The following is a 72,089-nucleotide window of genomic DNA, read 5'->3' on the forward strand; positions in this document are numbered from 1 at the left end:
GCATGTAACGCAGGAGCTGCGATGGCTTGCGGTCACCGAGTTCTTCGTGCTGGAGTAGGTGACGCACCTTCTTGTCTGGTGAGGGTGAGGGCCGGCGGATCAGTTCCCTCTTCAGGTGTAGGTATCGGTCGTCAGCCGGGGGATTTGCAAGGATATCGCGAACCTCAGTCGCGTAGCGAGAGTCTAGATGGGCGACGACGTAGTCGTAGCGCGTCCGGTCCTGGGTGATGCGTGCCGTGGAAAACTGCGCCTCGACTTGAGCGAACCACACGTCAGACGCCTCTGCCCAAAACGGTGGAAGTTTGACGGCGACGTGACAGACGTCCGTGTCGGTGGCGGCCGCAGCAATGGAGGCGCCCGAGGTGGCAGGGACCGCTGGAGCGAAGTTTTGGCGGGCGTGGCCCAAGCGGGGCGGTGCACGGTCGTCGGACGAGAGCGCTTCATTTTGATTGCGCTGCTGCTGTTCCCGGAGCTGCTGCTCTTGGTTCTGGATCACTTGCTGTTGGGCCTGCAGTTGTTGTTGCAGTTGTTGTACTTGTTGTTGAAGGGCAGCAAGGGTTTCCTCGTCGGCCATGGCGGTGCGGTACGTTCGTTTTCCGAGTCACCAGATGTGGGATAACATAACTTTAATGTTTCCGCACTGAAGGTTCTACAACAACTGCCCCCCGAATCGGGGCACACACACAGTTTTCTTGCTTCTTTCGGGAGAGACTGTTCTTATCGCCGGCGCCCGTGTTTAGAGGTATCGACGCGACGCGCAGGCGCAGAAGCGGTGCCGAACCGTTTCACCGCATACTAAACCTTTTCGCGCGTGATGTATATTTACCCCTGATGCTTGACCCTCTCGCCTGCGGTATTTCTCAAATTATTAAATAGAAAGAACTACGTTTTGGTATAGCACTCAGCTCCCTTCTAGCCGCGAAGACGTTTTTAAACTGAAACAAAAAACGCGAGAACTGCAGAAAAACCCTCCAATGTCGAGCCACAGACACGAAATATAGGCCGCCGAGGGGTGATGCAATACGGGCCAGCAGGAAAACCAGTTATTTTTAGGGGGCGGCTTTTTGGGCATTAAAACAACCGCTTTTGGTGGCAAAAATTGGTAGGCAAAACAACGTTTGAGGCCTCAAACATCGTAAATATAGCCTCGAGAACTTGGAGCTTCAATGCAAATAATTTCAAACGAAGAAGTGCGCGGTCCCTATGTACGACAGGAAAATTGTTGGCACAAACACGCTAATAGTTGAACATAGCCGTTCAGTTATCCCATAAATTGGGGGACTAATGGCGATCCCTTGCCGCTTTCTTGAACATCGCATTTAGTGAAGCAGACACGAAAAATACTTGAGAGCTAGAAATACTGGTTAAAAAGGGGCTACTTTATGCCTGCGTGACGTAATTTAATTACGGCGCTGCAAAAGCATATAAAAAGCAAGCGTAAGAGAGAATACGATTTATCAAGAACTTAACATGGTCTTACACGAGGATTGTTAGGTACAACTATATCAATTTTGTCATCTGCAATGATATTATCGGGATTGTTTAGGCAAGACATTCCATCGCTGCCAAACACACTTCCACACATTTGAAGAGCACGTTTTGTCTACAAATACAAATACAAATGATGTCTCAGTTCCGGAGCAAAAGAGGGGTGAGTACAGAGGGTGAGTACAATTACAATTTAACGAAACACGTGATTACGCAATTGTTTTTAATTGCTCTGCAGCGAGGTGTTTGGCTGTCCAGCAGATTTCTGATGGGGAAGCGTCTTTTATAGCCCGTCGGTGGTTTGAATTTTAAGGCGTAAGGAAATGCAGCTGCGCGGGGATGTTTCGCCGATGGCTCCTTCGACGTGGCTTCGGTATCAGTGATACCGAAGGCACGTTAAACAACCTTGCGTTGAAAATTGAGTTCGATTTCAGTATATTCCTAGAAACGCCGATGCAACTGCGAATATTTCAATAAATCTCTTTTGAGAGTACGAAGAACATAGTCTAAGAATCACTGTTAAACCTAAATTGTGGCAACAAGTGAAAACTATCACCTTGTCCAGATTTCCTGATTCAATATAGCGCATCTTGTCTCTGAGAACGACCGTGAGAACGACGTGAGAACACTGCTGCTAGCGGTCTTTTCAGGGAGGTGGTTGAACTAGTTTACTAGGTTCATGCCCATAGAGTTCCCATCTGTCAATTCTGCCCGGTAACAGACACGTTCGAGCTTCGCGATCGCTGCTCCGCCTGCCACCGCTTCTCCGCGGCGATTACGGGATGAGCACTGCGTACCTGATAGGGGCTCACGGAGTGTTTTAATTCTCTGTCGTTTCTTTTTGCCTTTACGCTCCATCAACAACTTGTTATGGTGCGGTCTCTAGCCTTTAATTTTTCTAACGTTTTCTAACGTTTTTATAACGTTTAAGACCCTTCACAAAACAGCTGCGCCTTAGTAGAGTGCTCGAACACCAACAAAAGCTATCCGGGGACGCGGTTCTGTGCGCTTCTTGGTCAATCTTACCGGCGTCGGCGACGGCAGCAGCATATCACCGCGGTCACCTCCGAATACGTCAACACAAGTGTTGCTCCGTTTAGACCTGTTACTGGCGCCGTGAGAGGTGTGTTTCGTTTTGCAGCGCGGATATCCAATGCGGCTTTGTTTCGAATATATACGCCGTAGAGAAAAGTGATTCGCGGATCTAAGTACCCAATACCTTACAATCACTTCTGCCTTTTATGGGATGACAAGCCACGTGAAAATGTTAAGTATATTCCAAGGCTGCGCGTCGTTAAATTAATATGTCTCCATTCACGCCTCATAGCAGGAACTGAAGAAAGTTAAACCACGGAAAATAACGAATGGTCTGCAAGTCCACAAGAAACAGAAGAGCTCGTACAGGAGTGAAAAAATTACGCCCACCTCCCCTCGCGGGAACCCTGGTGTGATGTGACGCTGAGGGGGATTCAAGCGCAAGCGGAGAGCAACCGTCGACCGAAAGGCCGCCGGAGAGCGGCCCACCGGTTATATGCGCAGCGCGCCTGAAGGAGAGGAGACCGCGGAAGACCACATGCGCCGGCGCCAGTGTGTCTGCCGCGGCTATGACGCAACACAATCCAACACAATCCACTTTAATCCAGTTCAATCCAAATCCAATCCAATACAATCCGTTCCAATCCAATCCAATCCAATCCAAGCCAAGCCAAGCCAACCCAAGCCAATCCATTCGAATCCAATCCAATGCCCCTCGCGAGAGAGGGGCATCGGAGAGGAGAGGGGGTGAGCGGCGGAGAGCGCAGCTCGCGCGGCGAAGAGAATGGGGGAGGGGCGGACGACAACAACGCCGACGACGCTGCATGGACAAGGCGAGTGAATCAGATGCAGTCGCATCTAAAAAACCAGTCTGTGGCCCTGGAAGGAGGGAACCACCCATAAGACAATCGCGACAGCTCCTTTTTTTCCCGATAAACGTTTCACTTTTTGTCGGAAATGCTTTACAAGTTGATCGTGTAGGGCCCACCAGAACACCTAGATGCGAAAGGCACTTTTATGTCACAAGACAAGGAGGGGGAGGAAGACGCCTAACTGTCGTTGTGTACAAATGAGAAGCTAAATTTAAGAATGAAAGCGTTAGTAATCGAACAAGCAAGCTGCGCGTTTTCTTTCCTTTGTTTTTCTGCTTCAACGACCAGCTGATCACTAGGTGGGCGCATATTTTGAAGTAGACAGGGTAGGCAGTTCACAAGCGATAAAAGGTGTCGTTGGAAGAATAGAGTATATCATAAGGCCCTCTGATTTCAGTTGGTTCCAGATTCTGCAGGCTTCCTGTGTAACAATGTTTCGAAGAAGCGTTTAGTCGCGGACGCGGATTATTCTGCAAGCCCTCTCAGCGCTGCTCGCGGAAGATATAAGAATGTTTGCGAGCGCAGACCTCACGAGAAGACGACCCAGCATTAACTTTTTTGTCGTGTGCTGATTCAAGTGTGTATTTTCGCACTCTTTATCTTCACCTTTATTCTTATGTTAAATCTGGTTATGTGCACTGCAGGACGAAAGCCTTTCCCAAAGGTGTGTGGCCAGGCTATCCAGCGCCTGAAGGCCGACAGTGTGATTGTATAATCATTGCGAGGTTTTCAGCAAATGTACTCCTCCATGGTTGCTAAATTGTTGTGTGGTGAGGAAATGGCGTCCGTGTCCCAGGGAGCCTCACGTGGCATGGGTGAACCTATCTAGTACAGCCTCCCGTGGTATCCGGTGGCGTTGTCGAGCCTGGTACAACGCTCTAGAGGCGTGACATGGAAGGTGCAAAGAGCGCGCAAGGAGCGCGGCAACGCTTCCCCCCGCGCCTTTTTCTGCCCCCAAGCGCCTTTACCTTACACTTGTGCGTGAACGTACTATATGCAACTTTGTGTCAGGTGGATACAGCGCGCAAGGAGAGCGGCAAGGCCCCATCTCTGCGCTGACCCTAACCCGGAGAGAATGTTGCATTATACATCGTAATTCCTTCGCATAATATCCATCAAATTTATGACAAATTGGTCTATCCAGAGTAGAGATCAATATCTGAGGTATGATATTGTTCGAAGACGACGACGAGGATGAGAACAAGGAAGAAGAAGCTGGGCAGGCGCGCAGCCAGCGCCGGTTCTGTCTCATGGCCGACATCTTGTAAATAGTAGGAATACATTCTTCGCCCATCTCATGGTTCACGTCCTTTGTCCTGCCACCACATAACAATATTGTCAAGCATAACTTCCCTGCTCTCAGGTATGAATGCCGCGCTGGATTATGTAAGCACGCTAAACCGATTTCCATCGTAGTGTATGACCATAGCATAAACACATGAGAAAACGCTGCTACGGAGACACTGTTACTAAATTTCGGAGAAGAATGACAATCAGCTACATGCATATGCCGGTGTTGCGACCCTGTGACGCGCCTGGCGCCTAGACAGACTGAATGTACTACACTTAGAACGCGTCAGGAAAATTTAAGCTCTCACGAAATAGAATCCATTTGCGAACCGAGTGACTGCGCCACATAAATATATATTTCCAACGCACACAAACGGTAATTATCAGTCGGGAACGTGCTACAAAAGCAGCGGCGACAGTTGCGAGAGGGCCGGAGGCTACTTTCTAAACGGTCCGCTAGGGTGATGCGTGGCGTCCCTACAGGCAGCACTCGAGGCGAACAGCGGTCTCAAATTGCACTCGAAAGCGAGACTGGATGCTAAATAGGCCTCCGATAGAGGCACCGATTTTGAAAATACGCATCTACAGGAATATGAGTACAAACGCCAGAATATATTTGTAGGCACTAAAGAGTCACCACAAAAGTCCTCCTTTCCCTCTAATTCGTGCTCATCTACCCTGCCGGAAGACTGGAAAAAAAGCAAAACTAGTACTAATTCACAAATCAGGAGACAAAAACGACGTTTCAAATTTCAGGCCTATTTCAATAACAAGCACGTCATGCAAATTACTTGAGCACATAATCCTGAAGCATCTAACTGTTTTCTAGGAAAAAGTGAACTTTTTATCACCTCATCAGCACGGCTTCACCAGCGGTCTATCAACTATTACACAGCTAGCAGAAGTAGTTCACGACCTCGCACTATCCATTAACAACCTCGCGCAAACGGACATCATTCTACTGGATTTTTCCAAGGCGTTTGATTGTGTAGGCCATTCTAAATAATAGGGAAATTGGAAAGTGTGATTGGAAAAGGCGCAATATCGTCATGGGTAAAAGAGTTCCTCACGAACAGATCACAGTTTGTTGTTTTCGAAAACACACCATCTCAGACCGTACCTGTAACATCCGGTGTTCCACAGGGGTCAGTCCTGGGACCACTATTGTTCTTAATTTTTATTAACGATATCACTTCCAATATCGAGTGCAACATCAAGTTATTTGCAGATGACTGCATTATTTACAGGGAAATTAATAGCTATACGGACCACCTAATGCTTAACATGTCACTTAATAAAATAACGAAATGGTGTTCCGACTGGCAAATGACCATAAACATTAAAAAATCCGTTACCATGACTGTTTCAACAAAAAAAACAGCCATAGCGCTCGTGTTTGTCACCTCCTTCTTCTTGTGGCTTGTCTGAGTTTGCGCTGTTCCCCTTTTATAATCATGTACCAACTCGCCCAAGCCTTAACCCTTGCAAGCCATCTATGTTTACATATTTATTTATTTATTTATTTATTTAAAAATACCTTACAGGCCCTTGTTGCAGGGCATTGTGTAAGGGGGGTAACAAAGGGTGAGTGTCGCGACAGAACTGTAAGGGAACACCAAACTTTGAATGAACTTTGAAAGAACGGAACAGCAAATAAAGAGAAAAAGAAGAGAATGTACAAAAAAAGTCACTTGAAGTGACACATACATGGGAACATTGCAGGTGGGAAGGAAATGCAAATATGCGCAATACAACTTAGTAAAAAACACCTACTACACACGTTAAAAATATTCTATAACAAAGCGCAGAAAGCAACTTGTTCTTGTTTCGAAAACACAGGATAATAAAGGGCGATAACAGAGCTTTTCGTGTGTGTATAAGGACATTATAAACTACAAAAATGCAGCGGTCACAAAGTGTGAAGCGGTAAGAAAAAAGAAAGAAAAAGAAGAGCACGATGCTGTTTTACCGAACACAAGGCCTTAATCTGTAAGCGGGAGGAACCGGAGTAAAAACGAATGGTAAAAATTACACTGGAGCGATACAGGAGGTGGCACAAATACTTGTAAAAAGAACCAGTCGAAGTTTCTATCACTGAAAGAAAGAGTGGAGAAGTTGTCTGAATTTTTCGGGGTCTGATTGATATGCGATGTCATTCGAGAGGTCATTCCACAAGCGAATGGCGTGAGGAAGAGCCGATGAGTTAAAGGCGTCGGTTGACCCATATAATCGCGTGAAACTTAAGTTATTATGCAACCTGCGAGATGTAACGGAAGGTATATCGAGTTGAAATGGGAATGGTTTATTACTGTAAACATACTTATGGAAGAGGCATAGAAGAGAAATATCCCGCCGAGTACTCAGCAATTGAAGGGAAATGCAGAGCTTAATTTCCGTTATGCTGCTATGGTAGTCGTAATTTCTCGAGATAAAACGGGCTGCCCTATTTTGAATCGCTTCAAGCATGTTGATTAGGTAATTTTGGTAAGGGGACCAGATGGATGCGGCGAATTCAAGTTGTGGGCGAACGAAGGTCTGATAAGCAAGTTGACGAACATGGGATGGGCAGCTATGCAAGTTTCGGCGTAAGTATCCCAATGATTTTGAAGCTTTTGCACAAATGGTGGTGATATGGTGTGACCAAGAAAGATTTGGTGTGAAATGAATACCTAGGTACTTGTAGGAGGATGCGTGCGACAGAGGGTAATCATCAATGATGTACGAACAACTGGAAATATTTTGCTTGCGTGTGAAAGACATAATTTTGCACTTCTGCTTGTTTAGCGACATCAGCCATTTTTTGCACCAGTCATTATTCTTTTTGAGGTCATTTTGCAGTGTTAGGTGGTCGTCAGCACAGGTTATTGAGCGATATATAATGCAATCATCGGCGAAAATTCGCATGCGAGATGAAATGCTGATTGGCAAATCGTTAATATAAATTAAGAATTGCAGGGGGCCGAGGACGCACCCCTGCGGTACACCTGAGGTTACGTGGGAAAGCGGGGATTGGATATTGTTTATTACCGTGAACTGCTGGCGGAGCGAAAGAAACTTTCGAAGCCAAGATAAAGTGAGCGAGTCTAATCGAAGTGAAGATAATTTAGAAATCAGACGACAGTGGGGTACACGATCAAATGCTTTTGAAAAATCGAGAAAAATGCAGTCAGTCTGAAGGTTATTGTTCATGTTGCAATGTAGTTCTGACGTAAATTCCAGCAGCTGTGTTTCGCACGAAAAACCTTTTCTAAATCCATGTTGGTTGACAAAAAAGAAGTGGTTAGATTCTAAGTGCCGGAAAACATCAGAAGCGATTATATGTTCCAGAAGTTTGCAGCAGATGCACGTTAGAGAGATGGGGCGATAACTTTTGGGTGAATGTTTATCGCCGGCTTTAAACACGGGGACTATTTTACCAATCTTCCAGTCAATGGGAAGCTGGCCTGTTGCTAATGATTGTCTGAAAATGTGATACAGGATATTAACAGAAACAGAAAGGGTGTTTTTCAGAACCTTGGAATTTATATCGTCAATGCCAGCTGAAGTAGATAGCTTAAGCTTAGTGACAAGAAGTGCGATACCCTCAGGCGTTATTTCAATAGGTTGCATGTAATCTATGTTGAGATCGGGAACGTTCGGAACATCGGTGTGGTCTTCCCGGGTGAAAACAGATGAAAAGAAGGTGTTAAATGCTGAGGTGCAATGACTGTCTGAGAGGGGAACATGGTGATCATCTAGCAAGGAAATCTGTTGAACATCGTGTTCCGGAGATATTTGTTTCCAGAATTTTCTAGGATTTGATTTCAGAAGGGAAGGCAAATCGTTAGAGAAATACTTTTGTTTAGCAGATTTAATTGTGGAACAGTATATTTCCATACCATTTTTGTACGCCTCCCATGCCGAGGACGTACCAAGTCGTTTTGCCGCGCGGTATAGACGTTTCTTTTTATTTCTGAGCTGTCGGATGGATTTTGTAAACCAGGGGTTAGTTTTATCATTTTTGACGGAAACAAGTGGAATATACCGATCTGCTAGCGCACATAATTTGTTTCTGTAGAGCACCCAGTTATCATTGACGTCACGATTGGAAAAGGATGGCAGGAATATGTCATTGTAGAAGGTTTCTAGTTCAGCGTTGATTTTGCTGTAGTTAGCTTTATTGTAATCACGGATTTTTTTCTGTTCAATGCCGGAGAAAGGTAGTCGAATGTTAAGGGTTACTTGAAGAAGACTGTGATCGCTGAATCCATCTATGTTCAGTATGGTATTTACTGTTTCAGGAGCGGTGGTGAGAAGTAGGTCGAGGATGTTAGAACCGCGAGTGGGCTGATTCATCATTTGCGATAAGTTAAAGTCTAAGGTTAGGTTGATAAATTCTGTAGAGATGCGGCAAGGGGTGGACAACTGGTTCCAGTCAATCGCGGGAAAATTGAAATCGCCAAGAATGAATATGGAATCGGTATGGCAGAGATGGATGGCCTCAGTGATGCTGCTGCGCAGTTCTTCTAGAAATGAATGGTTGCAGTCAGGAGGTCGGTAACAATTTCCGATAAGCAGTGTGGCGGACTTGGTTAAGCATGCTACCCAGATAATTTCTGTTAGAGTGTACTTTGATGGCATACGATTGTAAAGTTTTGTTTACTGCGAGAAGAACTCCTCCGCCCCGCCTATTAGTACGGTCGTTTCGGTAAATGTTTAAATTGCTACGATCAGGGAGAACTTCGTTATCGGTTATGTCAGGGTAAAGCCAGGTTTCGGTGAGGGCAAGAATATCGCAGTCACAATCGTCAAGGAAGGAACATAACAAATGCCGTTTAGGCATTAGGCTGCGGATGTTAGTAGACGATAGCGATAATGTGGTGGTGGCTTGGATGACCGAAGTCATATTCCGATCTTGCCCGCACGTGTTATTTAGCTATCTGCTAGCTAGTACATTAATGGCATACCCTTAAGTAAGGTTTCGCAACACAAATATTTAGGAATTACGATTACTTCCGATCTTAGATGGGATACACACATCACAAATATTACCGCCGCCGCGTTGCGCAAACTGTTCTACCTAAAACGATGCCTAAAGACGTCCCCCACTCCTAGCAAGCTGTTATCTTATAGAACATTCGTAAGACCGCTTCTGGAATATACAAACACAATATGGTTTCCGCACTCGACTACCCTCATTAAAAAGATTGAAAGTGTCCAACGAAAGGCCATAAGGTTCATCCACAATAAATATAAACGGTCTCACTCTCCCACTAACCTCTTGGCTGTTTCAGGAATAAAAAGTTTGTCAATTAGAGCGAGGCACGCTCGCCTAAAATTCTTGTTCCAGCTAATTCAGAACAGTTACAAGATTGATACGCATAAATACATATATTTTTCTCAGACCCGCCCTACACGTCCCAAACACGACCGAACGATATCTGAATATTCCTGCTGTAACGACACGTTTATGTACCCTTTTTTTCCCATGGCAATACGCGAGTGGAATAAACTGGACCCGGTGATAACAAGCACAGACTCGTTATCTAAGTTCGTCGAAATGCTAGATTATTCAGTGCAGAAATAACACTTATTGTTGCGCGAACCGAACAGCACACGTGTAGCATTTCCAGCTTTCAAATCTGTTAATTTCTTGTGTATTTTGTTGCTGCAGCTTGTAGTGGCACTATACTTACCATTTTGATGGACTTGTTTCTTTGGTTTATTTTTCTTCTTGTTACTACACCTTGTAATATAGGCGTGTGTATGCGTAAAGTTGTGTAATTATTTCTGTCTTTGAGTGCATATGTTCTTTTTTCTTCTTTCTCATGAAGCAAGCCGCCGATTCACATGTTTCTTGTACGCACATTTTGTACGCCCTCCTGCTATCTCTCGAATGAGAGTGGCAGTATTGTAAATAAATAAATAAAAATATGAGCGCAATGGACAAAATAGGCATTTTCCTAAAATACATTTTATAGTACATTTTATAGCACTTTTATAGTACATTTTATAGTAAAATACATTTTATAGCACTCATGAAACAGAACTATAAGTCCCGTTGCAATATCCCTGGCATGATTCTTGCCGGAGGCTTATGCAAATGGCTTCCAATCGCACAAACAAGACTCTGTGACGTCACAGAAAAATCGCCGGAAACTGGCGCGGGAGTCACCCTCCTGCGTCATGCTTTCTTGAACATCTCCATTGCTGTCTAAATTTGCGACGCCACTCTTGTCGGGACAAAACAGTCGTTTCAAGGAACGAAACGTTCGCTTTGTTTTTATCGCCCCTTTGACCGGGGCATTAGGTCTTACTGTCACCAGTGAAGTCATCCACTGGGCACTCTCTCTTCCGCAAACATTCCTTTTAGCCGGTACAGCTAGCGTACACAATGCCCGACGCAATACCTGACAGAGCAAAACTCATTTTGATTTAATTCGCATGTGTACATTCATTAGCCACGAAAAGACTGAAGTAATTTGAGGCAAATTCATCTTGGGGATGTTCAGACAATCTCGTGACGTATAGTTCAAGCAAATTTGAAACAAAAGGAAAATGATGGAAAGGACGAGAAGAAAAGCAACGCAAAAGGGAAACGGACAAGAAAGTGTGGTTCATTTGCGGAGATCCCCGATGGAGGCGGTATTACACCGTCCCAATACCGCTGGCTTCTTTTAACACAGCACTTCGCAATAATAGAAAGACGAACTGTCTTCTGAGCGAGCCGTGCGCTTCAGTTTCTCCATTTCCAGCGCACTTTTAATTTCTCTTTCAGCCGTCGAAAGCTCCGATATAAATTCTGAATAAAGGACTACCCCTACCGACTCCGACGGCCGCCGAAAGCTTCTTCATTCAGGCGATATGGTTTTCATCTCGCTTTTAATATTGGCTCACTTCGTGTATGGTTTTCCGTTATTTTTCGTTTTTCTGAGCCCTCAATTGTCGTGCGAGAAAAGTGCTCACATGAGTTAAGCCCGCGGAAGTACTGCTAAATTTAAGGAGACATGCTTTCCTAATCCACCAGTCAGTCAGAAATATTTATAGTTACATAAAACGGAGCCATCTCTCCAGAAATATTTCTATTGAGAATATACTCGAGAAAGCAAATAAAAAGTTTTGCTCCCATTACTACGTTTCAGTGCGGAGTTCTGGATGCCCGCCAAGGTATTGTAAAGCAGAAGAAAGTTATCAAAAGATCGGGTTGGTCATCGACAGTACATCCGAACAAGGAATTTTCTGAAAGAACGGCCGCTTTTTTGGCTCCCTAGGATTGAGCGGCCATGCACACAGAAAATGTGCTTACTTTAGAGTAACCGCAAGGGACACGAATGGTACCCCAGTGGGCGTGGTGTTTTTTAAGGCGAAAGCAACGCATCGCCACCTGGGAAAAAAATTCCTGTGTCGGGAGCGCCGTACGCTGTACATGTACGCCCGCAAGAGACCGCCACTCCCAGCAGCGAAGCAACACCTGCGCATGCGCAGAGCCACATGAAAAAGTGAAGGAGCCGCCATGACGCACGCCTTTCCTATTGCGTCGTTTTGTCTAATTGTTCCAGGGACTACGAGGCTCTGCCTAATTTCGTGAGCAGCCCGCGTATACGCATGACGAAAAATTAAAACTACCACCGACCATGAAAGTTCATAAAACAAAGACGTTTCGGCTTCCGTAAGGGACCCTTGTTCACAATGAAATGAGAGCGAGAGTGATGAGGTTTATGTTGGCTTCAAGATGGGACGTGGGCAGCGTGCGTACGTAACGTGTGCGAAGTGGCCGTCATTGCGATTAAGTGTGTGCTCCGTGATCTGGATTGTCAGGGATTCAAGATAAAGCCTAGAGGTGCAATTCTTCAATTTTAAGTGCGAATGCACTTTATAAGCGACCCTGAATTCCGTTGACCGCCGTCCGTCCACATAGCAACAGCTGCGGGTGCGCGCGCTACTCGTTTTTCTTGGCAAGGGGGGGAGATGGGCGCGCGCTGCCTGGCCGCTAACATGGCACATACCCACGTGGGGGATTTGCTTGGCAACGGGGGGAGATGGGCGCGCGCTGCCTGGCCGCTGACATGGCACATACCCACGTGGGGGATTGGCCAGGAATCGGGCGTGAGAAGGGCTAATGCATCCGCTTAAAGGAGTACTTACACGAAATTTCAAAGCTGAGATCCGCTCTAGCAATCAAGTAGAACGACAACACAAATAGGTGTCTGTGAATAAATGCATCTTTCTTTCTTTGTAGTTGTGTGTGTGTGTGTGTGATCTCTCTTTCGCGAACATTACCGAACCGCGCAAATTCAACTCCTGCATTCGCACTTTCACATTCTTCCCCTCGGGGAAATGCGGGAAAATTTTTTTCTACTATTTTCGCACTGGCACGTTATGGCGAGTTGCTTTTGCGTGCTCCGCGAAAGCATTAGACGATACGATTTTCTGTGTTACATTGTACAGGTGCTGCTTGAGTCTCTGCTGGAAATGGGAAAATTTTCCTTTCTGTTTTGTCGTTCATTCTCCTTCAAGACTTCCGTCGAACTCTTGATTTCACGCATATACGCGATCAGCGCCAACGTGCTCTTTTTTAAATAACGTGCTCAAAAGGACTTTAGTTCTCCCGTGGTGCGACTGTGTCCCCTATTGTCCTTCTCATTGGGCGTTTCTCCTATGCGTCATAGTTTCCCTATTTCTTGTACGTTTTTTCGCCCTCCTTGTAAGCCCTGTATATTAGCTGTTAGTGTGAACATGCTTGGATAATTCAGTTATTAGCATTCCGAAATTATTACTGTGGGGCACAATATATCCGACTAACTTACGTTTATATGTACAAAGTCTCAATTCATTTAGAAACTGGACAACCTTCAGCGGGAACGTACGGAAACGAAGGATGGTCGAGATAAACATGGACACAATGCTGACTAACAACTGTAGTTTACTGAAGAAAAACACACATATAAATAGAGAAGCATTGCTCAACTTGGTGAAAATTTGGCACAATAAGTCCACTGGGTACACGCAGAGCACGTCATTTTCTTTGTTGGTTAATGCGGTGCTGACGCACGTGTCGCTCCTCTTGTCGATAGCACTGGCCTCAATCATTTATCGTGCCAGGCGATTGTGTTTCCGTCCGATAACGTCAATTTCGCCTATGCGTGCGGTGCATGCACAATCGCGGCAATGCAACGGAAGGTGGCCGGATGGCGTTGTCTGGAGTGATGCAGCCTCTTCTCGGGCTCTGTGACTTGTGTACGTGCCGGTTTGTCCAATGTAAACTTTTCCACGTGATAATTTGATGCGATAAGCCACTTCACTGCTGCAATCCGCGTACCTCTTGCGATGTTTTTAATGACATTGCTCCCCTTTGGGGTAATCGTTAGGTTACCGGTACATTTTATAGGCCTTGTTGGTGCGCTGCAGGCTACGAAAACACCTTGTCTGGCCGCAATCTTCTTAAGGTTGTGCGTGAGGCCGTGCAAGTAGGGAATCACTGCCGAGATACTTTTTGTGTATTCCACGCCTGGTGTCTGTTCCTTCTCCTTTTCTTTCATCCGTTTAAGGCCGTTAACGTACGTGCTCTTTGTGTAGCCAGCATAACGTAACCTTGTAATCTGCTGGTTGAGGCTTGTAGTCATCTCGTGTTGGCAGGAGTTTTCCATAGCGGAGCGCAAGGCCATAACCGCTATTGCTCGCTTCACATTTTTGGAATGAGCCGAGTCATGCAGGAGGAAGCTCCCGGTTTTGCAACGCCAGCCGGTATGCCCAATGCCGAATCGCAGGTTTGGGTCCAAAAACCTGAGGTGGATGTTTTCCGGCATCTCGCATGTGAAGGTTAGCCTCCGGGCGCTGTCATCAAAACACTTCAGAATATCCGTCTGCAAATCATCCAGTATTTCCGCGCACAGGACCAAATAATCGTCCACGTACTGGAAAGTGGCCACAACTGGATTGCGTTTTTCTTCCGTAAACTTCATTTGTTAGTCAGCATTGTGTCCGTGTTTCTCTCGACCATCCTTCGTTTCCGTACGTCCTAGCTGAAGGTTTTCCAGCGATCATGAACCAACTCGCCCAATCCCGCATCATACACGCTACCCCTCGTATGTCGGAGGCCACGGAACTCGGATCGGGTGCCCCAGCCCGGTCGCAACAACTGGTGTCAGCGCTGGGATGACACGGTTGCAACAACTGGTTGGCAGCGGGATGACAACTTCGTAACACCTGGAGCCAGCGGTGCGAGACCCAACACCACGGACGTAAAGGCGGCTTCAGACTTCGCAGAATTCACGGCGGTCAAGGGTGAGTGCAGGACTTTTCTTCACTGAGTTTTACCAGGCTTCTGAGGATAGCTGGTAGGGCGTGTGTTTTTGTCGCGTGGGTTATTCGCGCAAAACATTTTTTGGAACAGTGGGGAAGCAGTACTCTGGACTGGCCATGATTTGAAGGCGTTGAAAAAACCGCAGTTGTTGGAGCTTGCAAAAGAGTTGCGCTTGGATGTTACGGACTCGCTGAGAAAGCCAGAGCTGATACAGGCTATACTCGCTGTTGGGGCTGACGATGACGAGCTGTCTGAGTGCATTGAGACGATCAATGGCAGGGAGACCGCTAAACATCAGGCTGCAGAGGCAGAGGCTGTGCGCCAGCGTGAGGAACGCGAGGAAAGAAAGCGCGAAGAGGAACGCGAAGAAAGAAAGCGAGAACAGGAACGCGAGGAAAGAAAGCGCCAAGAGGAACGTGAGGAAAGAAAGCGAGAACAGGAACGCGAGGATAGAAGGCGAGAACAGGAGCGACATCATGAGCTGGAAATGAAGCGTCTAGACGTCGAGGCGTCTCGACCTAGACGTCAGAGTGGCAGCAGCGTGCAGTCTGCGGCAACTGAGCGGCCTACGCTACGAATGTGTGACCTAATGCGACCCTACAAGGTAGGAGAAAACATCGGTCTTTTTTTGGTCAACTTCGAGCGTACGTGTGAGAGGGCCCAGTTTAGCCGGGACTCATGGCCGCAAAAGCTGCTTACGCTTTTGCCAGGTGAGGCATCCGACGTGATGGCCCGCTTGCCAAAGGAGGAGGCGGAGGACTACGAGAAAAACAAGTCTAGCCTCCTGCGTAAGCACAGGCTGTCAACAGAGGCATTTCGCCAGAAGTTCCGTGAAGCCGAGAAAGCTAGGGGCGAGTCGTAATCGGAGTTCGCCTACAAGCTGAGGGCAAATATGGAAGAGTGGCTCAAAGAGGCAAAGGGTTTCGGAGAGCACGACAAGGTAGTTGAGTGCTTCGGTCTTGAGCAGTTTTACCACCGTCTACCAGAGAACCTGAGACTCTGGGTGCAAGATAGGCCAGGGGTAAGTACTGCGGATCAGGCAGCTTAGCTAGCCGACTTGTTTGTTGCACGTCGAGGGGCGCAGGGGCCGAAAGACGCCCAAACAGAGTTCAGGCCGAGGCCTGATAAGTCAGGGCCGAAAGGCAGAGCTCCCCGGGAAGACGGTGGAGCAAGGGAAGTCGTTCTCGTGGATAGAGAAACTGGCGACGATAACGAAAAGAGAGCAGCAGACGCTGAGGAGCAGCGCAGAAAGAAAGCTTTTGAAGCGCGCAGACAGGCTGCGTGTTACAACTGCGGCGAGACGGGACATTTCGCCGCTAGTTGCAAAAAAGGAAAACTCCTCTTTCACGTGCTAGATCAGAGTGAGGACAGCAGGCAGTTTCTAGAGCCGTACTTGCGGGAGCTAGCCGTCAATAAGATAATATAGATAAGATAAAACTTCATTTCCGACAAGCGGGGGGCTCGGAAAAAAGTGAAATTAATTCACTTGACAAAGTCCGAGCCACGGTTAAAGACAGCAACGGGCATCACAAAAGTACATCTTTCCAGAGAAAATCGTTTTAGCGGCATCATTATACAAAGTTTTTATAAATTATTCCGCTGTAACGAAAAATTTTTTTAATACAACGTTGTTTGCATGCTCAGTGGTAATCTCATTGGCGACAAGGTGGTTTAACAAGGAAGGCAAAGTGTGTCGAATCATTTGGTTTCCAAAGGTAGTACGCGAAAATGGTACAGTCCATATCTCTTGTGAACGCTTTGGGTATTTGTTTGCTTTTGCTGTTAGGTTCGCAATTGATGTTATGAAAGTGTCATGATGATGTAAGTGAGATTGGTATGATTTTGCTAGGTTGAAGTTATAAAGGTTGTGAACTGATATCAAATTGAGTTTGTTGAATAGGTTTTTAGTATGTGAATTATGCTCTAGGCCAGCTATATGTCACATTGCTTTTTTTCTAACACTTGCATTCGGTTTAGGTTTGTTTTGGTTCTGTTTCCCCACACAAGAAAGCAGTAATTTAGTTGAGACATAAACAACGAGTTATAGATATGCAGTGTAAGAGCAGGTGGCAAAAAATACTTAAATTTAGCTAGTATTCCAACAATTTTGGATATGCGCGTAATTACATTGTTTACATGGTCGTTCCAAGACATATTTGTGTCGAATAGTACACCGAGTGTTTTTACGGAATCCACTACTTCTATAGTTTTATTGCCAATAGTAATATTTGCATTTAGGAATGCGCTTGAATGCCTAAGGGAAAAGATAACAACTTTGGTTTTTTTAGTGCTAATTTCCAAGGAATTCACTACGCTCCAACCATGCAGCTTTAGCAGTGTTTTGTTTATCTCAGATTCAAGCGTTTGGCAATTAGAGCTGGAAAATAAAATTGTTGCATCATCTGCATATATCACGTACTGCGGAGCTTGGCTAATTGTAGTAATATCATTGATGAAAAAGTTAAATAGAAGGGGTCCAAGAATACTCCCCTGAGGAACGCCCGCATACAATGACCGAGAATCCGATGAATCTTCACGAATTGAAACTACTTGTGTACGATTTTGTAAATACGATTTTATTAAAGCCAATGGAATACCTCGTACGCCATACAGTTCTAGTTTTGCTAGTAGAGTCGCATGATTTAGGCGGTCGAATGCTTTTGACAGATCTATATATACTCCAGCTACAAGCTTTTTTTCTTCAAACGCTTTCAAATAAATTCTTTTTGGGTAATAAGGGCAAGCTATGTAGATCTGTGCTTACGAAAGCCGAATTGTTCCAGAATAATCCAATTAAACTAATCGGCCAAACCTGTTATTATAGTGTGCAACAATTTCTCCAAACCTTTGGAAAATACTGGTTGAATTGAGATCGGGCGGTAGTTCGTAAGAGAATTTCGGTCGCCACCTTTAAAAATAGTAGTCACTCTCGATGCTTGCATCTTAGGAAATATACCCACCGTGAGGGAAAGTTTATATACGTATGTAATTGGAGTTACAATTAAATCGAAAATATGTTTCACCGGTCTGATTTGAAAATTGTCTATGTCGTGTGCTGAGCTATTTGAAAAAGATTTATATGTTAAGCCTACCTCGGTTTCAGATGTGGGCCGGAGAAAGAGACTCGCATCCCTTCTGGTGACAGCATTTGCAGCTTCAGGGGAATGAGAGCTGGTAACAAGGTTTGTAAAGTATTGGTTGAAGGAGTTAGCTAAATCAGTGCTACTAATCGTTTCGTTGTTTACTGTCAGTTGCGTTATGGGTTGCCTGCTCGGGACGCGGTTCAGCAGTTCATTAATTTCTTTCCAGACTTTGTCTGGCTTTGGTTACAGCCTAGTTCAAAGTAATTATAGAAATATTGTTGCCTCGCATGCCGAATTAAGGTATTCGTTTTGTTTCTATGTTTCTCACATATTTCCCAGTCGGCTGGTTTACGTGTTTTTAGAAATTTCCTGTACAGTTTATCTTTCCGTTTTATCATTTTCAAGCATTCGTTTGAAATATAAGATTTACGTGCCTTCCTAGGTTTTCGAACGTTAACCAGAGGAAAAGATTGCGAGTATGCCTCCCCAAAGAGGCCCAAAAACTCCTCATACGCTTCATCTGGGTTGCTGGACTGATACACTTTATCCCAATTTATTTCAGCAATGCTTGAACGAAAGGCTTCTAAACTGCCGCTGTTTATATTTTGAATTTTTACATTTGGATTAGATTCGGGTTTTCTTCGGTTTGTAGGTTTCTTTGAAAACAGAAAGATGGGTAGGTGATCACTGATGGTTGATTCGAGCACACCTGTAATTATTTCGTCAATGGTAAACCGTGCCGAGTTCTCCGCGGCGACGGTAGACATGGTCCACCTTCGTACGTTGAACCGGATCAGCTAACTGGGCAGTGTGTTTGGGTGAAGCCAGCCGTAGGTGCACGAAACGTGCGTCTGCCGATTGCTAAGGTCAGCATCGGAGGTCCGTTTGGTGAACTTGTGACGCAGGCAGCAGTATCCCCACAACTTCTGACTTCAGATGCCTGACTTTCTCAAGTTCATTGTTTTTCCTGACGCAGGTTTCGCCCTTTACGATTACGTTTTTTTGTGTGTGTGGGACATTTCCAATCACGCGAAATGTCACCTTTCAACTTTGTGCACTTGTCTAAAGTACTGCTGGGCTAAAATATAACTAGTGTAGTTAGTTAGCGTATTTTATCGCAACTAAAAGCCTGGTAGATCTTCAGTGTGGATTTGTCTTCGCACTTGCCGGCGATGCGGTTGTGTCTTGCTGTGTTGTTCTGTTGCTTGCCTGACCAAGCCAGAGACGTTCTTGGGGAGCCACTACTCGTCCAGTGATCGGCCCTATGAAGCTCCAGCACGGTGTCGTACAGCCCAAGCCTGGAGTCGAGCGCCTGCTGAGCACTTCAACTTTATAAATGATGTTGTAGACCAATGTGACGTCAATATAAGACTGTACGCAGATGACTGTGTTATATACTCCGAAATTAAGTCCCCCAGCGACCAACTAAAACTAAACACCGACCTAGGTAAAATAATGCAATGGTGCAATACCTGGCAGATGTCTGTAAATTATAATAAATGTGCTATTATGTCTGTCACTAACAAAAAACACCCTCTTCTTTTTAACTACACCGCCGATGGTAATACATTAACACGGGTCAAAGATTTCAAATACCTCGGTCTTATCATTTCCAATGACCTCCATTGGGACAAACATATTGATGCCATATCCAGAAAAGTAATGTCCACACTTTATTATTTAAAACGATCATTACGTAATGCTTCAAGTGACACTAAGCTCCTGGCATATAAAACCCTCATTCTTCCAATTCTGGACTATGCAAATATCATCTGGGATCCTTACACTGCTGTTAATCTTCGCAAAATAGGAAGGGTACAAAATAAGGCACTAAGGTTCATCTTCAACAGCTATGGAATAACATCGGTTTCTCAGTTAGTTGCCAGAGCAAGCTTAAAACCAATTTCAGCGCGAAATCATATTTGTCGATTGCTTTTCATGTTTAAACTGGTGAAAAAAAGGCTCCACAGCCATACCTCGGCAAAGTTGGCGCGGCTCACTCAAACTCACTCACAATTTTTTTTTCGAATCACCACTCACTCAAACTCAGACTCAATGCTGAGCAGCACATCTGCGCTCACTCAAACTCAAACTCACATTGAGCTCAAAACTCAGAACTCACTCGGACTCAAAACTCAAAATGTACTCAGAACTCAAAATGTACTCAAACTCAAAATGTAATCAAAACTCAAAATGTACTCAAACTCAAAATGTACTCAAACTCAATTTGGACTCAAAACTCAAAATGTACTCAAAACTCAAAATGTACTCAAACTCAAAGTGTACTCAAACTCAAAATGGACTCAAAACTCAAAATGTACTCCAACTCAAAATGAACTCAAAACTCAAAATGGACTCAAAACTCAAAATGTACTCAAACTCAAAGTCAACTCAAACTCAAAATGGACTCAAAACTCAAAATGTACTCAAACTCAAAATGAACTCAAAACTCAAAATGGACTCAAAACTCAAAATGTACTCAAACTCAAAGTGAACTTAATACTCAAAATGTACTCAAACCTCAAAATGTACTCAAACTCAAAATGTACTCAAAACTCAAAATGTACTCAAAACTCAAAATGTACTCAAACTCAAAATGGACTCAAAACTCTAAATGTACTCAAAACTCAAAATGAACTCAGAACTCAAAATGGGCTGAGAACTCAAAATGAATTCAGAACTCACATGGCCTCACAGAGATTGAGACAGTCAGAGAGTGAGAGTGAGAGTTTGAGAGTGTGAGATTGAGAGTGTGAGAGTGAGAGTGAGAGTGTGAGTGTGAGTGAGAGTGTGAGTGAGAGTGTGAGTGAGAGTGAGAGTGGAAGTGTGAGTGTGACTGAGTGAAAGTGAGAGTGGGAGTGGGAGTGAGAGTGAGAGTGAGAGTGAGAGAGAGAGTGTGAGTGAGAGTGAGAGGTAGAGTGAGAGTGTGAGTGAGAGTGAGAGTGTGAGTGTGAGTGTGAGTGTGAGTGTGAGTGAGAGTGTGAGTGTGAGTGAGAGTGTGAGTGAGATTGTGAGTGTGAGTGTGACTGTGAGTGTGAGTGTGAGTGCGAGTGTGAGTGAGAGTGAGAGTGTGTGTCAGTGAGAGTGAGAGTGTGAGTGTGAGTGTGAGTGAGAGTGTGAGTGAGAGTGTGAGTGTGAGTGTGAGTGAGAGTGAGAGTGTGAGTGTGAGTGAGAGTGAGAGTGAGAGTGTGAGAGTGTGTGAGTGTGTGAGTGTGAGTGAGAGTGTGAGTGAGAGTGAGAGTGTGAGAGTGAGAGTGAGAGTGAGAGTGAGTGAGAGTGAGAGTGTGAGTGTGTAAGTGTGAGAGTGAGTGAGAGTGAGAGTGAGAGTGAGAGTGTGAGAGTGTGAGTGTGAGTGTGAGTGTGAGTGAGAGTGTGAGTGTGAGTGAGAGTGAGAGTGTGAGTGTGAGTGAGAGTGAGAGTGTGTACCTTTTGTTGTATACCTTTTGCGATATCCTCATAATTATAACCAGAAAGCATTTTCATATTTGTCCCACGTGACCCCCTCGACGAGACCTTTAATTTGACACCCCACACACCCTAGCAGGGTCATATGGAATTCATACCAGTCAAACTAACCATGGCTCATGACTGTAACCAGGACGCATTATTTAGGTGTCCGACATGATTCCCCTAACTGGAACCTTCAATTTGACGCCCCACATACTTCAGCGGCCTCACCTTGAATTTAACCCCATCTATGACTCATAATGACCATCTCATGATTCGAACTACGAAGCCTTTTTTATATTTGTACCACGTGATTCCCCTCTTCAAGACCGTAAATTTGATACCCTACACTCCCTAGTGGGGTCACTTCGAATTTTACCCCAATATAAGACTCGCCATGACAATCTAATGGTTATAACCAGGAAGCATTTTTGTATTTCTCCCACGTGATTCGGCTCATCAAGACCATTGATTTGATACCCATCACATCCTAGCGGAATCAATTTGAACGTTAAACCAATCAATGACTAACCATGAATATCTCATGAAATAGCCCTACCACATTTTTGTCCCACGTGATTTTCCTTATCGGAACCTTCAATTTGATACCCCGGACACCCAGGGGCATCATTGTGAATTTTAACCTAATTTATGACCCATTTTGACTATGTCATGATAATAATCAGGAAGCACGTGATTAACCTCATCGAGACCTTTAATTTGATACGCCCTAGCGTCATGAACCTGAATTTTAACCGAATCTTTGATTTACCATGACTACGTCATGATATATCCATATCTCATGTTCGTCCCGAATGATTCCCCACATCGAGACCTTGAATTTGATTCCCCACATGCCCTCGCAGCGTCATTTTGAATTTTAACCCAATCTATGACTCATTATGACTGCCTGATGACTACAATCAGGAAGCATTTTTTTTATTTACCCCGCGTGATTCCGTTAATCCGAACCTTTCATTTGATACCTTACACGCCTTAGCCTCATCAGTTTCACTTTTCACCCAATCTAATGTGGTCATTATTCTGTCTTAAGGGGCGCTGCCCAGTCAATTCAGCTAATTCATTTGAAACAGTAGAAAGGACAGCCCCCGCCCCCATTTCCCCCCAGCTCTCACCTCTTCCTTTGTGACCCCTAGTATATCAAGCCGTTAACAGTAGCAGGCGAACAACCAGCACGCCAGCGCCGCCGTGTGCTTTCCAACCACCCTTTCCCACGCTCTTAGTGGATCCGTCAGGAGGAAAAGTTAAGACAACCCTTTTTTATGACCTCACCAGTCAATTATCACTCACGCGCCCAGATGCGAAAATTAGGTATACAGCAAGTGCTTATGGCCATAAAAATTCAACAAGAAAAAAAAAATCAGACACCACCTCCCCCCCAACCGATCATGCAGATCGCGATTGGTGCCATACCCGCAGGTAACTTGAATTCCGAGCCCACAGTGACGCATGAAACTTCACAGCCAACCATAGCTGCCTGCTAGGCTACTCATATGTACTCAAACTCCAAATGGACTTAAAACTCCTATTTACTCAGAACTCAAAATGTACTCAAAACTCAATATGTAATCAAACTCAAAATGTGCTCAAACTCAAAATGTACTCAGAACTCAAAATGGACTCAAACTCAAAATGTACTCAGAACTCAAAATGGACTCAAACTCAAAATGTACTCAGAACTCAAAATGAGCTCAAACTCAAATTGTACTCAGAACTCAAAATGAACTCAAACTCAAAATGGACTCAAACTCAAAATGTACTCAGAACTCAAAATGGGCTCAAACTCAAAGTGTACTCAGAACTCAAAATGGACTCAAACTCAAAATGTACTCAGAACTCAAAATGGACTCAAACTCAAATTGTACTCAGAACTCAAAATGGACTCAAACTCAAAATGTACTCAGAACTCAAAATGGACTCAAACTCAAAATGTACTCAGAACTCAAAATGGACTCAAACTCAAAATGTACTCAGAACTCAAAATGGACTCAAACTCAATCGGACTCAAACTCAGTCGTGATCACTCAGCTCAAACTCACTCAAGCTCAAACTCACCATGCCACACTAACCTCGCGCTCACTCAAACTCAAACTCACGCGTGAGTTTGAGTCCAAATCAGTCTGAGTGAGTGGACTCATGAGTGAGTTTGCCGACCTCTGTCCACAGCAGAACATGGGACTATGTTGAGTTGTCCTCAGGGTACGCAACAAGGCAACGACATCTGTTCAGTTTAGTACCATTTAAGAACCGAAACAATGTATTTAAGTACTCCTTTATTCCTCGGACCGTAATAAACTGGAATGACCTAAACGCACACGTAGTTACAGAAAATGACATTGACAGATTCCAGATTCATCTTGAAAGTTGAAATTGCCGCTGTCAAAGTGTATCACTGCTTCAGTTTTGTCCTATTGGTTAGTAGATGTCTGTGCGTACATACATTCCTGAAAAAAAGCCGATATCTTGCTTCTGATCCATGTTTCTCACGTTGTGTGATAAATGCAGTTTAGTTCAATCTCGAGGCCGAGCACGAGAAATCGCTGTATTGTTTGCACGGAAGTACTGTGATGTTGTTTTGATGTTTTGTCATCCACATGTGTACAAATGTATCTTTGTATCAACCACTCTGCTACAACCCCTTCAATTAGGGTTAGCAGTATTACTAAATAAATAAAATAAAAATAAATAAAGCATCCCTCCGGACAACGGTTGAAGACCCTTATCCATCGGGATCTCGGACCCCCGGCGGAGAAGCTGTTACGAATCGGCCAACGCCGCCGTATTTTCCCGCATCAACCACTACGTGCGAAGCCACCACGTGTGCCACAGCCGTCTGGCACCACGTGCGAAGCCACCACGTGTGCCACAGCCGTCAGGCGCCCGCGTATCGGTGAAGCATACTTTCGTGTCTCCACCTGCCCGGCTCGGGCGCTTCGCTATCGGCGCGATCAACATTCGGCGGCGCGCCCAGGCATTCTTCTTGGACGTGCGCCCAGCCGTCAGGTGCCAGCACGTCGGTGAGTCACGCCTCGACCTGCCCGGCGAGCCATGTCTCAGCATGTTTGAAGGACACTCTCTCCCCTCTCTCGACTCCACGTGCAACGAGGCCATCGATGACTCACGAACTGTGGAAAGAGCGTTGTGTGTGTCTGTGATGTTCGTGGCGTGTTGCTACTTGGCGTTTTGACGGTTGCTGCTTTTGTGTATAAGTAGAAGCAGCCCAAACCCTGAAATTCATTCCTGTCTGAGCAGCGAATCCATTCGGTCGCTCTGCTCGAGTCCTGTATTGTAACCTCGCCCGTCGGGGCATTGTATGTTTTTTTGGCTTCGGCTCACCTCTCGCTATGAAGTAAACAGTTACGTTATCCTACTGCTCTGGACTTCTTCACGGCTGTAACAGCGGCTGACCGCTCGCATCATACACGCTACTCCTCGCATGTCGGAGGCCACGGAACTCGGATCGGGTCCCCCAGCCCGGTCGCAACAACTGGTGTCAGCGCTGGGATGACACGGTTGCAACAGCATACACGCTAAAAATTTTTACGCCCAAAAGGGTGCTTCAGCTTGTCCCCGCAGGAGCACCCTAAAAACTGAATATTTGACACCCTTTATGTTGCTTGGATTCTGTCACCGCAGAGGCACCCTTTGTGAAGCACCCTAGAAGACGGGTGCCTTATAACACCCTTTTAGGCCTGAAAGTATCCAAGGGTGCTACTTAGCAACCCCAATCTGTAGGAGCATCTTCTGCAAAAGCACCCACCTAAAGGGGTACCAAAAGGGTGCGTCATCCTCGGTTCACAAATTGTGCAGCAGGGGTGAAACCACATAGTGTACAATATGACACACGATTATGGTATGAAACATTCGTGCTTTCCAAGCTCGGTTCTGTGAGACATTCCATTGAAGCTCAACATCAGCTGATAATTTCCTTGAACGTGTGTCACCGATTGTTAAAACCTGAATTTAAAGAGACAGTAGCCACATCTCAGTACAGAGTTATAACTTAGAGGTAGTTGATTATTCAAAACTTCGTAAAACACCAATTATATGATCACTTTGCCGAACTGCAGTACACATCCTTCGAGCTTCACTGCACAGCGTAACCATGCTATGCAGTGAAAGCAATTAGGTGTGCAACACTTCAACCACACAAAACTTCCTTGAACCTTAAAACCCTTGGCTTCTCAGTATTGCATCAAACTTCCAATCACGGTAGCTACCTGCAATGTTTAGTGCCTTATTCTTAAGCTGAGCCGGAAAGTTCAATATGAAGGAAGACCAATTGCAAAATGTATAGTTTCCTCCGTACTGCGGCTCATAATATAGTTCCCTCCGTACTGCGGCTCATAATCTACACATAAAAGTTGGGTACCCAAGCCATTTATTTTCTTTTGCATTATTCATTTTGCTTTACGAAAAAATATTCATATGGTACAGCACTTGCAAGGTTTGGTGGTATATAGAGTTTTATAAGCATACATTTAGACTAGATGACCCCACATAGCAATAACAAGAACTGCAAACATCACAGAATAATGCATACAAGTTCCCAGGTGAAGCCCATGGTTGCAATGTAATGTCATTGTTCCTAAAACATTATTTTATCATGAGGCTAGCTTGTACATGGTGCCTTGCATTATGTCCCTGCCGGTGGATGTGGGATCATTTGTCACTGTTGCAAATGAAAAGCCAACAGTTTTGGCTAGTATTACGAGGTGCCTCACAGCAAGCATTCTACGTCTATAGACTTTTTTAGAGTTGACTAGAACTGAAATCAGCAAAAGATTCTGTACAGAACGTTCAGTCAATCCGCAGCTTTAGGGTTTGCTAATTTCGATACTTGGGTTTCTTCTGCCTTTCTTTACAAAATTTTTCTTTTGATATGAAGGTGCATAACCAAAAGCAAAAAGCTTTGGTGTAAACTTTTGGTAGCTATATAATTGTTACAAAATATTTTACTCAAAATATGGCAGCTTAAACTGAGAATATTTGCATTTAAAAACATTAAAATAAGTTTAAATTGATCATAAATTTTTAACTGTTTTTACGCAAAACTGCACATGGGATATGAAGTGCACCGCAGGGAGGGCTCTGGGTTAGCTTTAGAAAATTTGGGACATTTAAGGTGCACTGAAATCTCTACACATGCACTTTTTCACTTTCTGTATCCACCAGAAAAATGGCTGCCAATTTAGACAGCGATTCTTAATAGTAGTTGCCGTGCATTGTAAAATAATCTCAAACATTATAGCCACAAAATTAATTTTTACAAGTTGTAGACATTGCGCGTTACACCAGACATTAGAATACACTGTCAAGAGCTTTGACATCTACAATGAACTCTACAAAGCAAGCTTATACTGGTAGAATGTTTCATACCATAATTAATGTGTGTTCAGAGCTCACGTGTGAAGTATGGATACTGCTGCTTCAGCAAGAACCGAGGATGAGCACCCTTCCTGGTTCTGAAAAAAATAACAGAGGAAATGCCTTTGCCTTAAGCAGGATTCTGAAACAGGGTTGAAAGAAACAAGAATGAACAAGAAATTCTTTCAAAACATGTAAAGCAATGCAAACAAATATTTATTTCAACTTCATTTCTACAAAAGACCACCTCATGAAGACTGGTGATGGGGTATTGGCTCAAAAAAAGAGCAGAGAGCACTTATATAAATGCTACAGGAAGCCTTCGCAGCCAAAAATTGTTTGAGCACCTAAACTAATCACTGTTCAACAAACTCATAAAAAATGTTTGAATGCACAAAAAATCAGTGGTAAACACAGGAAACACTTAAAAGAGAATGACGGCACAAGTTTGTCCCGTCGTTCTCTTCTGTGTCCTGGGTTTTCCTTTGCTTTTCCATCCATTCAAACATGTACCAGCTAGCCCAGTCCAACGCCTTGGTATCATAAAAATATGTATAGTCAATCCTTACAGAAAGTTGAAAAAAAAGAAAGTATAAAGTAGGTGACAAAATTAAAACGACAGCAAATTGGTTGGCTTTTAATTTTAAATGATAATATAAAAAATAATGGCATGAATGAAAGTAAGCAGCACGCAAAGTACCATGTTGCTAGCCCGACATTCCACTTTGAAGCAAAATGTCCGCTTTCAACACTACATAGGCCAAACATGCAATTAGGCATTCCTTTAGGCACACAAAACATACCATAATTGTTAAAAAGCTACGAATTAGTTGAAAAAACCTGACCACAACAAATTTGAATTGGTGACTAGATACAGTTTCAGAAATACACAGTGGCATCATATAAAAATATATGGTTCGCATACAAAGATTGCTCATAACGAAAATTCAGGACTACATTTATCAGACTGGCATCAATGTGCAAAGCAACTTAATGAAGGAAGACGGTCTTCACTTAAAACATGTTAATATTGAGAGTTCATGTGCTTCCCTGCAAGTTGAGTGTGTAAACCCACTGACGCCTTAACTAACCCACCTGAATCATCACTTTATTTTATGAATTTTATGAATTGGTTTATTGCAGCGAGCTGTCTAGTTTGTTTCCCTATTTTTCTTGGCATTTCGTGTCTAATTCTAAAATTGGTGACTAGACATCTTTTACTATGATCATGCACTGGTGACAACGAATATTTTATTTTACTTTTAAAAATTTTCAGTTTTGTTTTATTGCTCACCAGCCAACGATCTGAAATATCAGAGGCGCTTAAAACGTATGTTGGCATTTCCTTCCTGCATTGTAGTACAACTAATCATGACTTTTACCATAATTTGTTCACAAATCGTAATAGTTGGAAAGTATTCAGGCGAATAAAAATGTCATTTCAGAAGCATGCACAATCAACACGGCCTCAATGACTCTCACGACGTGGTCCACTTGTTTCTGTCACAAATAACCTGAGTGCAGACACATTTCCCCGAAGACGAAGGTAACATGCCCTCTTGGGTGATGAATATTTAAAAAGCCTTACGAGTAAATTAGCTGCTGAGCACGTGAAATTGTGGCATTAAAACAAAAGATCCCTCTGCGGCATCTTTCACTTGGAGGAGCGCTTGACCACAAACTTTGAGAAGCTGGAAAATGCTCCATGAGCCGCTCCAGCCAGCAGAAACGATGCAGAACACAAGTTGGTAGGCATCCTGCGATTGTGAAGGCATTTCTGTTTAGTAGATGCTCTTATTTTTGTACCGCTGTTTATTTTACCTTTAACAAGCAGCTGAACTCCTTAACGTTCGCATAATAAAATGCTGCAATGCGGAACAGTTAGCAGGGTTACCTCAATTTTGCTTTTCTACGAATTATTACAATGTAGGTAATCTGCACACAACTACAAACTACAATCAAACTACAATTTTCACCTACTTCACTGCTAACATCGGCGTTTGACTGCTCAAGCACAAATACAGGTTAGACAGGTGAGCAATCTGCTAAACTTATGCCCACAAACTGAACAATCAGGCATCAGAAATCGGCAAGGAAGGGGTGTCACCTTTAAATGGCACTTTTTTTGATTGAAAACATAAACAACACCTGGAAGCTTGAAGCGTGAGTGGGGGTCTTTCACGCTGACAATGTCAGAGCATAGCTTGCTAGTGGGCACGTGCACGATGTGCACAATGTGTTTCTTGAAAATGCGTGCAAAAGCATGATTGATGTGTAGGACGAGAATTGCAGCACGTCTTGACACAGGCCTTGTAGACGCTTCTGCCTGCTAATGTCAACGCGGATTCCTGCTAGTCGCCCTCTTCGCTTCTTTCTGAATATACCGCTTTAGGCAGCCACAAGGACTGCATGAAAACGTGCAGCAATTACCTACGTCCCACACATCAGTGAAACTCTCACACACATTTTCAAGAAACGCAGTGCATACACCGTGCATGTGCCCACTAGGAAGCTGCGTTCTGACATTGTAAGCGTGAAAGACCCCCTCTCACGCTCCAAGCTTCCGGGTGTTGTTTATTAGATTCCATGCGCTGAATGCAAATCAGTGTACATTGGCCAAACCGGCAATCTGCACAGAAGATTAACGCAGCACTGGAACGAAGTGAACAAGGGCCATGCAAAAACAAGTGCACTGGCAGAGCACCGTGAGAGGACGGGGCACGTGGTCGACTAAAACAAGGCGAAATTACTGACAACTGAGTGCAATCTATCTTCTCGATTACTGCTCGAGTCCCTCATCGTTCAGACGACGCCCAACATTATCAACATAATGAATGGCAATCTGCACCATATCTATGCAAACTCATTGCGCCACGCCATGCCCAATATATAGCTTCGTTTTCCACGACACATGCTCACCGTGAACAAGCACCAAACAGTTAAATGGCTTTCTTGACTTGGTCAGTGACCTACGTTTCATCATTGAAATAATGCTTTTACCTGCCTACAAGGCATTCCGTCAAACACTGGACTACGCTACACGAGCCATTGCCTTTCTTAACCTGCACCAGATAGACCCATAAACGCACTTCAATATGGCCTGTATATTTAGCTCTTGGAAACATTATGTATAATTTCACCTTTATGTTGCACCTGCTACAGCAGCGGGTAATATACCACAAACATGAAAAAAACACAAACTGTGGTTTAACACGCCAAAGCTACACTTGGGATATGGGGAGCACTGTAGGGGAAGGCTTCGCATTAATTTTGACCATCTGGGTATTTTTGTGCGCACCGAAATCTCAAAACACGGGCGTCTTTACGTGTAGCCTCCATGTGAAAAGCGGCCACACCAAGCGGTATCTAACCGACATTCGCCTCCACTGCACACAACCCTAGCCACTGCAGTGGGTTAAACATATGAAATAAAGCGAGTTTTGGAGTGCAAATGAAAATATTAATCACACGTCTTATTTTCCCAATCGATCTACCTTTTGAAATCCACCATGCAATCCCCCGTCCCTACTGGCCTACCAAAACACCTTTGTCTCAAGAGGTAATCAGGCTGTTGTTAATGAAGTAAATATTTACAATTCGAGACTTGCCACCGTTAAAGTCATGCACTTTGTTTTAGAGATAAGCGACATTAGCTATTTGCAGCACCAGGAGTAATTGTGCTAAGATCAGATTGAAAGCACTGACGGTAGTAGTTGAAAAAAATTGTGTGATAAATTACAACATCATCTGCAAATAGACCTACATGGGAGGATATGCAACATAGAAGATAGGACCAAGCAACCTGCCTGGGGGGACAACAAAGTGGCACGAGCAAAAGAAGTATATAGTTATTAGAAGTAAACTGCATTTGAGAAGAATGAAAATCTTTCGCTCACGTGAGGACATTAGGGTGAAGTTTGAGAAGTAGTCTGTGGTGTGCAATGCGATTGAATGCTTTAGAAAAATCGAAAAACCTACCGCAGGTTGTAAGCCTGCTTCAATGGATCAATGTAGATCGTGAACAAATCCTGAAAGTTGCGTTTCTCAAGTAACCCTTGTGAAAACCATGGTGATATTCGAATGTGATATTGTGATTTTATAAATAATTAGCGACCTGAGAGTGGATGAAATGTTCCCCGACCTTGCATATGGTGCTTGTTAGGGAAATATAATGGTGAAGTACCGTCTCCTGATTTAAAGATTGGTGCTACCTCGACTATCTTCCAATCATTGAGAATAGTACCTGTCATGAGAGACTGCGAAAAAAGCGCTGTCAGAATTCTACAGACTGCGGGATGTACTTTTCGGTATAGTATGATTAATACCAGTATGATCTGAAGTAGACCAGTTTGTATTGCAAGTTCAAAACCATATCGAAAGATCCTAAATGTTTGCTTGGCTTGATTACATACGAATACTTGCTTCAAAGTCAGTTCAATTTCTCTTCTTGCCATTTAGTCATCGGCCCCAGATTCTCTTCAATATCTCTGCTAAGCAATGACACGCTCCAAATGTACAGCACTGCTTCATGGAAATGTTTCAAATAATCAGAGACCACAGCACTGCTAACAGGTATACATCATGGCAGGTTCCATAACATGTTCCATAACTAACCTGAACTAACTAACCGCAGGTTCCACAACTTACCTGAAAGTACATAATCGGTGGGTGCACCGATATGGCAGCAGTGCCTGGACCGATGTGTCGAGCAAATGCGCTGACTTCTGAACGGGTGGTCCAAGCGGCCACATGATGGATGAAGGAATGACCATTCCTGGCGGCAAAGCGTACGGAGCACCAACGAAAGGCCAGGCAGTACTTGGGTACAGCAGGTGCAGTGTCGGTTGGGTTCCACAACATGTTCCACAACTAACCTGAACTAACTAACCGCAGGTTCCACAACTTACCTGAAAGTACATAATCGGTGGGTGCACCCATATGGCAGCAGTGCCTGGACCGATGTGTCGAGCAAATGCGCTGACTTCTGCAAAGCCTTCGAAACTGAACTGGAAAGCAGCTGACCCAGGACAGCCAGCAGCAGCACCTGCAGGTGCATAATCTGTGAGTGTGCTGACACTTGTTGAAAAGCAACACACAAAGCACGAATGCTTACATCAAGTAGATTTTTAATCGTTTAAAGACAGTAACCTCCAAGGCACTAATAAGAACATTGCCGGTACACCCCAAGAGAAAAAATTAGGTCACAGTAAGAATGTATTTATTAGACCCGCAGGTACTGTGAGTGGGGTATGCATGATACATGCAAAGCTCACTGCTGAGCTAATTTGCATGGAACGCATGCTAGGAGCTCATCTGTATCCCTTGCTTTTAATCGGAACTGGTGTGTGATTGTTGAGGCTCCTCCATTTCAATGTCTGACTTGTATCTGCACGTTCAATTCTCCAATATAAATCGAGTTTAGTGAGTGCCTACAGCTTTCTTCTTAGTCTCTGTATGGCCTGCGGTTTTGCGAAAATGAGAACTTGCGAATTCGCTCAATTTTAGGCACTAATTTAATCAATACATATGACTCTGATATCAAGCCCCAGACTTCCCGAGAGCTACTCTGACGAAATCGGCAGGCGCCTCGTAGGCGTTGTTTGTTTATTTGTTATTTTGGGCATGATACACGTACATCACACGGTACATTTCAATTTTCATATTCTGTCGAAGTGAACGGGGCAATAGGCGCTCGAGACGCCTGTCGAGGCCCCGTATCTGAAGATTGCACAACGGCAGCAGCGACAGCCTAACAAAGCACATTTAACAACGGAAGAATGCAAATTATGACAATATATTTATTAAATATATTCAATATATTTAATTGACACACTGCGACGTAAGCGAGCATGCATAAACATAATTACAGGTTGATTTTACACCATTAAGCACAAGTGAACATAGAGTGAATACGTAATTCAAGAAATGTTAGAGACAGTAAAATAATCAAAATAATTTTTAGCAAACTCAAAGTTGTAAACCAGAACAAACAATACCCAGACTAAAGGTGTGACTGAGATCGGGGATGGTACTTATAGTATGTATGTGGCTTATACCCAATAAAAATAGAATACACAATAACATCGCATTCAAAACCAATGTGATGGCAAAAATTAAAAAAAAATACAAAAAAATATGGCCTAAGGTGGTCAGGTTCGACAATTATTTTCTTTGAAAAAAAATGTTTCACTTGTTTCTTCAGTAAGCCGATCGAACAAGAACTTCGAAAAACTATGGTAATTCCGGGGTAGCTGTTTAAAAAGTGGGGAATTTGAAAACCTAACGTTTTTTTGCCATAAAATGTGCGAACCCGTTTTGTTAGGTATGGTTCTTGCCTGCGGTCGTAACGACATTTTTCTCTTTTAAATTTATTGAGATACACGAGAGGATCGGGTTCTCCATCGTGGAATATCTTAAAAGGTAAGCGTTGGAGATAAATGTTATGTATTTGAAGGAGGTTATTTGTGTAAAAATAAGAAAGGGTATGGTCATCCCACTTAAGATCTTCTATGAATCGAACAAACTTTTTTTGTAAGATACAGATACGGTCTAAGTTGCCTTTGGTAGCGGTGCCCCAGACGAGGATGCAGTAGCAAAGTCGAGAATACATTAAATCATAATATAACTGGCACTTAAACCACCTAGGAAGAAAATCTGTCTAACATGCCGATAGTCTTAGATAAGCTTATACGTAAATTAATAATGTGTTGTGTCCAGCTTCACTGTACATTAAAAGTGCCACGACGACGTTGACTGCACTGCCCAGTGTCGCCGCTGCAAGGGCAACCATGCCACCGCCGACTGCCTGCCGCCCCGCTCTTATGCGGATGCTGCGAGCAATTTCACTGAGACGCCTCGCGCGCCCCCCGGTCTGCAGGCTCTTGAGAATACAAGTGACTTTCCCGAGCTACCCCGGGCCTCCTTGGGCCAGCCTGCCGAGGAGTCAAGCGAAGGTGCTGATCTGGGCGTCACCGCGATCGACAGCCAAGAGATGGAACTGGAGAGCTGCCTGTCGCCTTCGGAGGAAGAGCTTGAACCTGCGGCAGAAGCCACGTCATCGTCAACGACCGATACCTCCCTCTTCATGAGCCTCAGCTCTTCCGAGAGCAGTGACCCCGCGGAGCATGCTCAGCGCGAGCCAGGGCGTGCACTGGAGTTGTTGTTGTTGTAATCCTTTATTTCGAAGGGAAGGCCATGCGGCCATAATAAGGGAGGAGGGGTAAGAGGTAGGGAGGAGTAGCCGAGTAGCACAAATGGTGGGTCCTTGAACGATTTAGAAGAGATCACTGCAGTCAGCAGAGCCAGGCTACGGTTATGGGATCATGTGAGTGCAGTCAAGTCAACTTTTACGACCGGGGTAGGCCCCGGTTTACACTACTCTCGAGAGACCACTCTCTAGGCCGAACACCCCGAGGGCTGAGAGAAAATTAACTTCTTCGAAGGGGGGCTCGTCATGAGAGGTATCACGTGGCAAAGCGTTGACGAGTATTGGGCGGTACAAAGAAATTGCAGCGCAGTGCCAGATTAAGTGGTTGAGGGTGGCGAACACTAACGTTTTACAGTAGGGGCAGTAAGGAGGTGGAGATTTTGCCGGGTGAATCCATTTTCTCATAATGTGGGGTTTGAGGGCTGCGTTAGCAATAGTTTTGCTGATGAAGATTTCCGCAGAGCGAGGCATCGGAGGAGCCAGAGCCAGGTAGCCAGCGGGAGTAACGGACGCAAGGCGTACCTTCCGAGCATGGCGTGCGCGGTAGAGTTGAAGGCGAGGGTGAGGAGAGGGGCGCGACGCGTCGTCGTCCAGGGGAGGGGTACTAGTGAGACACTCCCTTGCTGCATCGTGTGCAGCCTGGTTGCCCCCATTCGAGTCCGTGTGACCCGGCACCCATGCCAATCGGGCAGTGGTCCCATTGCGAGCCAAAATGGCGATCACGTGTTGGATTTCATGAACAGTTGGGTGATCACTGAAGGCCTTGCGGAGTTCTTGAAGTGCCTCATGGGAGTCCGTGAGGATCCGAAAATGTGTGTGGGGGGGGGGGGGGGGGCGGCGTTTCAATATTGTAGGTCAGGTGATCCAATGCGCAGAGGATGCTCTGAAGTTCTGCTTCCAAGGGAGACGAGTGGTATCCTGGCCAAATGACAGAGCCATCCAAGTCCGGCCGAGCTGGGCAGCGCCAGGCCAGACACATATGGGAAGGCGAAAGGCTGGCGTCCGTGTAAATGTCCACTTCATCTGGCAATTTTGCCGCAAGGACGCGCTGAAGGGCTTTCTCACGGGCAACTGGTCGGGTACGGGGGACACCAGTTCGCTGATGGGCCATTGTGACAGGCGGGAGTGACCAAGGGGGTGGCGGCGGGAAAGTACGGCAAGTGAAGTGTGCGACAAATTGGCAAGAACTCAATTAGACAGCCAACAGATAGGAAGGTCACGCGGTGTCCGTTGGCATCAGTTTACTTCGGCGGCACTTCCGGCTAATGTTCGGGATTTCGGGTGGTTACGTGGCTGGGAAGTTCTCCCGACGTGTGACCGTCTGGCGAGATTCGGCGTTGTGCGTTCCGCATGGTGTCCACACTGCGGCCACACTGAAACGTTAGAACATGCCTTGTTCCACTGCCGTGTAGCGGCAACGTTTTGGACTGTATTATGCAGGATGTTTAGACTCACACTTCGAATGAACACTCGTTCAAATGATGTGTTGGTGAATTTTCTGATGTGCGCTGGTGCTTTCGTTTCGTGGAGAAATCGTGGTGCTGCATGTCTTCGAGCCCGGCCGCAGCGGGCAATGTACCCTCTGCTGTGGCGTGTCCGGTCGATTCTCATCAGTCATTTGCAGCATGAGTTGGCAGCTCTAGGGGAAGAAGCCTTCCTTTTGCGTTGGTCTACGCGCTTTATAGTGGTCAGGAGCAACATCTTGAGCGTTTCCCTAGTGCCGTACTGAGTTCAGTATAGTTTATGAACTCTTTCTTTGAACGCTGGTGGACTTTGTGTGACTTCATTTGTATAGCTTGTTGCCCCCGCCAAACATTTTTGCGCAGTGTGTAGAATGACCACGTTACATGCAAACTGATTGGATAAGTTTCTGTACTTAGGGCAGCCCTGTCATCATTAGTCGCTGCGCCTTCACATGTGGGTTATAATAAATTTACTTTACACCCCCCCCCCGTCTGCATAGCAAGGCGCGGGCATTGCAATGCGCTCGCGTTAACCCCTGCCACTACACCAAACTGGGGCAGATGGGGCATGCAAGTTGCCTAAGTCCGGGTCAACGCAAGAGAGGGCGCCACCGCGTGAGAATGCGGGCGATTGCTCCTGCCCCCCCCCCGGCGCTTCTCCGGCGCCCAATCAGCGCGCGCCGTGTGGAAAGAGAGAAACTTAGAATCTTTAAACACACTTATACATTGAACGCTTCGCCCCTCCCCAGGTTTCACGTTAGTGCAGGGGGCCCGGGCATCTTTTTTGCCCTTTTTCGTTTTGCTTATCCTCTTGTCGCCTTTTCGTTCGAAATGCGTGTTCCACGCGACCATATAGAATATTTGGGCCGTCGGCTGCCTTGAGCGCCCGGTTTCAGTGAAGAAAGTGTTCTTGGGCGGTGCTTTCATTGGACGGAATGAGGTAACGCGGTCGCAGCGATGTGGAGAGGGCATTGGCAAGCGAAGGAAGAGCACACGCAGCGAGAGGACGACGTGCCAAGCTTTTCCAAACTACTAAATCTGGTGATAAATTTTGTAGTTGTAAAAATTGTGGAGCAGAACGAAAATATTAAGCTTTGAGGCTTGACATCAATACATAAGACGTATCAGCATGTTCTTTTAATTACGAATACATGGCTGCTTGACGTTAGCAAATAAACAGCCAGAAGCACTCGCAGTGCCCCCTCGTGCCAGTCCTTCAAGTTGCAACACACGCTTTCAGTAGAAGTGGAACACTGCAACAAAACTGGCGCCAATGGAAATCGATCCTCAGCCTTTGAGAAGTTCTGCAAAGCTGAGCGTAGCAAATACGGAACGCCAGGCAGCTTTGCGGTGAACATCTGCGTTGGCGACGTTACGTGATGAAGCTGGGCCGGAGTGAAGCTGCGCTCAATTTTCGCCTGGTGGGGACTTTGTTAAAAGTGTTTGCTTGCTCCTTCAAAATGCGGTGGCTCTTATCGGGTTTCACACTCGGACTTCGAGAAAAGGCCCCCCATTTCCATTGACTTCGCAGAATCACGCTTTAAACTAAATGCGTTTTTTGCTACTTATAACTACTAGCGCAGTGATTTTGTGCATTTGGTTCATGGATCGCTGCCTAATTGAGAACCTGAAAGCCGTTTGCTGTTTCGTGTTTGTAGCTCTGCGCGGGCTGCGGTGGCTACGGCAGTTCTTCCTGTCGCTTCAAATTCCCACCGCCAGGCTTGTGATAGTTGTGTATGGTACGCCACAGCAGTGTTCATAGCAGTTGGTGTCTGCCGTTGGTAGACGCGGAAGAATGCGGGACAAGGTGGATTCTCGGGCTTCCCTCGGAAAATGCCATGCGCACCGCATCAGCCGTAAAACAGCGTGTTCCCAAAAGACGGCCCCATCAGGCGCTAGGAACGACAAGGGTTGCATAGAAGCGCCACATGTTTGGCGCTTCCCGGTCGTTCGCCAACGTGCCGAGAGGGGCAGACGGGGCACCGGCCTGAAAAGCCGGTGATGAGGGAGAAAGGGAGAGGCCAGCCGGCCCTCCTCGTCTTCGTCCCCGCGCAAGCTGCGGACAGTGGATCCTTAATGAGTTTAGCAATAATCGGCCCCTCGCTTATGCCGGCTGCGCTGATAAGCCTTTCCTGCCCGCACACCCTCCGTTTTCCCTGGCGCTGATCTGCTCCAGCTTGCTTTACAATGGGTTTTGCCCGTCTAATTTGCCTAGTTATTGCTGGAATTTATCGCGCACGGCATTTTTCATACATCGCCAACATTTTAAGCGGCCGCTTTCCTTCGAGTTTTCGTCATTCAAACGGGCCTCTTTATGTTACCTCTCCCGAGATTCAAGCAAGGAACAATTTATCTGAAGAAACTGTTTGCAATCTCAGGCATCGCCACTTCATTAAAAAATGCAGGAGAAACGAGTTTTCCACCCATTCATTTCTGGTTCTTTCACGCGTTCCTCAGGGTGACCCTACATGGGCGCTTTTCGAAAGACGGAGTGGTTATTGTTTTCAAGACCACATATTATAAATGAAGAAAAATGAACTCAACTTATGCGTTAAATTACTGCAATAGATATTTTATTGCTGCTTGAAAAATGTCGCACGTTTTACGGCGTATTATTTTTCAATTTTTTTCATTATGAATAAGCAAAGATCGCTTAAGAAATTTTCGACCACCAGATTGTAACACCGCTTTTTCCGAAAGGATTTCTCTCTCGCGGCTTTCTTTGGAGCCTTAGTTGCAGTTTATAGTATATTCTAAAACGTTGTTTTTCCAAATTCCGGCATCGTACTTTCAAAGTATGCCCATGCCGTTTGGGAAGCGTTTAGAAGTGCCATCATGCGTTCGGACTGTTTCTTTTGCTTTCGCCCAGGCAAACAAGAAATTTGGGTGCACTTGTTTTTCGGTTATCCCAGTGGCTCAGCGATTAGCACGTTGCTGTCCTGATTGAAGTTTAAATTATCTTTACTGTCAGTACGCTTCCCTACATTTCAAGGGTATTTAGGAAGTATTTCGGAAGTTTTTTAGTCATTAATATATACAGGGTGATCAACGTTCAGTGACAGATTTTTGAATATATTACGCACTTAGATGTGCGTGAACACCACCCCTGAAGTGAAGTTATTCGCCCAGGGGAACACAGAATTACGCGGTAATTTTTTATATCGGTGGCCTCATTCGCTAAAATTGATTTATTAACTTTTTAGTGGCTGAAGTAAGCAGGCGTGTTTGTATTGCGGAGTTACGCGCAATCGTGCTTCCACGCATTTTCATTTCGCAGAATTCTCCTAGAGCATCCGTATTCCGAGATATGAAACTGCGAAGTTTGCATGATTACGCATGCTAGGCAGCGACGACCGGCGCAAAGCTCCTCCCTTTGGTCACGTGCCTGCTGTCTACGGTGTTTAATTTGACAACGGGGTGGCGGCATAGGCAAAAGCGATAGCACGGGGATTACTTTGTCTTATCTCAGTGGCATGGTCGCGCTGGCCATGGCGAGTCAGGTACGACCAAAACACCAAAGGGAGCCTTGCTATCTGTGTGTTAGATGCCAGCTGCCGCTTAGTGTGGTGCATTATTTTATCATCACACTAAAGTTTTCAAAATATCTTGACATCCTAATAACAGGTAATTATTGGATAACTAGTTGAGTGCAACCTTGAATATATTGTTCACGTTTTGCAAAGAATCATACTGCATTACTGTAAAATTTCTCATAATTGACCAGGTATAAGAAAACCATGGCAGTGTAAGGCTTAAGTGTATTTTCGAATATGCGGAACTGCTTACGAAATTTTGCATTCCACGAAATCCTGTGGAGAGCAACGTCGATGCAGCACTCGACGATTGCTTGACACATAAACGGCCCCTTCGTGCTCACATATCTGCCAAACCGTTGGCTTCAGCTACGCACACTGCCGCATTGAAGGATCCGTGCTGGGTAGCACTTTATGAACAGCACACCAGAAGCACACTGCAATTGCAGAGAAACAGCTGCGCTGAACTCGTGCACTGTTGAGTGAAGCCAGCGTGTCACAGCAGGAAGTGCTTGGGCATCAGTTAGATTATTTTTTCTTTACACAGCCATAATTTGAGCACTTCACAGCTGACAGCCTTGACTTGGTGGGCCTTATTCACCCAATAGTGCACGAGCCCACCTGACACACGCAGTCCATCGGTATCACTAGCCTTCGTTAGGGGCTGGGGTGTGCTGGTAGAGGCTCCTCCATGTCATTCCTTGTCTTCTTAAGTTCGATTATTAACTTATTGTTAATAATTGAGTTGAGTGAGCGCCTACAGTATTCCTTGTTAGTATCTGTGTGGCCTGCGGTTTTTCGGATAATGGTACCTTGCAAACTCGCTTAACTTTCTGCACTAGTTTACAACGATACAGGTGCCTCTAAAAACAAACCGCACACTCCCCGCAAGCTACTTCCGACGGAATCAAGTGCAGCTTTTTCGCAAATATTTCTGGGGCACCTCCTGTCCAAGTTATTTTTTTTAATCTACCGCGGGTGTCCACCCGGGTATAGTGGCCACGGCGTTGCGCACCCCACGCTAAATTTTGACTTCGATCCGCAGCCGCGGTCAATCCTGGATAGACAGGCTACACACACATGCCCCGGTGTTAAAAAGCATCGCGTGATGTCAAATAAAGTGTAGACCTGTACTACAGCGCCATTATTGTAGTTAAGGTCCAGCTTCAGCATGATTTGATGCTGACTGTCGCGGTAACTGAACCGGTAAATCCAGCAGGCTCACCTAAGCCTTCAGAGCAAATGAGGTGGGGGTCTAGTGAACTGTGATGGTAGGGTTTAACGCGCCGACGCAACGCAGGCGATGAGGCGCGCCGTAGCGGAGAGCTCCGGATTAATTTTGATCACCTGGGGATCTTTAACGTGCGCCGAAATCTCGTACACTCGGGCGTTTTTTTGCTTTTTGCCTCCATCAGAAAAGCGGCCGCCGCGGCCAGAATCGAACCCGCGACCTTGTGCTCAGCCGCGCAACGCCTTAGCCAGTAAGCCACCGCGGCGGGTCAGGGTCTAGTGAACTCTGATCCACAAATAACCAACATAACTTCCAAACAAGTACTCATTGCAAAAAACGCGTAGTGCTTACCCTACTACAAACGACGTTTCCAACGCAAAATTCTTCTTTACTGCAGTCTTCAGCTTGCGAACAGCACACTTTTATCTATTTATTTATTAGCAATACCATTAAGGCCAATGGCATTATAGAGGGGTGTGGTTACAATCATGAGTAGAACAACAAAAAGCAGCAAAGGTAATACAATAAAAATACATCTTTACACAAAATTAGGCAGAAGCAAAAAAAAAAAACGCAGCAAGCAAACATAAATGCACACAACAATAAATGGTTCATACAATGTTGACTATGGCATTTTTGAAAAGCGTATGGTTAACAATGGTTGCTATTGGTGAGGGAAGGCGATTCCATTCTAATGATGTCCGGGGAATAAACGACTGGGAAAATGCGTTCGTTCGGCTCGATGCTATGCCGACCTTGTGAGTATGGTCAATGCGAGAAGAAACGTACAATGGAGGCAAAATGAGTTCATCATGCAGGTGTTGGTGATGAAATATTTTATGGAACAAAGAAAGTCGGAAAATTTTACGGCGAACTGCTAGGGATGGAAGGTTAAGGGTAGATTTCATTGCAGTTACACTAGCAGTTCGGTTAAAGTTCGACAAAATGTAACGTGCATAATTATTTTGAACCATTTCAAGTCTGTTAATGAGATTGTGAAAGGAAGGATCCCAAACTGAACAGGCGTATTCTAATTTAGACCGGATAAGCGTTTTGTACAACAGTAATTTAAGGGATGATGGTGCCTTTGAAAAATTACGTCTGAGGTAACCGAGCATGCGATTTGCATTGTTAATAATATATTCTATGTGAACGGACCAGGTAAGATTTTTAGTGATGTTAACACCGAGATACTTATAAGAAGAAACAGAGTCTAGGGCGATGCCATCAAGATAGTAAACAGGTAATGTGTTATTTTTCCTCGATACGCGCATGAACTTACACTTATTAACGTTAAGCTCCATCCGCCACTTTAAGCACCAAGCTGAAATAGAATTTAGGTCAGTTTGAAGGTTAGTTAGGTCATCATCAGAAGTTATTTCCCGGAACACTACGCAATCGCCGGCAAACAAATTCATGTTAGATGAAACACACGACGTCAAATCGTTAATGTATATTAAAAAAGCAGAGGGCCGAGAACAGAACCTTGTGGTACACCTGATTGGACAGCAGTGTTATTAGAATTTTGGTTGTTAATCGAAACAAACTGCGATCGATTAGTGAGAAACATCTCGAGCCATGCAAGAAGTTTCGTTTCAATGTTAAGCTGACGTAACTTGTGTAGTAGTAGTTTATGGCACACCTTGTCAAATGCTTTCGAGAAGTCAAGATATATGCAATCAGCAGATGATGATCGATCAAGTATGGCATGAAGCTTATGTGTGAAAGATACCAACGGTGTTTCACATGAGTAACTTTTGCGAAAACCATGCTGTGATGGCGTAAAAAATGAATTTGATTCTAAGAAATTAACAAGTTGGGAAAAAAGAACATGTTCAAGTATGTTACAAGGGATGCTAGTAAGTGAAATGGGTCGGTAATTAAGCGGTGAGTTTTTGTTTCCTGATTTATGAAGCGGAATCACCTTCCCCACCATCCAGTCGGCAGGCAAACAACCGCTGTCAAGTGATTGCTGAAAAATCTTTGTTAAAATGATGGATGAATAGGCGCAAGTGTTCTGCAAGAATTTAGGGCTGATATCGTCACAACCAGGAGCGGAAGAAAGTTTGAGCGATTTATTACCTTGGCTACTCCACTTGGTTCTATAAATATTGGAAACATATCGGGGTAGTTGAAAATTTCAGTACGGGGTAAGCAAACATTATCGGGCAAAGAAAAATTACGCACAAGGGTTTCATTAAAAGTGTTAGCGCATGCCTCTGGAGGAATAGCAACACCATCGCTGTCGGTTAGGTGAATGATACCGTTAACACGAGGATTGATAGTACGCCAAAACTTTTTAGTGTCAGTAACTAGCATATTGGGTAATACGGTACGCAAAAAGGTTTCTTTCGCTGATCTTAGTGCCGCAACATAGTTATCATTAGCCACTTTATAAGCCGCCCAACGCGCATCATTCCTTGAAAGTTTAGCGGATCTGTACAGACGTTTTTTCTTGTTAGATAAACGTTTAAGGTAATTTGTATACCATTGAGCGTTACGGCTTGAAGTGAATAGGAATGTTCTTGTTCGTGAGCTCGCTAACGTTTTTCGTAAATAGGCTCTAGTTATTTTCCACAGTTTGATCTGCAAAATCTTCTAAGAAGGTGTCAAGAAATTCGCATAGTTCGTTGTTAATGGCCTCGAAGTTCGCACGGGTATAGTTACGGACAGGTTTACTTTGTTTCATTGTTTTCGGACGTAATGAATTTAGATCGAACGTAAGTAAGGAATGATCGCTCAAACCTGGTAAGTGTGCAAGGTTAGAAACCAGGTCAGGCATGTTTGTAAGTACTAGATCAAGAGTGTTAGCTGTTCCGTTCGTTAACCTTGTTGGTTCCTTAATTAACTGAGTTAGCGAAAAAAGAGAGCACATATCTAGGAATTCTTGAGCGAAAGTAGAGAATGGAAAAATAATAGGTTGTTCATCAGCCCATTGTACATTCGGCAAGTTAAAATCCCCCAACAAAAACAGGGGTGACGTGGGATACCGGGAGACAAGTATGTTTAAAACATAATGTAGCTCGTTTGCAAAATCAGATGAGTCAGTAGGGGGTCGATAACAGGCACAAATGATGACCTTTCGGGACCCTATTTCAACAAGGGCGCACACAATCTCGAGCTTACTGATAACGTGGGTGCGCTGCGACGAAAAATCTTTGGAGACACCCAACAAAACGCCGCCGCCTCGCCGTAACGTGCGGTCACATCGATGGAACAAAAAACGACTTTGTTGTGGAATTTCGTGATCACGAACTTGCGGGTGCAACCAAGTTTCAGTTAGTACGATGATGTCAGCGTTACAAGTGTCAATGACAGATGATAAAGCATCCCGTTTCTTAATAATGCTCCGAATGTTCGTGAAAAGCACGGACACTTTTGATGATTTTATTCCACTTCCCCTCGCGCGTTCCTATGTTAGGGCACGTGGTGACGCTGAATCGCAGTTCACCTGATTAGGTTTTTCTTGCGGACCTACTTCGTTAATGCTATCGCTGGAAGGGTCGTACGTGTAGTGCTTTTTGTTAATTATAAGCTTAGTATGGTGTAGCTTGAAAGGCGGTGAACCGGGTTGGCTTTTGGCAAACGCCACGAGCTTTCCACGAGCCTGACGCAGCAGGAGAGAAATCTTCAGTGACGGCGACGTTTAGCTCTTTTAATTTAGTACGAACAGAAAGAATTCTGTCTTTACTTTTGTAGTTAGAAAACTTCACTATCATGGGGCGACATTTGTTTTCTTTGTAAATACCGAGACGATGGGCGCGCTCAATGTCGTAATCTGCCACGTTAATAGCTGCACTAGACAGTATTTCTGTAATGTGCTGTTCTGATTGTTCCCACGTTTCTTTTGAATCCGGTAGACCATGAAAAAGTAGGTTATTGCGTCGTGATCGATCTTCAAGATCATCGAGACGAGCTTGTAATAGCTCATGTTGGGTGCCCAATGTTTCAACAGAACTTTGAATAGTAGTCATATCCTGTTCGAAGTGATCGACTGCCTTCGTTTTTTCTTCGAGCGTGTCCAAGCGTTTCTCGATTGCACCGATCTTGTCCTCGATTTTTTTCTGACTTGATTTGATTTCTTTAAGCTCGGAGACCACTTCGCTGTGATTTTTAGATGACACTACTGAACGCGCCTGTATGTCTTTGAGGATGCGAAACACCACTTCCATTTGCTCGGACGGATCTGTGGGCAAGGACTCAGGTGCTAGCAAGCTGCTGGAGCGAGTTCCAGGCCCTGGATTAGTTTCAATATCGCCGGCGCACAAAAGCAAAAACAACATTGAAAAACAATCACTCGCAATGTCGCACAGAACTCCGGGGCACGGGAGCAGAAATAGACAACGGTTGTCACTTTTTCTACTATACAGCGAAAAGCAGTTACAAACCTGTAACGGGCAAAGGCGCGGCATATCAGAAGTGTTGTCGACGCTGCTCCCATGCCCATGCCCATGCCCACTTGGTTCGGATGCAACGTTATCCATCACTTATGACGCGTGAAGCAGACGGTTATGATCGTAACACCTGCGTTCTACCCGTCCCCGTGTGTCTAACAAGCGCGTGTGTTGGAAGAGCAGACATAACTTTGTGAAAATTCTATAAAGATGACTTAACATAAAAATAGAGAAATAAAACTATGAAACTGAAGACAACGAGCCAGCACCAGGCAGCTCACATACATACAAACAAAGATAGACAGAGTGAGAGGTAGTTGCCAGACTGCAGTAATAACAGCTCTCTTTTTAACGAAAGTCATGTTCGTACGCTAATATTGGTAATAATCGTTCTGTTTTTAACAGATATAATAAGTTTAAATCTCACATTTGAGCTTTTTAGATGCAAAAGCAAATCCGCATAAAATTACCCTGAGAAATTGGCGCTGATGGAAATAAAAAAGTTGACTTTCTTTGTTGAATTTGTTCACCGTAGTTTCTTGAGGGAGAGAGCTTTTCCACTCTGGGATTAGGTAGGGGGTGGCAAGCGCTTGGTGTAGTAAAAAAAGGGGGGAGGAATAACAAAACGCTCAGTGGAAAAAAAGAAGGGCTTCGCGGTGATTCGGACTACAGACTCTTTAGGCGAAACGGGGAAGGTCGAGCGTTCAACCACTGAGCTATCGCGCAGAGTACGCTGCCAAGGGAGAAGTTTATACAGTTACTTTCGTCCTCAGTTATTGTCGCTTGTGTTTGGTTTCGCCCGCATATGAGAAATTATGGCAATTATCACGCTTGTTTGTCACGCACCAATCTTACACCCGAGGCCAAATATACTTGTGCTACAAGTGATTTCGCGAACACTACCGTATGTACTCAAGAAAAGCTTTTGCAGATCATCTCCGACTTCTCTGCAAGCCACGGTAGCCACGTTTTAAATGGAATATGCGTCGCTGGCTTAGATAAAGCTTGTTTGTCACGCACCCATCTTACAGACAAGCCGCATCATGCTAATTATTACTACAAGCGATGTCACTCTTGGCACGTCAAGCGCAGCAAACCCGTTGTGCAAGACGACCGCTGACAGCAGTGCAGACCTGTGATATCCTATCAGATGTGTGATGAAGTTGCAAAGGCCACCAAAGCCGCCTTCCGCGATTACGGAGATGAAATTCTCGTTGGTTCAACTCCAACAAGGGCAGCCGCAAGTGCCACAATTCTTGCTTTTGTTTCTGCCTTTCTGCCAATTTGTTTCCGTGGGACTTGGCTTAATTGCTGCACCTGATTCACACGCCGCCTAACAAATAATTATTTAGCTGTACAGCCCCCAAACAAGCAGCTACTTTTAAGAATACCGTTGTTGCATTTGGCAGCTATGTGAAGAAGTGTGATGCAAACAACGTGCAGACCGAAATAATTAAAAGTGCCTTCTAGTGCCGTGCCTGAAGCAATTACTGCTTAGTTATAATAATGAAATTGAAATTGAAAATGCACGAGGTAACCTACTGATGTTACCGGGAACCATTTTACCACATGGAAAATAATAGACAAGTATACTGTCACGGAGCATAGTGGTATTGCCCAACACTATGCTCCGTGACATTATTGACTATGTGACCATGACTATGCTCTCCGTAACAATATTGACCACCATCACAGCAGGAGCCCTGTACGAAAAACCTAGGCATGCTAGCAACATAAAAAAACAAAAACGAATGGCCTCGTTTAAAAATATCCTGTCTGCTTAAAGCTTGCCCTCTAAGACATCTGTATCGTCAATTCAGTTTGTCATCAACGAAAAGCATCAAAGCCTGAAGCAATGAACAACCGTGCTTGCTGTGGTATGAGGCAAAAGATATCTTGAAATGGCGGTGTGAATACTCAGAACCCAAACGTCTATGCCCAGCCTCTTATTATACGTTGTTGGATATGCCACCGTATGCTGTGGTATGCAGTCAAATATTTCACAGGGAACACTGCACAGGGCGCGCTGCAAGCCGTTGTCGATGCGATAGAACACCAGCTGGAAGGTATCATACTGAGATGTTCGCCGAGCAAATCGGAGCTCCTAATACTCCCACCCGCCAACAGCAGAGGCAAGGCAAGGCAATGCAAATATGAAAGATCCGAATCGTGACCAAATCCGGCAACATGATCCCAGAAGTCAACAAAATCAGGATCCTAGGCATGGTCATAAAAAAGCAGGGAAGAAACGGCGTAACCATTGCCCGTCTCGCAGCAAAAGCGGCCAACTCGATGCGACTTCTCAAACGAGTCTCGTCCTCAAGGCAGGCATGAAAGAGGAGAGCCTAATCAGGCTCGTGAAATCCTTCATCATTAGGCACATCGCGTACATTGCAGCCTACCACAGGTGGCTGCGACACGAACGTCTTCGCGGCAGTCGTCATCGAGGTGTCGACCGGTGCTTTGAGGATGGCAACAAGCGTGATAAGCACCGGAGCAGAAGAAGTGGGGAGGTGGCCATCGCCAACACAGACTGCCACACGGTGCTGAGTGACTGGAGACGGGCAGTGCGAAACTTCACCAAAGGCCAATTCTGCAGGGGGGCCGAGCGCGTATTGCGAAAGGCCAAACTGCAAGACAGAAAAGTGCGGATAAAGTGGTTCCCGGCGCACGCAGCCAATGTGTCAAATTGCAACGCACAACGAGATGGCCCACGCAACGGCGTGAGCGCTAACAAACCGCGCCCCGGCGACCGATCGTCCCAAGTGGTTCGAAGCCAAGGACCACATAACAAACTACAATGATATCACGAAGGCCTACCGCATGGCTCGCAGGACTCTCCTATCCCCACACCCAAGGCTTAGTCGAGCGGAGGCGGTAGTACTGAGACAGCTCCAGACCAGATCGCTACCGAGCCCAGGACTGGTGCATCGCATGTACCCTGAGGCATACTGACAGACCAGTGCAAGGTGTGTCAGAGGGAGCCAGCAGACCACAGACACATCTTGTGGGGCTGCATCACATACCCAGAGGAAGCAAGATCAAGAACGATCCGCCGCGGCTTCAGGCAGCTGCGAAGAGCCACGACCAAGACCAACAACTTTGAGCCGTCCAGCAGGTCAACGGGCGCTCGAAAATCAGGGGCCCGTGCCGAGCAACGGTAACCCTGAAGATGACGTAGGCCCTCGTTGGGGCGCGCGAGGGCTATATGTGTACGTCTCCAAGTGTGTTTAAGGTTTCAGAATGGTTGACTGAATGGTCGACGAGATTGTCCAAGTGCCAGAACGCGTAATGTGTCATGCCCTAGGGTGGAGACCGGTGCGCTTCCAAGTGTGGTAAGGTGAGAAGAGGAATAACTGACTGAGGAAGTAGAGGACTCAAAACACAAATGTTGACTAATAGCATCCTTGATAAACATGCACCGGAGTTGCCCCCAGAACCGGCGCGGTGAACAGTACCCCATGATGGTGTGCACCGGCACGGAGCATTGATCGAAAACCAACTGACTGGTTCTACCCTAGCGCCAGCTCTAGGGCTGTTAGAGTAACTCATAAAAGCATTCGTAAAACAATGTAAAATGACGCCAGATGACAACAGCTAACAATGATATATACATACAACTTATATCCCTCACTCATATGCAACAAGGTAATTCCACTCTTATACTGAACAGCTGCCTACAAGCTGCTTCTCGTCTTCTTTCTGCGAGCCAGAACGTGAGTACCTGTTATTACACGTTCCCCCCTTCCGCTACAGCAAATCATGTGGGACATTCATGGTCAATTCACTACAGTTACTGCTCGTGATAATTCAATCGAACAAAACAGATGTAAAGCTGCAAAATTAGTTTTACTGGCTGGCCATGCAGCCTTCCTTGCAGTACAAAACGTTCCTACATGGCACAGTATGTTGGCGTGCTCATTTGCAATCTCTGGCTTTTATTAGCATCCCGTACTGAGTACGGGATGCTAATCATTGTCTGATGAATTCATAAGCAACTCATCCATGTCAGCAATATACAGCTGATTCCGCCTTCACACAAGTGCGCTGATGCACTGTCGGTGCAGCAGATGGTGGACGAGGCCACTTTGCCAACGTCGTTTGCGATGCCTGTTGGTATTGCACCTTGACACTCTGTCGCATCTCTCGGTGCACGACGGGCCAACCAAAAATTGCCCCACAGCGGTGCACGCCGGTTTATAGTGGACAGATGGTGCACATTGGTGCGGTTTGTCGAGAATAAAGATGCACCAGTGCGCCCAGGTGAGCACCCGTGTGGTTTTTCGAGGATGCTATAAAAAACGAAAAGATATCTAGAACTCAGAAATTTCCAAGCAATAGTTGCATGCAGAATGCATTAAGCACAGTAACACTAATGGAAGATGATGTACACAGACGTACACAGAAGATACATCCTAGAGATGCGACTGGAAGAAATTCAGGGGAGCACACGCACATATGTAGCTATTTACAAGCAATCCGCTTGCAGTTGTCAGCTGACAATTACAGCAACACCCCGAAAGAAGACGTACCCAGTAAACACATTAAAAAGATGTAGGGGACTTGCACATTGCAGTTTAATACCAAGCCCTCGCTGCGAATACCCGATGAGGCTACTGTTGAAGGTAACTAAAAAATGCAGCTGTTCAGTTTCCTTAACCTTGGCTCATGGAATAAAAATATGCTCTACGTGTCGATTCTGCCTTGCGCGTACAGTCTACTCACATTATTTACAACTTGAGGGGACGTGGAGAGTATGTTTGAATGACCAGAAGTTCTGATTTATATGACTCCAGGCAAGAAGACAATGCACGTTATGGTTGGGCATGGACGTGAATCACATTTTTAAGCACTTTTACACTTCAACTACACAAAATAGACAGGGCAGAGGTGAAAAGTCCACAAGTAGTTTACTGGTACTCTACTGCTGATCCAAAACCAGCACCTGCTCGTTAGCACCAGCTCGCGCCGCGGGCTCGAGCCCGGGTTTTTTTTCTTCGTCTCCATGGTTGCCAGACCAGGACTGCCCTCCCCTTCACGGACTGCCTTTACGGGCCCCATACGTTTGTAGTACCTCCCGTGGGGACGAAGCGAAAAAAACCCAGGCTCGAGCCCGAGGCCACGGCGCGAGCGAGCAGGGGTTTGTAACCAGAGCGGGCTGACCGATCCGCGGCCTTTACGGATGATGCGAGCTAATCAACAGAGGGCAGTCGTGGTCTGGTAACCATGGTAGCTCCGTGAAAAAATGGCGGGAAAATTTGCGGGTACGCCAGCCGAAATGCTACCTTAAAAATGGCCAAACTCTAAATACGGTCTCCTCTGAATACTAATTATGGTTCAGACAGTTGATCTACACTAAGCTTTTCCTTGATTTGTAATGTATGTTTACCACCCGCAAATCATTTCGTTTTGGAATACTAAGTTTTACTTCTCTCATAATGATAAATGGACCCAAATTTTATCTGGTGGTGCGAAAGCAGCAGATATTTTCCAATGTGGACAAGTGAAAAGTATGAATCATCTGAATGACTGAGTTCAAATTATGTAGCCTTTCAATACATTGAATGAGTAGAAGCAGACTAAAAATGAAAATTTTGAATTTCTTTAAATAAATAAGACTACAAATTATAAGTTTTCACTGTATGGCATCTTCAAAAAGTTGCCAATTAAGACTTGTTCTCCTGTAGTAACAACTTCCTTCTAACATCTAACAACTTTTCTAGGAACTTCTGCGCTACAGGTGTCCACAACCAAGATGCATAAAAAGGTCCCCACCTTTGAAGAAGCAGCAAATAGGTGTTTGCAATCCATGTTTCCAGTTCTGTGAAGCAAATGGAGTGCCTGCACTACATCCACATACCTGTGTTGCAGACTGCAATTAAGAGCAACACGTATGGTAGCCCGGTACCCTTAATGTTTTGTCTAAAAAAAAAAAAAGAAATGCTTCACATTTTTACTCTGTCTTGCAAGATCTTGAATGTGTTGACAATGAAGATTTCAAGAATGCCATAATAAAGTTCATTACCCGGAACGTTTGTATTATATCATAAATTCAGTATGATCAATCACGTGAAGTAGGCAGGTATTAATAGCAATTAAGTAACATGTTCAAGGCTTACTTGTTGCATGCCTAAATCCATCAGACTGCTCTTACGATCGTTCAAACAATCTGCCGTATGCTTGTTGTGGTCTATATTGCCTTTTCTTTTTCCTGACATCATGTATTCTACACTATCTATATATCTGTTGCGGTATGCATTGCATGGTGCGTGCTACATGGTACAGCGGCTGCATCGGTATGTTGTGTGATGCTATACAATACACATTGCAGAACTTTTCAACTATGTAGGACATAGAACATATGTCCTCCAAACAAGGACATAATTCTTGTTCAAACCTTCAGAACATTTCGTTAAGCAAGAAAATTATAAGTTTTCATCATTCTGATCCATTTTTCCTCTCTGGCTTCTCGTGTTCGCCGTGCACTCACAGGCCAGTAGTTCCCACAGGCGTTTGACTGGCAACCAGACTTCGTGTGATGTGGATACGATGGAGTAAACGCTGAAGCTGTTGTGCGTGAGTGATTGTGATATGCAACAACTTTGTTTAAAACACGGAGCACGAACAAGACAGGAAGGGAAACGCCGCTTCCTAGTGCGGCCAGACAACGTGACAAAGGCTTGGCGATTAATTGTGCGGCCGCCGCGTTCGGCACTTCACTGCGCAGCCCAGTAATGAATTGTGGCAGCTATCAGTTCGTCCATCAGGGTGCCGCTACCCCCACCTTAAGCTTCGCCGTCGCAGCTACTGACTTCAGTTTTGAAGTCCGCTTTCATTGTGGCAATATATGGTCGCTCGCCTACGCTTGCCCGGTTCCCCTCTTCCTAGTAATTACGTTTAATCGCGGCTATCGTAAACTACGGTTTTGGCTGTTGCACGCGAAATTACAAGTGTCGAGAGCGATCACTTGGTTGTGAGCGTATCAAAAATAAATTGACTAACTTTTAATCTCACGATGAAAAGCAACAGAGAAGCAGTGAAGACAAAAAGAAATATCGTTAAGACAGTTGCTTCAGACCCAAACGCGACACACTCGCGCGCGGCGAGGAGAGGGGCCTCCCCAACAGCTCGCTACGGGCTTGGTTTGCTCGACTGTGATCGGTGTTGGGAACTTTAGGCTTAGCATCGCTGTGGATATTTGATCGCCGTTATCTCTGCAACTGTGAATTACAATCCATAGCACAATTTTTTCACCACACTAACATCCACTTTCTCGCATGAGGAAGTTCCTTTCCGCAATCAGATTGATATAGAAGAGCGGCGACAAGCTGTTGCTGCCGTGGTCTGGGCCGGTTCGAACCGCTTGCAGTCCCGTGCGGGCAGGCGGGCGAGCGTGTTTGCAGGCACGGCCGACCTGCGCGGCGGCCGTTTCCGATTGCTGAAAACGCTTTGCGATTGCCTGCTTCATCCATTGTTTGCAAATTTATTTACAAACAATGTTTGGAATTTGTTTGGAATTGGCTTCATCCATTGTTTGGAATCTGCAAATTTAGCACGGCTTTTGTCGTAGTTGATCGGGTGGATGATGGATCGAGAAACGAGCCGCTTCTGACGAGCAGTCGCCCTGATTGCGAGAGCGACTGAAAGAACGCAAGCACCTCTTGGGGGCAGCTTTGGGGCGCCGGTTATTTGAGGGCCTTCGTCTCCTAGGCTCCGAACGCCAGGTGGCTTTTTTTTCGCCTCCGCTGATGCGTGCCGCCACAATTGCGTCCGAACTGACTTGTGCGATTTTGAACACTGCGGCTGCGGAAACTGCGGTCAGCGAGACCGAACTGAGGTGGACAAGCTCAGTTTGAGCTCACCATGGCTAGCGGGGTAACCGCAGTTTCGTCTGTCGTGTAACGTAGCAAACTGTGGTTTTGTGTAACCGCTGATTGCTTAACCGTGGTTAAACAGTGCCCGTGTAACTAGGGTATAATCATTGCTTATTGATCATCGCGCGTTGCATGGCGGCGGACGCGCTCTCATTTGATTGCAGCGAATAATTTTAGTTCTAGCAATACCAAATATATGGATAGGGGTACAACCGTACGAAGTGCCTCAAACCCCACTGTCTCGATCGTAATCACGCACCTGCACACGCGCTAATATGGTAAGCGGTTGCTGTTTCTGCGACAGCAAAAAGGGCAGAGTTGAAAATTTTGGCCAGTTAGGCGCCTTGATTTTGTAATAACGCATTTTTTTAAAGTTAGCGCAGCTAGGCCAGGGTATCCCGGCCTAGAGGAAACCCCCCACCAGGCGGGTGCCCAGACATCAGCACCTAAGGCTCGCATAAATAAAGTTTATTCCTCCTCCTCTGCACGTAAAGCTTTTCTTTGCTTCAACGCACAGCACGCGTGCGCACACTGCAGTGACCGCACCGCTTGGGTCCAGCGTACCGCCCGCCAGCGACACGTCAATTGCAGCACGAAAGCGCTGTTCACAAGTGAGGTTCGAGCGCCTGCAGCACATTTCAGCACACTTACGCCACTCCGGCGCGCGTGACGCTGCTTGACAGCGTGGCTGAAACGCTGCTAAGCAGCGCAAGCGGCCTTCAGCAGGCCCAGCAGCGCAAACCATCGCTTTCAGCGGATTTCGGCACAAAAATGGCGCTGAAATACACTGCCTTTTCGGATAGGGTACATACATACATACATACGTACATACATACATACATACATACATACATACATACATACATACATACATACATACATACATACATACATACATACATACATACATACATACATACATACATACATACATACATACATACAGAAAATAAGGGTTGGCAGTCAAGAAAACCTCGGGAAGCAAAGGGGAGGTTGTGATGGGACATAGAAAGAGATGAAGAATTTTTTGAGTCAGAAAGAAATTGGTGAAAAAATACCCGCCGGGTGGGATCCGAACCCACGACCTCCAGAATACCGGTGTGGTGCGATGACCACTACGCCAGCGGCGGGACTGTTTTCCCACCGGTTTCTCGGGTATTTATGTTAGGTATTTTTTGTTTCCTGTACTTGGGGGTGGTAGCCAGCGCCACTCGGACTACATCGGGTGAAGAGGACCTTCTTTTAAACCCCCGCGCCGTGACTCGAGTGCCTACGACAGGTCGGGAGCGGTCGACCAGCGTTGAACCCTCTTAAGCTACCTTTGGCACCAAGACTGCCAGAACAGAGGCCCTCGCTAAGCATGTAGCGAATCAGAAAATAGGAAATGAGGGGCTCGGGGAAATAAGACCGAAAATAACGGTTGGCAGTCAAGAAAACGTCGGAAAGCAAAGGGGAGGTTGTGGTGGGACATAGAAGGAGATGAATAATTTTTTGAGTCAGAAAGAAATGTCGTAGGCACTCGAGTCGCGGCGCAGGGGTTTAAAAGAAGGTCCCCTTAACCCCGTGTAGTCTGAGTGGCGCTGGCTACCACCCCCAAGTACAGGAAACAAAAAATACCTAACATAAATACCCGAGAAACTGGTGGGGAAACAGCCCCGCCGGTAGCTTAGTGGTCATCGCACCAGACCGGTATTCTGGAGGTCGTGGGCTCGGATCCCACCCGGCGGGCATTTTTTCACCAATTTCGTTCTGATTCAAAAAATTCTTCATCTCTGTCTATGTCCCACCACAACCTCCCCTTTGCTTTCCGAGGTTTTCTTGACTGCCAACCCTTATTTTCGGTCTTATTTGACCGAGCACCTCATTTCCCATTTTCTGATTCGCTACATACATACATACATACATACATACATACATACATGCATACATACATACATACATACATACATACATACATGCATGCATGAATGCATGCATGCATACATACATACATACATACATACATACATACATACATACATACATATACATATATATATACATACACACATACATACATACATACATACATACATACATACATGCATACATACATGCATACATACACACATACATGCATACATACATACATACATATACATACATGCATACATACACACATACATACATACACACATACATACATACATACATACATATACATACATGCATACATACACACATACATACATACATACATACATACATACATGCATACATACATGCATACATACACACATACATGCATACATACATACATACATATACATACATGCATACATACACACATACATACATACATACATACATACATATACATACATGCATACATACAGACATACATACATACATACATACACATACATGCATACATACATACATACATACATACATACATACATACATGCATGCATGCATGCATACATACATACATACATACATACATACATACATACATGCATGCATGCATGCATGCATGCACGCATGCATACATACATACATACATACATACATACATATACATATATATATACATACACACATACATACATACATACATACATACATACATACATACATACATACATACATACATGCATACATACATGCATACATACACACATACATGCATACATACATACATACATATACATACATGCATACATACACACATACATACATACACACATACATACATACATACATACATATACATACATGCATACATACACACATACATACATACATACATACATACATACATACATGCATACATACATGCATACATACACACATACATGCATACATACATACATACATATACATACATGCATACATACACACATACATATATACACACATACATACATACATACATACATACATATACATACATGCATACATACAGACATACATACATACATACATACACATACATGCATACATACATACATACATACATACATACATACATACATACATGCATGCATGCATGCATACATACATACATACATACATACATACATACATACATGCATGCATGCATGCATGCATGCATGCACGCATGCATACATACATACATACATACATACATACATACATATACATACATGCATACATACATACATACACACATACATACATACATACATACATACACACATACCTACATACATACATACATGCATACATACATACATACATACATACATACATACATACATACATACATACATACATATACATACATGCATACATACACACATACATACATACATACATACATACATACATACACACATACATACATACATACATACATACATACATACATATGTGAGGAAAAGACCCAGGTTTCGTTTTTCCCCTTGTGTGTTTTTTTTAATTATTACACTGTGACATGGGCCGTGAGTGAACTCAAGCTACCAGTAAAACACGGAAGAGAAGACGACGGGCTTTGGGCAGGTGGCGCGACAGCTGGGCAAAAATCGAGGGAAGTGGAGAACGAAGCCAGAAGGGCTACGAGTGGGACGTGCGAAGAGGCTCGTGCCACGGAACCACGGGCTGGGGGACGTTCCAGAGGAAGAGCTCCTGCCGTCGTTCCTGCTGCGGGCCTTCACCCAGGGCGTGCCTACCTCATCCGGTCCTGGTGGCTTGTTCCAGGACCAAGGGGCGGCCTGTCGAGCGGCTCCTGCCAGGGCGCAGTTGCCGAGTGCGGGCCTTGGCCGACGCTACCGAGGCGCTCATCTCCGGGGTCGTTCGTGGGACGTGGTCCTCGCGAGCTCAGCTGGGATCAGACATCGGTGCGCTGTCCCGTGGCAAGCGCCGCACACGGTAGAGCAGCTGTGTGCCGGCGACGATCCAGTTGCAGCAGTCGTGCCACACCTGCCCTCGCTCGCTTCGACGGCCACATCAACTGACGACGAGAAGGCGTCGGGACCTGTCTGTGAGACGACGGCTTTGATTATCCCGAACCCTACTCGCGAGGGACGTTGGTGTGGGGCAGAACAGACAGTAGCTCGAGAATTGCTGAACTGTATTTTGGGGTCACTTGTCACGTGAGACTGACGCGAAATGACGATGTACTTTGTTTTCCCGCTCCCGTGACTCAGGACTTGTGGAACAGATAAACATCTGATTTTCTTTTTCCTTCTTCACAACGTCTCTGTCGCCTCCTTTCCCGTCCGACAGCACATGAAAGCGTGACGAACGTCCATTCACCATCACAATTTCTGGCGTCCGCGACAGGACGAATCTCTCTCGCTACATCTGAGAGCCTCACGCTGTTCTTGTGTAAGGACGAGAATGGAAGAGAAGAGAACGTTAGTGGAGCTAGGAAAGGAGATGGGTCTGAGTGGAGAGGCGTTGCGGGCATGGGTGACCGATGAACAAAAAGATATGAGGGCGCAATGAGCAAAAGAAAGGGAAGAGGCACGCATAGCAGCACAGGCTGAGCATGAGCGAGAAATGGCTCGCTTGGAGGCTGAGCGACTCCTCCTTGAGGAGCGACGCCGAGTTTCGGAGGCGCAGCGTCCGAGCGCGAGTTTGGTGGATGAGAGTGTAGGTTCCGGTCAGAGTTTTAAAAGCCCGCACAAGATGATTCCTCCCTATAATGAGGGTACGGATGAACTGGATGCATACATCCAGAGATTTGAAAGAGTTGCTACGAGCCAAGGGTGGCCAACCGACAAGTGGGCTTTGTCCTTGAGCTTATGCCTGACGGGAGAAGCCTTGACCGTGATCGGGCGGATGTCTGCTGAAGACAGCACGGACTACACAAAGCTCAAGCAAACGCTGCTCCAACGCTTGAAGTTTAGGGATGCACGGCCCGAGAATGCCGAGACGGGTCGACAGTTCGCGGGACGTCTCGCTGGGTACTTCGACCATTGGCAAGAGCTGGCGAAGACTCCGAAGACGTACGACGCACTACGAGACAAGATGATCTCCGAGCAATTTCTCAGGCGGTGCGACGAGAGGTTGGCGATCTTCCTGAAGGAGCGGGGAAGTAATAATTTGGACATGTTGGCGACAACGGCAGATCAGTACTTGGAAGCCCAAGGAATCGTGAATCTAGCTCGAGGAAAGGAAGAAAAGGGGAGACCGATGGTTGCTGCCAAAGCTGGCACCGCGAACGAAAGCAAAGGAAAGCCGCTTTGCTTTCTATGCAACAAGCCGGGTCACCGAGCTTCGGATTGTTGGTCAAAATCACGAGCACAGAAGTCACCACCGTGCTGGAAGTGTAAGAGGACAGGACACCGACCAGAGAATTGCCCTGCAAATTCTGGAAAACGTGGGGAAGCATCATGCTCCGTCTTAGAACCCCAGAAAGCGCAGCATGACGAAACGATGGAGCCTGGGGATGACAAGCAACAGGTCAATCATAGTCATGACATGTGCGATAGTACCCAAAACAGTACAACTTGCGATGGAGGTTCGAAGCCGTTACCGACAGTAGAGGGCTATCTGGAGGGAACACCTGTTACTGTATTACGGGATACCGGATGTAATACCGTAGTAGTGAAACGGTCACTCGTACCAGACTGCAAACTGACCGGTAGCACCCATACCATCACAACATACATACATACATACATACATACATACATACATACATACATACATACATACATACATACATACATACATACATACATACATACATACATACATACATACATATACATACATGCATACATACATGCATACATACATGCATACCAACCAGGCCACAATTTTGATGACCTTAAGTTATATATACTTCAGTCAAATTTTAAGTCCCCTAGGGACAGGAAATACCGAGAATCCTACTTAATTCACAAATTCAACTCCATGGAACCTGCTGGAATTAATGCGTCTAAGGGCAACTTGGAATCCTTGCGATATTCACCGGGAATACAGCATTAGGCATTTTCGTGCATATTCCTCATCCAAAGACTATGACCGTTCACTCTGCTCTGTACCTGGTCACCTAATTTCTTTTTCTTTTTTTTCATTCCTTAGTGTCTAGCTTAATACTCGCCCTCATGCCTCCAACCTTTGCTTTTGGAATTCAATTTTATTTATTTAATTTCTCTCTTTTTTTTTTTACTCCGCGGGGTCTTGTGCCCCGTACGTCACTCTAACTTTATCTTTTCGTTTTTGAGTTTCAGGACAGGCCTGTACCAGGAATGTTGCCGTGGGTGACACGTGCCATTTCAGCTGCCGGGCCATTGCTTTTTCTTTTGTGTGTGGGTTTATGTGGTTTCCCTCCCTGTTTTTTTCTCCTTTTTTATTTTTTTTCTTGACCTAGTTAGTTTTCCCCCGTCTCTATCTTTTCTTTTGACCTGAGGCTTGCAGATAGTTTCTGATAAGGACCCCACCCTCACCGCCTGGTCTGCTTCCGGCGGTTCTGAGATCCTTTTCCTATACCCCGCGGCGGGTCAATAAGCACCCTCTCATCCTTTCTGTCCAAAAATTCCACGAATATCAACCACCAGCTGACTCCTGTGTGACCTACTTCGCGGCTTAAACTAGACAACCTTCTTGGCCCCTCAATCTCTCCCCCGACACACTCCGAAACCAATCAGCTTGCTCAATTTCCCTTCCATCTTTCCCTCTCCTTTCACCTGGGGTCCTACCCCTATATAAACCCTGCCTGCCAGGCGAGAGATTGCCCTGAGGAAAGCAAGTTCTCTTTGCTGAAACGTAGGCCACAATCGTGCTTTTACCTTGTTCGAAGTTTTTCTTCTCTTGTGTTCTCTACCATCTTCAAAGTTCTACTACTCCCTGGATTTCGTGTACGAAGATGACGGAGCAAGGTAAGCCCCCCCTCCTCTCCCTGGCACACATAGCTCTCATCGGTGATAGCCACTTTAAGTACATTCACGACCACTTCCCTTCCGGACAACATTCACCATACATCAGCTTTCAAAGCGGCGCCACAACCCATGACATCAGAAAACTGATTGACGCTGCCCCACGCAACATCACTCACTTCGTTCTGCACTTTGGCACTAACGACTTAAAGAACGACACCGCAGAAAGCACCATCGAGGCCATGAAAACTCTTGTTCACGATGTTCAGACCAACAGGCCCAAAGCAAAGATAACCCTGACAACAGTACTTCCCAGGATCGAAAACAAACACAAGCTAGACATACCCCAGACACACAGACTTAGCTCACTCACAAAGGGCAGCTAAGCTTAACAACTTCCTCATGTACCTTGGACACAACACAGGAAACGTTGACATCATCCACCACGCAAAAATTCACCATGACCCCCTAGGACACCTGGCCAAGTACGGACTACACCCTAACTTTCGAGGCGTCCGACTGATTTCCGAAAACATCAAGCACAGGCTGAGGAACACATTTAAGGTGACGCTCCCAACTTCACGTATCAACCTCCCGTCTCCGGCCAGCACAAAACAACAGAACCAACCCAACACCCCCAACGGTAGCGAAATGTCATGTCCACCTAAGAACAGCACATGTGACGCCAGCACAAAAACCGTGGACGTGGCCGCAACACCAGCTGTACAGCACGTGAGCGAACAACAACCCGACCCACCAAAGACAACACGCTCATGGTTCACGCAGACCCCAACACGCAGTATAACGCAAACAGGCACCCAAACAGGCATCGATGTGGACCTCGACCCTAGCATCCCCCCTAAACTACTGACTCCAAGCAAAAAAGTGTCACCCCGGAGGTCTGCTCGGAACAAACACAAATGACTACCACCGAGTAGGCCGTATGCTCCAGCCCCTAAATCCCGCTCTTTCCTCAAAGCTCGAAAACTAGCCGGCAAACAAACCAACTACAGATTTCATCTAAAAACGTACTCCTTGTATCTCCAAAGCAAAAAGATCCCCAAAGGCCTCCGCCTAAAAGTTAGATGTGCCCTTGGTGAGCTCCCTCCTGAACTAGCGGCCAGGTGGCAAGATATTCTGAATAATGCTTCTCTTTCCCTCCTAGAAATTCTTAGAGAACACTGTACTAGCCAACTCAGCCTCTTCAACGACCAGATTGAAGCTCTTCCACTAACCGAGCAGGAGAAACTAGATCTCAATATTTTCATAAATCGTAAGGAAAATGATCTTAGCAATAAGCAAGCGGTTAAGTTTCAGCGTGACCAACTTCCCTCGCAAAATGCAGCATGTACTGTAAGAGATCAGCCTCTCAATAGCCGCGACTATGAAGTACTAGGTCATGTAATGTCCCCCCTCGATACAGAGATCGCTTTATTAGAACCTCCTCCCCCAGCCCATAATCCTATAGAAAAAACGAGCTCTCTCGCTACCTGCCCCAGCAACGTTATTGACATTTCCAAAACACTAACGGCCGACGAAAAAGGTATCCTAGAACGAGGTCTAACTTTCTGTCCCACAAATAACAGTGTGAATGAATACGAGTTACACAAAGATCTCACTGAATTTTCTCGGAGAATGAGACTAAGCGAGTTTTTTTCGGAGAAGCAGGACCAACCTGACATTAACGAACGCACCCTCCACCCTCCTAGCACTTGGACTCCAGATTTAGATCAATCTCCAGAATTGGATCTGTACTTAAAATCAGTATCAAGAGAAATTTTGGCAACAACTAAGCGATCAAACAAGCGCAAGAACCTAACTCCGTCGGAAGAAGTTACCCTGAATTGCCTATCAGCCAGAACCGACATAGTCATAAAGCCAGCCGACAAAGGTGGTAGTGTAGTTGTTTTACCTATGGGAAAATACAAAGATGAAGCTTATAGGCAGCTCAATAACCCTTGCCACTACAAGCCCTTAGATAACGATCCGAGCCAGGAATACAGCCTAAAAATCCTTCAGACCCTCACAGATCTACGATCTAGAGAATTAATAACGACTACTGACTTAAATTTCATGAAACCGAATAATAAGCATGCAGGACGTTTTTACCTCCTCCCAAAAGTCCATAAAGTCCCCGTAGACTTATTGTTCACTGCCGACATTCCTGGCAGACCCATAGTTTCGAATAACAATACCCCAACCGAACCACTATCTCTGTTTCTGAATCATCACCTATCCGACATTCCGGCTCTTCTTCCTTCATTCGTTCAGGACACCCCCCACTTCCTCCGCATAATAGAAGAGATAAATATGGGCGGGCGCCTACCCAGTGGAACCTTCCTTGTTACTCTTGACGTTGCTGCATTGTATACAAACATTCCGTTCGCTGAAGGAATTGAAGCGATTTCAAAATCTCTATCAGTTAACCCGCACCAACATGCACCAGAAGTGTACATAACTTTGTTAAAACTAGTTCTAACTCTCAATTATTTTGAATTTGACTCTTCTTACTTTTTGCAAGTTTTTGGAACTAGCATGGGTACTCCATTCGCACCGACCTATGCCAACATTTTCATGGGGCAACTTGAAGCTACCCTATTAAGCTCTTTTCCGCATAAACCTCAGGTTTACCTCCGCTACATAGACGACATCTTTATGATTTGGGAACATGGTCGCGCGACTCTAGAAACGTTTATATCCCATCTCAATTCTTCGCATTCGACTATTAAATTATCCTGCCAGTATTCTGAAAAAGAAGTGAACTTCCTAGATACTACCGTCATTCTAGACAACGGTAAACTTAAAACCACGCTTTTTAGAAAGCCAACAGACAGGCAGCAGTACCTGGATTATAAAAGCCATCACCCCAGACACTGCAAACAAGGGATCTTTGTAGGACAAGCCACCAGGCTTAGAAGAGTATGCAGTGATGACAGTGACTACGTAGAGCACCTAGACGAACTAAAGGCCACCCTTATGAACAGGAACCACCCCCAAAGCTCGCTCGATCAGGCGTACCAACGTGTGTCTAATCTCAAAAGGGATGACGTTCTCAAGAAACAGCGCGAAAACGAAAGCGCCAGGCCACCTGCCCTAATAACTAAATTTTCAAACGCCCTCCCAAACGTAAACAATATACTGCGGAAGTACTACCCCATTTTAGCCAGTAATGACCGACTTAAAAACTTTCCCGGAAGCACCAAGGGTTACCTACCGGAGAAACAGGAATCTAAAAGATATTTTAGTCCATGCTAAAACAGGGCCTTCAAAGCAACCAGTCATAGCCAGCTGCTCCCGCCCCAGATGCAAGACTTGTAGGCACCTGCAAACAGACTGCGTTGTAAAAAGCACAGCCAGTAATTATGTCCACAAGATTAATTCAAGTTTTACGTGCACTTCATCCAACATTGTGTATATGTTGGAATGCTCAATGTGCCACAAACAGTATATAGGCGAAACGAGCCAACCTATGAGCCTACGACTTAATGGTCACCGGGCAGATACTCGTAGCAAATCCTCCATAGCTGTAGCGCAGCATTTCAACCAACCAGGCCACAATTTTGATGACCTTAAGTTATATATACTTCAGTCAAATTTTAAGTCCCCTAGGGACAGGAAATACCGAGAATCCTACTTAATTCACAAATTCAACTCCATGGAACCTGCTGGAATTAATGCGTCTAAGGGCAACTTGGAATCCTTGCGATATTCACCGGGAATACAGCATTAGGCATTTTCGTGCATATTCCTCATCCAAAGACTATGACCGTTCACTCTGCTCTGTACCTGGTCACCTAATTTCTTTTTCTTTTTTTTTCATTCCTTAGTGTCTAGCTTAATACTCGCCCTCATGCCTCCAACCTTTGCTTTTGGAATTCAATTTTATTTATTTAATTTCTCTCTTTTTTTTTTTTTACTCCGCGGGGTCTTGTGCCCCGTACGTCACTCTAACTTTATCTTTTCGTTTTTGAGTTTCAGGACAGGCCTGTACCAGGAATGTTGCCGTGGGTGACACGTGCCATTTCAGCTGCCGGGCCATTGCTTTTTCTTTTGTGTGTGGGTTTATGTGGTTTCCCTCCCTGTTTTTTTCTCCTTTTTTATTTTTTTTCTTGACCTAGTTAGTTTTCCCCCGTCTCTATCTTTTCTTTTGACCTGAGGCTTGCAGATAGTTTCTGATAAGGACCCCACCCTCACCGCCTGGTCTGCTTCCGGCGGTTCTGAGATCCTTTTCCTATATCCCGCGGCGGGTCAATAAGCACCCTCTTTCCTTTCTGTCCAAAAATTCCACGAATATCAACCACCAGCTGACTTCTGTGTGACCTACTTCGCGGCTTAAACTAGACAACCTTCTTGGCCCCTCAATCTCTCCCCCGACACACTCCGAAACCAACCAGCTTGCTCAATTTCCCTTCCATCTTTCCCTCTCCTTTCACCTGGGGTCCTACCCCTATATAAACCCTGCCTGCCAGGCGAGAGATTGCCCTGAGGAAAGCAAGTTCTCTTTGCTGAAACGTAGGCCACAATCGTGCTTTTACCTTGTTCGAAGTTTTTCTTCTCTTGTACACACATACATACATACATACATACATACATACACACATACATACATACATACATACATACATACATACATACATACATACATACATACATACACACATACATACATACATACATACATACATACATACATACATACATACATACATACATACATACATAGATACATACGAATACTCCGCAACGTAGAGGATTTGCGTCGTGGGGTGCATGAAGCTCCGTGATAAGAGTGCGGAGATAGTCAATTTACATCAGTTGGAAAACTCTACATATGCTTTATGTCTTAAAAACTGGTCCTAGTTGGAGTCATCAAGTAAACGTTTAGCAAAACTGAGCTTTTTGTGCTAGCTTCCGCGCCAATGCTCCTTCAGTTGCCCGTTCAGCTTCAATTAGCATGGATGCTTGTTCTGCCCGGATTCTGAGCCGCAGTTGCGCAAGTGGTGAAATTATTCACTCGGATAATGGTAGGTACTGCGCCGTGAATGAGGTTAGTGCCGCAACGGTAATCCAGGAATAATAAACGCAATAATTAAACAAACGACGATATAAACAATTAGAAAAATCTTGAATAAAGATTTAGATGAACAATGGCGGTAGAAAAAAAGCCCCCTCCAGCAAAATATCCGCCGACTTCCTGGAACGACCACCTACATTTTTTGCCTCATTCTGGGAAATTCCGCAAAAATAAATAATGGAGAATCAGCATGGAAACTCTGGCTTAAAGACTAAAATCAATCCATACGCCAGCTGTGCGCTCTCCACTCGACGTGAAAGACGAATCCCTGCATTTTTTTTAATAAACTTTCTTTGTCCAATACTCGAAGCCCCAAAGTCTTTTTAATTCCTTGAAATAACAGCAGCACTCGCTTCCGGAATGAACGTGTTTTATCAACGGCAGAAGCACGTTCTTGTGAGGCCTGGCACTCAGATAGGAAAACATTGGAAAACGAGCTATGCGCAAACAGGCATTACTTCCCTAAATAAACACGTCATGTCCACATTCGTTTCCATTAAGCCGGCTGGAGGCTCGTGCCACGCTGGCCCTGCGTTTCCACTTTTTTTGCTTCTTTTTCTCTCCCCCTCAGCTTTTGCGCCTCGCCTTCCCTGTACAGCTGTCTCCTTGCATGAACTGGTCGCTTTTGTAGTTTTGAGGCGCTCACTTCAACATTGCTCAACTTTTATGCAAAAGAGATTAAGCAGTGTCGACAATAAAAAACGAGAGGTGTATTCTTTTTGTGTTAATTTTAGTCAGCGCCTTAAAAGCCTTTTTTTCAAATTTCAGTGGTGTATTTAGATTGCTAAAACCATAATAGGGTCTCAATTTTTTTTACTTTGTCTGAGTGATAGATACAGTTGTGGAATGATGGTGGTAATATACATTCCCCGTAAAATATCTGGCTGGGCGTGACAGTTAAGGGTGACAGAATGGATCCCTAGAGAAAGCAAGCGTCGTAGGGTACGGCAGAAAGTTAAAGTGGCAGATGAGATCGAGAAGTTTGCGTGGATAAATTGGTCGCAGTTAGCACAGGACCGGGATAATGGAGATCCACGGGAGAGGCCTTTGCCCTGCAGTGGGCGTAGATACGCTCCTGATGATGAACGTAGAAAACCGGGCTAATTGCAACAAGTTCATATTAACAGTGCAAAACGAACAGGGCAAAAACTAGAGGACAATACAGGACAAGCGCTTGTCTTGTGTCCTCCTCGAGTATTTGTCCTGTTGTTTTCGTGCTGCGAAGATGATAACATATTGCACATCCGGTTACGTTTTAGAAAACAGTTGCACAGACTGGGGTGCGAGTTGCGTGTAAATTACTTCGCCATTTCTATTCAACGAGTCATTAGGACATTTGGAGACGGTGAACATTTACTGGCGCCCATTGGGGGCAGGGAACAGCAAAATACTTTCGGTTCTGGCAAGCACGTGTTCGGAAATTATTTTACAAAAGCGAGTAAGCTTAAAACAAGGATAACTCTCGGGCTTTAGCGTAGACAAAAAAGAAACACAATAAAGCATATCGGATGTATTAGAGAAGTTTAAAGTATGCGTGTTGTACTTGTTCGCAACAGATAATTGCTGCAGGTGCGCGAGAAGCTTTCAGATAGTCCCACCGGATGATTTCATACCCTACCATGCGTGGCAGTGCATGTCAGTACGTGGGCACGCCAGTGTGGCTTGCGAACAACTTGTAGAATAACTGGCGCCTTTGAAGTTCATCATCATTATCATCATTTATTTACCCTTAAGGTCACCTCGCGGGGTATTTGCACAAAGTACAAGGGGCAATGTAAATGCACTTCATGGTAACCATATATGAAATACTATGTAGGAAGCACACTCGGTCGCTGTGGCTGATGCGGCCTCCTACATTTATTTGAAGAGCGTAGGCCCAGCGAGAAGTGGGAGCGGCGAAGAAGAGCAACCGTCTGGATGAACATTCGTGTTCGCTCTCTTGCGAGGCGCGTGGAAAAGCTGACGCTGCAGTGCCAGCCTCGCTGATGATGATTGTGGCACTGATGATGACGATGGCGATAGTGTCGCTACAGGGCTTCCCCCTAGCGCGCAACGCGTTGAGGTTAAAAAATTTCGCCGCATTTCCCCGAGGGGAAGAATGTGAAAGTGCGAATGCACGAGTTGAATTTGCGCGGTTCGGTAATGTTCGCGAAAGAGAGATCACACACACAGACACAACTACAAAGAAAGAAAGATGCATTTATTCACAGACACCTATTTGTGTTGTCGGTGTACTTGATTGCTAGAGCGGATCTCAGCTTTGAAATTTCGTGTCAGTACTCCTTTAAGCGGGTGCATTAGCCCTTCTCACGCCCGATTCCTGGCCAATCCCCCACGTGGGTATGTGCCATGCACAGACACCTATTTGTGTTGTCGTTGTACTTCATTGCTAGAGCGGATCTCAGCTTTGAAATTTTGTGTCAGTACTCCTTTAAGCGGGTGCATTAGCCCTTCTCACGCCCGATTCCTGGCCAATCCCCCACGTGGGTATGTGCCATGCACAGACACCTATTTGTGTTGTCGTTGTACTTGATTGCTAGAGCGGATCTCAGCTTTGAAATTTTGTGTCAGTACTCCTTTAAGCGGGTGCATTAGCCCTTCTCACGCCCGATTCCTGGCCAATCCCCCACGTGGGTATGTGCCATGCACAGACACCTATTTGTGTTGTCGTTGTACTTCATTGCTAGAGCGGATCTCAGCTTTGAAATTTTGTGTCAGTACTCCTTTAAGCGGGTGCATTAGCCCTTCTCACGCCCGATTCCTGGCCAATCCCCCACGTGGGTATGTGCCATGCACAGACACCTATTTGTGTTGTCGTTGTACTTCATTGCTAGAGCGGATCTCAGCTTTGAAATTTTGTGTCAGTACTCCTTTAAGCGGGTGCATTAGCCCTTCTCACGCCCGATTCCTGGCCAATCCCCCACGTGGGTATGTGCCATGCACAGACACCTATTTGTGTTGTCGTTGTACTTGATTGCTAGAGCGGATCTCAGCTTTGAAATTTTGTGTCAGTACTCCTTTAAGCGGGTGCATTAGCCCTTCTCACGCCCGATTCCTGGCCAATCCCCCACGTGGGTATGTGCCATGTCAGCGGCCAGGCAGCGCGCGCCCATCTCCCCCCGTTGCCAAGGAAGACGAGGAGCGCGCGCACCCGCAGCTGTTGCTATGTGGACGGACGGCGGTTGCCGGAATTCAGGGTCGCTTATAAAGTGCATTCGCACTTAAAAATACTCCGTCGCAAGCCCCCGCGCGAGGGATACGAGTTAATGCAGAGCATTGGGGTCGTTTACGTGGCGTATGGTTGGTGGTGGTGGTGGTGGTGGTAGTTGTTGATGGTGGTAGTTGGATTTCAGAGAGAGAGAGAGAGGAAAGTTACGTAAGTAGGTAACGTCAACTTGTTATTTATTGCCATCACTTGCACCCCCCCCCCCAATCAGTGGGATCTTTATTGTTTAGCTATCACGCCGCTAGCACGCCGCTGAGTCGCCAACGCACGCCGCTGACGACGTAGTCTGAATGAGTCAAGGATATAAGGCGCGTTCGTAGCATTTGATTCTGTGTCGTTTTGTGGCGCAGTGGGTAGAGCACCATATACCTTGCCTTCCGCCCGCAGGGTCGTGGGATCGAAACCAGGCGCCGGTAACTGTTATTTCTTTTTCTTTTTATAGTGTAGGGGGAGGCTGGCTGCTGCGGACGCCGACGCATGGGTGACATCATGAGTTATACAAATCCTCTGCATTTAAAATTGAAGATGTAGCCACTATCATCATCATCAAAACGTCTGCCTACGTTCATATCAGCGGTGCTTTCCCGGCTGCGTCAGCAGTGCCACGCACACACGAGATCGAACACGACCGAGCACCTGGGCGGCCGTATGACTCCACCGCTGCCACTCCTGGCCGGGCCTACGCTCTCTCCAAATACATGTACGAGGCCACCGCACACCAGCCGAGTCTGCTTCCTACAAGTTGTGACCCGGAGGTTCCGCGCCTGATACCCGGCAAGCGGCACAACGACATGGCGACGTGGGGGGACCCACCGATACCGGTGCTCGACGCACGCCACGTCAGAGGATGGTTCTTCAAGTTCGAGGCTACCCTCTGGCTCAACCGTGTCAGTGTACAGCCTCTTAAGCACTCCATCCTCTGGGAGACGCTTCCGCTAGAGCTCCGCTGTGTCCTCGTCTTCCCACCGCCCAGCGCCACCCCCTACGATGACATTCGCGCTGCCGTGCTCGCGCACTACGGCTTCGGGGACGACTGCTTTCGGCCTGCAGTAGATGAGGTACCGGCACGGTCCGCGCAAGCCTCGCCGCCTCCTGGAGCACACGAGGTATCCGCACGGCTTGCACACCATACCCCGCCCCACACGGTACCCTCCGTGCCAGCCAGCACGGCGACGTCCTCCACCACCGAGGCCGACGACCTGCTCTCCATCTGCAGCAGGGCAGCTTCACCTTCACCGACCGGATTTGAACCCATCAGCATCGCACGCGCTCACCCACCACCTCCCGCCTCGCCCGCTTCTGCCACGCCACGCGAAAGCACTGGTGAGCCAAACAATACTCAAGCAGCAACCTCCCTTCCTCCTCGGATGACAGTGCCGCCTACACCTACACCCACGGAAAGCCATCCTCCGACGTCACCCCACGACCAGTCCACCGCAACGCTGCGCCCTCCAAGCCAGCCTATACGGCAGGCACTGCGGGCCACCGGCAAGCCACACATCGACGCACCCACCATCTGTCGTTGTGACATTGCGTGTCCTTTCTCGGCGAATACAGAGGAGCAGCATGACTCTTCCGCGCACGACTTCCTCAGCCGCACAGCCATTATGGACGAAACTGCCATCCGACGGAGTCAGCTGGAGGACATGAACGAGCACACGTGACAATACCGCAGCTGGCTGAAAACTTTGGACTCCACTACCGCCTGTAAAGACCAAACCCCACTCTTCCCTGTTCCTTCGGGAAACGACGCCACGTCTTCTGCTCGGAGACGCCGTAGCGGCAAGCGAACTCACAAACGCAGTGCACCCTGCGGCCGAGTCGTCGTTCTGCATCACCCAGCCCCTTTCACGACATTGCCGGCGTAGCGCGCACTGCTGAGGAAACTTTTGACCCTTCACCATCGGCAACAGCCGCGTCGCGTCCGACAGACATTGATCACCCGTCTACGTGCTTCAGGCTCATGTTCCTTCAGATGTAAGATGAGTCATTGGAAGAAGCAAGCCCGAATGTCTATGTCACTTCGCCGGTCCCCTATCCCTAGGCGACTACGGACGACACTTCGCCCCTAACACGGTGCACGTTATCGTGCGCCGGGTAACCACAGAGATGGGACACAATGGAGCCGTCCAACACACGCAAGCCTTCTCCGCCCCGTTCCTTGGAGCGCTTTTCGGACCCCACGATGCACCCGAGCCCCTCTAGGCCTCTCCTGTGCCTCTGGGTTCGCCTGCTTGCTTTCGCATCACAAGACATACGTCGCTCTCTGCGCCCACTTCGCCACTCCTAGCCAAGACCACCCGACGGTATCAACTGTCACCGGACGCTTTCACGGAACTGACCATGCCGGCCTAAGGACAAACCTCGAACGTGGACAAAATCTAAGGCCTCGAACGTGGACAAACCTCCATAACTGATAATGCTTTGGGTGCCTGTACATAGTTTTTTTTCGCGCACTCTACATCAGACATACAATTATCGCTCCGCGCTAGGGGGGCAGCTCTGTAGCCACTATCATCATCATCATCAACGGCTGCCTACCATCATCATCAGCGGTGCTTTCCCGGCTGCGTAAGCAGTGCCACGCGACACACGAGATCGAACACGACCGAGTGCCTGGGCGGCCGTATGTCTCCACCGCTCCCACTCCTGGCCGGGCCTACGCTCTCTCCAAACAAATGTAGGAGGCCACCGCACACCAGCCGAGTCTGCTTCCTACAAAGACATGTGTTGTGCGAATGAATGAATTGAGAGATAGAGAGAGAGTGATAAAACTTTATTTGTCATCTTTGCTGAGCGTAACAATACGAGAGGGAGGTTCCGGGTGGGCGCTTCGTCAGACGGCGGCCAGGAGCCCATGGACCATGGCGCGTCTTCCGCCAGCTGAATGCAGCTGAGCAGCGCGGCCTCCCACTGCCCGGAATTACTGATGTGGAATCCGGGGTTGGCGGACTGGGGTTTGAGATGGCAGGCCCAAACTATGTGGGTCAGTGAAGCAGCTGGGAATGACCTTTATTTAGGAAGAGGCCAGAGGTCTTGGTGTGGGTTAGGGGGGAAATGAAAGGGGAAGACCCGTATTACAAATAATTTTCACACAACGCTGTAATCGTTTAGAGATTTTGTTTCAGTTAGTTATAGGCACGGTTGGAGTGATCACATAGGCACTGGATGTTGATATGTGGAGCACTGTCACGAAGGTTCACACTGGTACAGTCGCGTGAGCGTACACTTGAAAAAAAGAGTGGGAGTCAGTCAGTCACTACTATACAGCTCTGTACAGAACACTCTGTACAGCAATGTTTGCTACCCTTTCAAGGGTGCGTGGATCGCTTCTAATAAGCAGGACGTGCCCTATTAATGTATCCGCGGCTGCTTAAGACTCTAGGAGTTGCTCTCTCCCCCTTAAGAACGCTGAACAAGACCAAATTATATGAAAGAGATGGGGCTAGCACAGAAGGTGCATTTCATTTTTCATTTCATTTCATTTCAAGTCTGCATTTATTTCACGCTTTTTGGTAAACAAGGAGGCGGGAGAAAAAGCCACCCAACGGTAGCTTGACGAGGCCCCTGCCCCCTGTAAGATGGACAACATTGAGCACAGTACATACAAGAGCATGTTGTTGTCAACCATAGACCAAAGAATATGCTGTCAATTTTTCAACATTGTATAAATACATAGTTACGCACAGATACAGTAGATACGTACATACGCAAATGTAAAATCAACTTGACATGCATGCCAAAATTCCGATGTAACCCGAATGATTGGAAGTCAGAAGTGTAACAAGTAACAAGTAACAAGTATATACGAATGCAAGAAAGACCAATACAATTTTTTCATACTTATACGTCGGCATCGACCTTCCAGTAAACACACAATTTATTTAATAAAATCAGGCGTATGACACAAGAAAATATTAGAAAGTTCAAAATAATTAATAATGAAGGTATACGCCTCGAGCGCGGCCTGTAGGGGCGCCACTGAAATCCCCCTAGCGGCCCGTTTCAAAAGCAGGCGCGGGAGTCCCCGGCCCGCTACCCCCTGTCGCCGTTGCTTTTGGGGCTCGTTCAAGACAGCGATTTACCGTTTGTCCGCGTTCAAAATACCGAATAACATGGAGCAGGCACTCTGTTTGCAAGCCTGGTGTGTTCACGAGAGTTTAAACGTTTATGACGCGATCTTAGTGAGATCTATATGAGCGCCGGGTGTGTGTCACAGACCTACGTCCAGAAGCCAGCATTTGCATGCAGCTGATTGCAATTACGCTGCCCTGAAATTTAGTGGCAGTGTCTCCGTAAGCAGTGTTTCCTCCGATGGTCATGTTGCGGCCATACACACTATGATGTAAATCGACTTTGTGCACTTACA

This window comes from Haemaphysalis longicornis, unplaced genomic scaffold (assembly GCF_048455015.1).
Source record: "Haemaphysalis longicornis isolate Haplotype H1 unplaced genomic scaffold, Haemaphysalis longicornis Haplotype H1 scaffold_11, whole genome shotgun sequence".
In the NCBI taxonomy this organism is placed as follows: Eukaryota; Metazoa; Arthropoda; class Arachnida; order Ixodida; family Ixodidae; genus Haemaphysalis; species Haemaphysalis longicornis.